General features: G+C 37.4%; 2 protein-coding genes and 2 long non-coding RNA genes across 4 annotated transcripts in view; 1 reads left to right on the forward strand and 3 right to left on the reverse strand.

Moving 5' to 3' along the window:
• The window catches only part of LOC118761039, a 15,608-nt gene extending 3,394 nt beyond the window's left edge, over positions 1–12,214 (reverse strand). The window contains exons 1-2 of the long non-coding RNA XR_004997119.1: positions 12,055–12,214; positions 57–62 (exon numbers count right to left, since the gene is read on the reverse strand). This is a non-coding gene — a long non-coding RNA (uncharacterized LOC118761039). The remainder of the gene's footprint in view (positions 1–56; positions 63–12,054) is intronic.
• Positions 12,215–29,588: 17,374 nt separating this feature from the next.
• On the reverse strand, positions 29,589–56,810 carry LOC115228307 (tumor suppressor candidate 2). Its single transcript, XM_029798920.2, has 3 exons — positions 56,584–56,810; positions 33,835–33,952; positions 29,589–32,829 (listed from the first exon to the last, which is right to left on the reverse strand). Exons 1-3 carry the CDS (start codon positions 56,724–56,726, stop codon positions 32,755–32,757), a joined length of 336 nt encoding a protein of 111 aa, XP_029654780.1. The 5' UTR covers positions 56,727–56,810; the 3' UTR covers positions 29,589–32,754.
• Positions 35,125–47,213, reverse strand: LOC118761042. The gene is made up of 3 exons (XR_004997121.1): positions 47,200–47,213; positions 36,840–36,843; positions 35,125–35,678 (listed from the first exon to the last, which is right to left on the reverse strand). It is a non-coding gene; the product is annotated as an uncharacterized LOC118761042 (long non-coding RNA).
• Positions 56,811–63,194: 6,384 nt separating the features above from the next.
• Positions 63,195–65,000, forward strand: part of LOC115225476 — a 3,166-nt gene continuing 1,360 nt past the window's right edge. The window contains exons 1-3 of the mRNA XM_029796434.1: positions 63,195–63,298; positions 64,316–64,403; positions 64,730–65,000. The exon at positions 64,730–65,000 is cut by the window's right edge and continues 326 nt beyond it. Of these exons, the coding sequence (XP_029652294.1) occupies positions 63,195–63,298; positions 64,316–64,403; positions 64,730–65,000 (463 nt within the window). The remainder of the gene's footprint in view (positions 63,299–64,315; positions 64,404–64,729) is intronic.

Here is a 65,000-nt window from a genome sequence, read left to right on the forward strand (position 1 = left end):
TGTATTTGTATAATATCTGAAGTTACTAAATTTGAAAGATAAAGAAAACATTCAACTTAAACCTGTGATGTTACATGTACTCTTTATTATTATAGAAATAAAAGAAATTAGAGTAGATAATTAGATGGAATGACGTATGTTCACATCAAAACATGAGGATAATTTACTTTTGTTGAATATGTATTTTCAGCATACGTTGTATTAGGACAAGTAAACAAGCATCACCATCATATAAGTAATGTTGTTTGTTTGTTTCCAGTCATATGTGAAAAACATGTTTGGTGATGGAGAAATATTACCTTCCTTGGAAACAGGTAAGGGTTAGCAACAGCAAGGGCATATAGCCATAAAAAAATCTGCTTCTGTAAATTTTGTCCAACCCAGACAGGCATCGAAAAGTTGACATTAGATGATAATGATAGTGGTGGTGGTGGTGATGGTGGTGGTAGTGGTGGTAATGATAGCACATCCTGCAGAACAAAGTGACAAGGTTCCATGTAGAATTTGATTGGCTTACATGCTGGGGTTCAAATTCCCAGCTTTTATAACACTGGGCAAGGCTTTCTAGAACCTTCAAAATATGATTTGGAAGAAGCTTACATAACTTTACTTCAATGATCACCTCTGTTAATTGATGCATGCCAGTCAATGCTGATAGGCTGGTAAATATTTACCTGGTTGTTCCTTTCTCTCAAAGAACAAGTCATAATTAGGCTTGATTCTAAATTGGAATTCCAAGTGACAGTTCTAGTTGTAGCAGAGAGCTGCTACACTATAGTAGAAGATATGTGTCCATGGTGCTTTGCAGTGGAGCAAAACCTGGAACCACATATTTGTGAAGAGAATTTTAGAACCTCACAGCTATGTCCATATAATATGAAAAATATTAGAAAGAAGACTATAAAGTGAATGGATGTTCCACTGGATTTGCCAATAAGAATGCTAGTTGTTTAATTAATGGAACTATATTCACAGATATTTATTACCTGAATTCATGTCACTATGTTTGACAAGACTATGTATAACACACAAATGCAAAAACGACCTGTTTTTTTAAGTTATATTATCAGTGGTTGAATATACCCTTGATTTTTTTTACCTTAACTTAATCTTCAGGCACAATTAATATGGCATGTGCGTGCACACACACACATATCACTTAGGCATTACAATACTAATAACCTGGTATAGAACTCAATATGTGTATGCTTTTGAGCAAAGCATTAGTTGAGTACAGAGCAGTAATAAGAAAAGAGATGACAAAGGAATAGTCAATTATCTCATGAATTGCAATAGCTTACAACTGTTTCCACCATAAGATGCAGTGGAGTAACAGTTGAGTATCTGAATAGCACCTTATAGTTTCATCAGAGCCTCAAACATCATCATCATCATCATCTTCATCATCATCGTTAACATTTAACATCTGTTGTCCATGCTGCCATGGATTGGATGGTTTGACCAGGGCTAGTAAACTGAGGGGCTGTACCAGACTCCGATTTGATTTGATACGGTTTTTACGGCTGGATGCCCTTCATAACGCCAACCACTCCAAGAGTGTAGTGGGTGTTTTTGTGTGCCACTGGTATGGGTGCCAGTTGCATGACACTAGTGTCTGTCACAACTACAATTTCACTTGGCTTGATGGGTCTTCTTCTCAAGCACAGTATATTGCTAAAGGTCTTGGTCATTTGTCATTGCCTCTGTGAGGCCACATCATAAGATAGTTGGTTATTCTTTTGTCATCTCTTTTCTTACACACACACACACACACGCACATACATATAAGAGGGATGATCACTTAGTGAATATCCATTATACTAGAGGTAGACCCCATATGGACTGACCACTGTAGACCTCATATGGTCTGACCACTAAGTAAAGATTGTTCTCAAGAAAATTCAGCAAATGGCAGAACGTAAGCAAGCAAGACAAACGAAAAGATACAACATATATAACAATCTTTTGTTAGTGGTCAGACCATATGGGGTCTACCTCTAGCATAATAGATGTCCACTTAGTGGTCATCCCTTTTATATGTATGTAATATAATTTTTGTTGTTTGTGTGTGTGTGTGTGTGTGTGTGTGTGTGTGTGTGTGGTGTGTGTGTGTGTGCAGCAATATCAGAGGATAGTTAACTAGGAAAAACGCTTTGTGTGTAGAAGATACACAGGTACAATAAACAGTGAAAATGTACAGAAAATAGACTCTGTCAAATGCCAGGGCCGTAAGCTAGATGTAGTTGATAGCTTCTTGTTATCTAGGTAATCAAGTCAGTAGCAGCGGTGGATGCTCTGAGAGCAAAGCTGTAAGAATAAGAGTAGGCTGGGCAAGGTTCAGAGAGCTCCTACCTCTGTTGGCAACAAAGAGCCTCTCCCTCAGAGTGAAAGGCAGATTGTATGATGCCTGTGTGTGAACAACTATGCTACACAGCAGTGAAACATGGGCTGTGACCACCAAGGACCTGTGTAGGCTTGAAAGAAATGAATCTAGCATATTCTGCTGGATGTGCAATGTCAGTCTGCATGTACAACAAAGTGTAAGTGTGTTGAGAGAAAAGTTGGGCATGAGAGGCTTCAGATGAGGTGTGCAAGAGTGACAACTGCACTGGTATAGTCATGGATGAGGACTGCTGTGTAAAGCAGTGCCAGTCTTTAACTGTGGAAGAGGTAGACCCAGGAAGACATGGGATGAGGTGGTGAAGCATGATCTTCGAAATTTGGGCCTCACAGACAAGTGACCAAGACCTTTGGTGATATGCAGTGCTTGAAAAGACTTGTCAAACTAAGTGAAATCATAGTCTACCTGAAGTCAATGTCACATACTGGTGGAATATAAAAAGTACTTATCAAGCAATTGGCCTCATAGAGGCAATGCAGCCAATGCTGGGGTCACATAACTGGTATCTGTGCCAGTGGCACATAAAAAGAACCTTTCGAGTGTTGAGCTTCATGGTGGCAATGTGGCCAATGCCAATGTTGCATAACTGACACCTGTACCAGAGACACATAAAAAGCACCTTTTTTTGCATTGGGCCTCATGTAGGCAATGACAAATTACCAAGACCTTTGGCAATATGCTGTGCTTGAGAAGAAGACCCATCAAGCCAAGGGAAATCGTTGTCATGGCAGATACTGGTGTTACACAAGTGGCACATAAAAGAACCCACTGGTTGGCATTAGGAAGGGCATCCAGCCATAGAAACCATGCCAAATCAGGCTGGAGTCTGGTGCAGCTCCTTAGCTTACCAATCCTGATCAAACCGTCCAACCCATGCCAGCATGAACAATGGATGTTAAAAGATGATGATATATATAAATAATCTTCACCATTATCGTTTAATGTCTGCCTTCCATAGACCCCCTTCAGTCATGAATGACCATGAGATGCATCTAAAAAGTTCCCCTCTGAGGCACAAGTCTGAGCAAAGTTGTTTATGGAAGACTATGCATGCCAGCCTCCCCTCTCCATACCATTGATGTTATCCAAGGGAAAGGCAGAGGCTGATACAGCTTGGCACCAGTGACATTGCAACAAGACTCAAGTGATTGCCACAGAATGTGATTAGCTATAAGTACGCAAGGGCCAGATGGTATCATTAAAGCTGGTGATGGATTAAGTTTATAGATAAGTAAATTATAACGAGGAAGCTTAAATGAAAAGAAATAGAAACAAAGCAGTTCATGTCATATTTAAGTCAAATAAAACAAAATCAGTGTCAGAATCTGTGACACAATATCTGGAAAAATGGAAAGAAAATGTAGCAGCATTCTTTAAGGTAGCATTCTTTGTCTGTAAATATTTCATTTATGTCAAAAAAATTCCCTTATATATTAATGAATGTTGAATAATCCTGTTCAAAGAGGAGCAGGATGAGGAGACAGAGGACGACAGAGGTAATAACAGTGATGACATCATCAACAACAACAACAAAGACAATGATGATGATTGATGTTACGGCTACTGCTGCCACTGCTGGTGGTGCTGCTGCTGCTACTGCTGCTGCTGCTGATGATGATGATAATTATGATGATGATGATGATGATGATGATGATGATGATGATGATGTTGATGATGATGACAATGGTGATGACAATGATGATGATGATGATGATGATGATGATGATGATGATGATGACAATGGTGATGATGACGATGATGATGATAACGACAACGACAGCAATGATGACAAGTATGACAATGATGATGATGATACTTATGTAATATTTGAAAATGATCTCTGGTGATTAACATTTAATAATTCTATTACATATTATTTATCAAAATAAATTTTTCTATCTATTGAACTTTTAGGTGATAAAAGGAAGCATCATAATGAACGAAAAAATAAATTACAAAAAAAAAAAAAAAACAGCTTAAAATAAAAAAATTCAAAGCATTTATTATTATTATTCTGGCATATACTAGCAACTAATAGCTCCACCTGTAGATTTCCACAGATTGTGAACAATTTATTGCAATCATAAATACTCCAAGAAATGGTACTTTACACATTTATGTATTATTCTCATGTTCAGCATTGCATGCAGAAGGTGAGAAGAGAAGAGAAATAACAATGTTCTGCAGCATAGTATATGTGCTTACTAAGGTGGATCACAACACCTCCTGTCCTTAATAGCTTGATCAAACTATTGTAATACTATGAAGTAGTTATCTATTTGTATCTAGGAAAGAAAGAGAGCTAAGAAGAAAAAAAGAAAGAAACAAGTAGAAAAATATATTTTCTTACATACATTTATAGGAATCGGGAGAAGGAAAAAGAGACAAGAAAAAGATGTCATTCTCTAAGAATTAAAAGCTTTTGAAATTTACTTTATTTTATAACAAGCATATGTACCTACAAGCTTAAATAAGTACATACATATAAGCACATATACACACATACATATACAGGTGCAAATATGCACAAATATATACATATACACATGCACATGTGTGCATGCATATATATGCATATATGTGTGTGTGTATGCATATATACACATATACATACATATATGTGTGTGTGTGTGTATATGTATATATATATGTGTGTGTGTGTGTATATATATATATACTAGGTTAAAAGCTGCTCTATTAGGCAGCTTTTAGGCAAGCTCTTGTGGTGAATACAGGCCAGGAAGAATTGATTACTAACCAAAACTTATAGACACACACAACACAATAATTCTACTGCTCATAACTCAATAAATTGTCCCAAACGTGTACAATACACTAGAACAAATATTGGAATCATGATGTCCTCTGGTACAACCAAATCTTTGGCTGAAGCATTTCAATGAAGATCGCTAGGAAATATTTTGCTGCTTTAGACAAATGTTTCCCTAAATCAAATAGATACCATGCTATTTTTAATAGACACACCATGAAGGTATCTTACACTAACTTTATTAATTTAGAGCAGCATATGTACTGCATTAACTTTAGTAAAATGAAACAACAATTCAAAACTCACCTACTGGAACCAGTAAACATATACATCAAAATAACAAGACAGGAGGTGTAAACCACAATGAAAAACATGAGATATGGCCAAACCGTGATAGTAGAAATGATTGTGATATAGCTAACATGGTAACAACTTTGGAAAATAAAATCAGAACTGCCATATAAACAAATAAATATTATAAATGCTCATACAGAAAAAAAATCAAAATGCCCATTGATGAACCTCTCTATGACTACAAATCTTGTATATAAATATACCATTCAGACATGGGAAGGGTTGTATGTTTACATTGGGGCAACAGCTGATTCACTCAAGAATTGTTGCCACAACCATGTCGCCAGCTTCAAGAAAATCAATAAGAGACATTTAACATCTTTGGTTGATTTTGTGAGGGAACTTAAGGAAGATAGAATTAAGCAAAATATAATCTGGTCCATAGTAAATGCATGCAAAGCCATATAATATCATTTCCAGGAGATGTTGTCTTTGTTCTGAGGAATCCCTGACTATTCTGCAGACCAATGAGAAGATCATTAAGAGAATTTCTGAAAGACTCTCAAGATGCTTGCATGCATATAAATGCACTTTCACATGATACAGTGGGAATGAATTTGAGTAACTGTTAATGTAATTCACCTTAAGGTATGGATGTTAGTTAGTTAGTTAATTTTTTTGGCTCAAAAAGCAAAAAGCAAGGCCATGTAGGGGGACATGGAGTTATGTACAGGGTGGTGTTCGTGTAAAGAGTTCAGGCCACTTGTGGTCAAGGGAGACTTTGAACCGAGCGCTCGTCGGCATCTTCACCATCTCGTCCGGCAGCTTATTCCACGGATCTGCAACCCGGACGGAGAAAGCCCCTCTCCTTCGATTGAGATGAAATCGTCACAGATAGAGCTTTTCGGAATGACCCCGCAGCCGACGCTCTGGAGCAGGAGTGAAGAACAGCTCTTTCGAGAGCTCTAACCTCCCCATTTTTATAAATACCAAGTAGCTATTTAATTTGCCATGTGAACCTATGTGCGCCTAACCACATGTGTGTGTGTGTAAGCTTACATCTTCATGGATGCTTGTATGAGCAAGTGTACATGTGTCATACAACCTACATGAGGGTGTTTACACATCCATATCTGTTAAAGGTTATATTTAATACATTTTTCGCTGTATTGCATGTTCATTTCTTTTTTGCAGCTGTTATTCTATTATTGATCTTCTATATAAATGAATCTATATCCTTTAATTTCTTGCCTTTCTTTACACAAACTGAGAAGATACATTGTGGAACTGTTATTTTAATGAGTTTTATCTATTTATAACTCAAAATGGCACATCTGCAATGTCGGATGCTCTTGAACCAGTTGTTAAGTATCCCACCCATGAGGGATCAGTGCTAGATGGGTCAAAACAATTGTAGTGATAAATAAAAATTCTTATATCTTCCATCTTCCATCTCTCATTTACCAAATATATATCATCATCATCATCATCATCGTTTAACGTCCGCTTTCCATGCTAAATGTTTATATATATAAGTATATATTTTACGTGTTTCAGTCATTTGACTGCAGCCATGCCATACTGCTGTTAAGCCATGCTGTGGTCATGCCATGCTGGGGCACCATGCTGGGGTACTGCCTTTAATTTTTAGTCAAATGAATCAACCCCAATACTTCTATCTATCTATCTATCTATCTATCTATCTATCTATCTATCTATCTATCTATCTATATATATATATATATATATATATATATATATATAATAACAATTTAACAAATAAAACATATGCATACATACATACATATATGTACATACCTACATCTATATGTATATATACATGCATATATGAGTACAGGACACCACAAATAAATGTAGAACACAACGAGAAATGAAAACATAAAAACAAACAAGGAAACAGACTTTTTTTAACAACGAAAAAACAGGGTACAAGACAAACAATACAAGGAATATTCCCCTTCATCAGCTGCCCCTGGTTCGACTCAATGCGTGTTTCGAAGGTAAGGGCAGAACACGATCTTGGCCGAAGCAGTCCTTCCTGCAAAATGAATTAAATAAAATTCTTTTGCAGAGGGGCAAAAAAAGGAAAGAAAAAAAGTGACAAGAACAGGACGTAAAAGCAATACAAATAAATATATATATATAGTTGTGTCTGATGCCAGTGTCACATAACTGGCACCTGTGCAAGTGACACGTAAAAAGAACTCTTCGAACGTTGGGCCTCACAAAGGCAATGACAAGTGACTGAAACCTTTAGTGATTTATCGTGCTTGAGAAGACCTGTCAAGCCAAGTGAGATTTTAGTTGTGGTTGATGCTGGTGTTACATAACTGGCACCCATGCTGGCAGTATGTAAAAATCACCCACCATACTCTTCAAGTGGTTGGTGTTATGAAGGGCATCCAGCAGTAGAAACCATGCCAAATCAGATTGAAACCTGGTGCAGCTCCCCAGCTTACAAGTTTCCGGTCAAGCCATCCAACCCATGCCAGCATGGAAAACAGACATTAAATGGTGATGATGATGATGATGATGATGATGATGATGATGATGATGATGAAGATGATAACTAGTTTATGTAAATCACAGTATGTGTGTGTATATTGACTAACACATACATTTCCATAATTCTCAAACTTTACACACACATTACTTATGTCCCAAAGATGGTCATGCACTATAACATTTTTCCCAGAGCTCCCATGTAACAAGACAGACAGGGAAAAATGGTAGTTTACATGAGGTTTTCTCTAATTCGTTGTATGTACATAGTGTTTTTGTATGTAAGGTCTTCCACACTTTTTTAATCTATAGAGAATATTTTTTAATCTGTTTCACATTTTTTTGATTTATTGTTTATTTATATGTTATTGTGTATTGATATGTTACTTGGTTAGAGAATATTATAAAAGTGAAAGGATTTTGTCTATTTATTCATTTTGACTGTCCACCTGCGACTGTGGTTAAATTGACGAGGAACACTGTACACGATGAATATTCAATACCAAACAATCTTAGTCTCCATATTTAAACTGCATTAAACTTTGGCAAGCTTACTTTTACCTATTCTGAGTTACTTGAAAGTTGATGTTCCCTTCCACTTTAAGGGTGCTTATTTACCCATCCATTATGATATTTCAAAGTGATATCTTTTCACTGTGAACTGCTAAAGATTCAAAGCAGTATTTGTGAACTGAAGTCAAACTCTTTGTGTCTTCATTTTTCGCTATCTAAAGTCAATTTCAGAGTGGTCATACACTGTAAGCTGTGGCAGACCGGCCATGTTGCCAGCTTGCTCGATGGCAAGTGAGCCCCTGCACCATTAGAATCCATATATAGGGGCCCGTGTTAGTATCTAAGGGGTCCATCCCCTCAAGTTTGAGAATTTTTAATTCACTCCTGGAAGAATGCATTAATTATTTTAGCCTAGCTGTGTTTGTAGACAGTTGAAAAGAGTACTTTTAACAAAAAAAAAAAAAATGAATTAAATGATAGCATTGTAGTTGTGAATGGGCCCCCTTAGTCTCCTGACAACCAATATTTTTAGACCCAGTCCGCCACTGACTGTAAGCACATGGCAAATACATTCCTTTACCTCTACTTTTTCAAGTAGGTATTATATTGCCATTTTTGAACATACTAATCATACTTCCCTCCGAAAAAATATCTTCCTTTGCTGTTGAATAAAATAAACTTACATTCATGTGGCTGTTTCTGACAAAAAAGTTCACTTTCATGTAAAACAACTATGTTTTGTAGTCATTATCCATAATCTACACCCAAACACTTCAGCAGTTCTACGTTGCATCGCTTGCAAAATTGTATGTTCTATGATCATTAAAGTGCAATGACCTCTACAAAAACCAGACTCCAATTTGGTTTTCTGCTCCTCAGTTAATCTGCCATGCTACTCATAAACCTTCCTAGTAGTTCAATTATTTGGTGAAAAAAATACCACCAAAGCAACTTAAACCATTCAAAGGATGGGTGTGTTAGCTAGTATATGTATATATTACATATATATATGGTTCAGTGGTTAGAGCATCAAGCTTCTAATTGTGATGGGCTGTGTGTTGTGTTCTTGTGCAAGACACTGTAGAAATGGGTTTCAACATCACTGGTGCCAAGCTATATTGGCCTTTGCTTTTCCTTGGATAATATTGGTGGCATGGAGAGGGGAGGCTGGTATGCATGGGTGACTGCTGGCCTTCCACAAATAGCCTTGCCCGGACCTGTGCCTCAGAAGGGAACAGTCTAGGTGCAATCTCATGGTCATTCGTGACCAAAGGGGGTCTTTACTGTATGTGTGTGTATATGTGTGTGTGTGTGTGTGTGTGTGTGTGTGTGTGTGTATGTAGTATAATGAAACAAATACATGCTAATGCATTCAAACACAAGAAATGTTCAGTACTAAAATGAGAAGAATATAATGTTTATATTACATGCATGTACACACATGCACATACATGCACACACACGCACACACACACACACACACACACACACACACGCACACACACAAATTCAGCATCATCATCAACGCAGACATCATCACTGTTTTTAATGCACACTCTTCCATGCTTGCATTGCATTGATCAGGTGGAATTTGTTGAGGTAGTTTCTACACCTAAGCAGATTAACCAGAAATAGATATGCGATGAGTGGAAGATGGTAACAAGCCATGGCAAGCTAGGTTTTTTTCTTTCAGTTTAGAATTTGACAAGTGAAGATGAAAATATTTAATAAAAGAAAAGGAATTAAAACAACAAATTAAGGTTTACAATGAAGTTTTGCAATGCACAATGAGCCCGACTAACCCCAAGATAGAAGGTCTTAATTATATAAAATCCAATTACGGTTAGTAAGGTACAAAATTTTTACATTCTCTTCATTTCTTGTAATTCAGACCACCTCATGGTCCTTTCAGATAAAAATGGAAAAGGCATTGCCACAAAGGTTGGAAAGAGAGATGCGCCATTCTGACTCACCAGGATCACACTTGCAGATAGCCATCTCTGCCTCAATAGTGGTAAACAGAGATATGGTCCGAGGGCCGAGAATATGGGAGGTCTCCACTATCACAGGCCCAACTATAAATCTGTCAGAGCAAAATTAATTTCGTTGGTTACAAATAATCATGTCGCAAGCAAAACTGATTAGGCTTGAGGAAATGATTTTTTTTTTGTTCTGCTTTTGTTCTAAAAAGATATCAAAATAACACACTCAAGGTGTATACACACATTGTGTTTCTTTCATTTCTTTTACTTACTAACTGTTATTATGGAGGTTCTAGATATTGAATTTGTATGTACTGAACAAGGGGAAAATGAATTATTCTATAAGGAATTTTATTGCAACAAAAACAAAAGCACTGATTTCAAAAAATAATTGGTGACGTGAAGTTAGAAATTGTCCTGGGTACCTTATAATGTGAAATGAGAGAGACATCATGAAAGAAACTTCTTGAAATAATCCTGGCTCTATGATTTGAACCACCAAAGTAAAGTCAAAAGAAAAAAGCCAGAGTAACAGGCTGAGCATCAGCTGCCATTCTCCAGTTAAATCACCACCATCATCATCATCATAATTTAGCATCCATTTTCCATGCTGGCATGGGTTTGACAGTTTGAATGGGGCTGGTAAGCTGGAGAGCTGCACCAGGCTCCAATTTATTTTGGCTAGGTTTCTATGGCTGGATACCCTTCCTAATGTCAACCACTCTGTAGAGTGTACTGGATGTTTTTACTTGTTTCCAGCATGGGTGCCTCTTATATGCCACCAGCATGAGTGCCTTTTACAGTTCACTGGCACAGGTGTCTTTTACATGTCACCACAATGGGTGCCTTTTACATGTCACCAGCATGAGTGCCTTTCAAGTGTACCCAGTATCACCACCTTTTATGTGTCACTGGCACAGGTGACTTTTGCATGTCCCTGGCACTGGTGCCTTTTACATATCACAGGCATGGGTGCCTTTCACATGTCACTGGCACTGGTCATGACTACAATCTCACTTAATTACTTGGGTTTATTCTTTTCTTATTCTCTACTAATTTTGAGGAATAGAGGCATGAAGAATTCTGAATTGCAAAGTAGTATATCAATGGGAATTGGGCCATCAATGGGGAAAATGCTTATGGAGTGAGAGCAACACACTTAACATCACTGATGTCAAAAAGAAGAAATTGTTTAAATGTTGTTCAAGAAGTTTCTAAATGAGACTACACAGCAAAGAGGATGTGTGTGTCAAGAAGACAGAGAGAGGGGGGCGATAGAGAGACAGGAAAGAGAGCAGATGGGGAGGGAGAGAGAGAGAGGAGGGGGAGAGATTGAGAGAGAGAGAGAGAGAGAGAGAGAGAGACAGACAGACAGACAGACAGACAGGAAAATAGACAGGCATTCAGAGAGGATTCTGAGTAGATCCAATAGAGGGAACCAGCTTTTGAAACTAACAGCTCTATAGTTGAAAGTAGGACGAGTGATAGCCACTTGCCAATTACTGGCACAAAAGGGTCATTGTCAGTTATGATAAGGGCAAAGGAGAGACTCTAGAATAGTGCTCCGCAACCTCTTTTCACTTGTGGTACACTTATATTCGTTTCAAAATTCAGCAGCATACCTGAACTAAAAATATAACTAAAAGTATGGGAAAATAAATTATATTCAGGTTACACTGTGGCACACTTAGCATCATCTCATGGCACACCAGTGTGCCATGGCATACCAATTGTGGAGCACTACTCTAGAATGAAGTAATGAAAGAGGTGTACTGAATTGATGTACCAAGTTGAAAGCAAGAGAGAGTTAAAGTATAACTAGTTAGAAACAAAATTAGCTTAGACAAGATGCAGTTCAGGCTTGTGTTAAGGAGTGGTACCCCCTTCTAGTGAAAGAACTACAGAAGTAACTGAGCCAAAAGCAAGTAACTATACCTAGTACTCGTTGACCTAAAGAAGACCTTTGATTGAGATCCATGCTGTACAGTTTAGTGTTTGCTAAGAAAATTAGGTGTAGATGAATGGCTTGTGAGATTTGTGCAAACCAAAAAAACAGAGATATTGTCAATAGTTGAGAGTTAGCAATAAGTTTAGTGAGGAATTTGATATGAAGATAGGTGCCTATAAAAACTTGGTTCTCAGCTGCATTTTGTTTAATATCATTCTCAATGCCATAATACAGGAATTTATGACCAATTATGCAGGATTGAAATTATGAAAGAATTAGAGAAGAAATTTCAAATTCAGAAGCTAAGGCCTTGAATTGAGAGGTTTTACTAAGCAGGATATATGACAGGACTTAACTGTCATCTGGGAAATGGCCATGCTCAATATGTAGAAAAGAAGCAGATGATGAACCTGCTATAAACTATAGATACGCAAATGGTGAAGTGGGATCACAAGCAAATTAACAGAGAAGGAAGACTTTATAAGTAGATGCACAAGCATGGTGCTTGGTAAGAAGTTTGCTTTCCAACCACATGGTTCTGGGTTCAGTCTCACTGTGTGACACCTTGGGCAATTGATTTTTACAATAACCTTGGACTGACCAAAGCCTTGTGAGTGGGTTTGGTAGATGGAAACTGAAAGAAGCCCATCGTGTATGTGTGTGTGTGTGTGCAAGTAATCTGCCCACGTTAAAATTGAGATCCTAAAACCAAGGTGCCACATTAAAAGCATTGGTATGGGTGCTGGTGTAACATAGAAAGCACTGGTGATGGTGCCACGGGGAGTAGTTGACATTAGGAAGGGCATTCAGCCATAGAAACCAAGCCAAAATAGACAATGGAAACTGGTGTGGACCCTGACTGTGCCAGTTTCTCTCAAGCCGTCCAACCCATGCCAGCATGGAAAGCAGATGTTAGATATTGATGTTGTTGTTGTTGTTGTTGTTGATGATGATGATGATGATGATGATGATGATGATGATGGTGGTAGTGGTGGTGATGATAGTGATTATGATGATTAACTGAATTAGCAGTGGTGGAGTGTGTTCTTCAAAGGAAGAGATTGAAAAGTTTAGGGAGTTGCTACTTCTTCTGACCACAAAGAGCTTCTCACTGTGATTGAAAGATGAAGTGCGTGATGCTTGCAAGTGAAATGTGATATCGAATGGTATTTAATAGTAAAAATGTTCAAAGGCTGAAAATAAATAAAGCGAGCAATGTTCTACTGGATAATGGAGAACAAATGAGTTGAGAGAAAAACTAGCTATTAGAGGAATTACATGTAGTGTGGATGACAGAAAAGTGTTGGTATAGAGATGTGATGCATATGAACGACAGCTGAGCAGATGTGCCAAGAGATGCAAATGTAAATGAACCTCTTGAAGAGGTGACTGAGGAAGACATGGAAAGAAGTGGTGAAGGTTAATCTCATCAGACTGAACTTCATCAAGAACATTGAAAACAAGTGGTGAGATGTTGTGCATGACCCAAAAGGAATATGAAATGATGATGAATATATATTTTAGATATTCCTAATGAAATAATCATTACCAATTGATTTACTGGATTTTAAGTGCATCAGACCATACATTACATTCCTTTGTTTTGTTTTGGTTTACTATGTACTTTGTAGCCTGATCCATTAAAGGAGCTTTTTTATGAGTACCACCAGATTAGTTAAATCCATATATTGTGCATTAAATCTATCTATCTATCTATCTATCTATCTATCTATCTATCTATCTATCTCTCACTCTCTCTGGGAACTGAACTTCCAACTGCATGATTGTAAGCCAGTGAGTCTAACCACTGAGTCATGCATCTTCAATTATATATATATATCTTTACTATATATATATATATATATATATATATATATATCATCATCATCATTATTTAGCTTCTGCTTCCATGCTGGCACAGGTTAGATGGTTTGACTGCAACTGGTAAGCCAGAGAGCTACACTTGGTTCCAGTCTTATTTGGCATAGTTTCTACAGCTAAATGCCCTTCCAAATACCAACCACTCCAAGAATGTAATGGGTGCTTTTCACATCCCACTAGCATAGGTGCCAGTTACATGACACTGGCATCGGTCACATCTGCAATTTCACTTGGCTTGATAAATCTTCTCAAGCACAGCATATCGCCAAAGGTCTTGGTCACTTGTCATTGCCTCCGTGAGGCCCAATGTTCAAAGATCATGCTTCACTACCTTGTCCCATATCTTCTTATGTCTATCTCTTCTACAGGCTCCCTTCAGAGTTAGGGATTGGCTCTTCTTTACATAGTTGTCCTCATCCATACATATCACCAAACCAGTGCAGTTGTCTCTCTTGCACACCACATCTGATGCCTCTCATGCCCAACTTTTCTCTCAAGATGCTCACACTGACATTGCACATCCAGCAAAGTATACTAGTTTTATTTATTTCTAGCTTACAAAGCTAGTATACAGGGTGGAGTGAATATATTGTTGTCTAAATTACACAAAAATGAAAATAACACTGACATTTCATTTTAACAGATATATTTACCAAAATTACATAAAAATATTTTGGAATACTAAAGAGTAAATTTATTCAATAAAATCGCCATTAGCTTCAACCACAGTTTCCAAACGAATCTGGAATCTCCTGCAACTCTTCTGGAAGGTCTCCTTGTTTAAATTTGGGAATGCTGCCATAATCCATACCTTCAGTTCATCTTTGGTGTTACAAGGAGTTTTGTTGGTCAACTGTGCCCCACACATAATAATTAAAGGATTGCAGTCTGGGGAGTTAGATGACCGGATGTTAGGGGTGATGTGATCATAGAAATTGTCTGACAGTCATGACTGGGTTCTCCTACTTGTGTGGCATGGTGCAGAGTCCTGTTGCCAGACATAGGGTCTTCCAGCAGCCACCCTCTTCACCCAGGGCTGCACTACCTCCTCTTAGCACTTGATGTAGGCCTCTGTGTTGAGTTTGAGGCCATGTGGGAAGATGAAAGGAGTCATAATGTCACCATCACAAGTGATCACTCCAAACACCATGATATTGTTTGGATGTATGATTTTTATCACTCTTGTGTTTTGGGGACACGGCAAGCCAACGGTTATTCTGTGTGTTCACCATCTGTTCATATTGGAGCTTCCGGTGCAAATGCCAAGCAGTACAGCATGTTGTTTCCAAATTTCTGCCAGAGTGAATTGTGTCATGGTGCTGTTTTTCTCACAGATGATACCCAACTGACACTACTATACTCTGTAGTTGACAAAATCAAAAACAAGGAATGCACATGCATGAAATTAAAATTATAAAATGGTAACAATTTACTCATCGCACCCTGTGTACACACACACACACACACACACACACACACACACACACACACGCACACACACACACACACATTCATACACACATACATATAAAATTAGATAGGAAGAAGTAAAATTTATGTGTGTGTATTTCTATATGATAAATGTAAAAAAAGCAGATTTATTCAAGTATATTGCAGGGTGTGGTTCACAAAAGAGCAAACTAATTAACTACAATGAATCATTATTTATTCAGTAATGAGTGGAGCGAAATTACAAGTAATTAGATCTAATCTGCTGCATTTAGGAATATCAGTGATTTTTAAGAAATAATTTAAATTAAGTATGTGGAATTTAGCGTTGAAATGGAAGTATTACACAAAAAATACTTGCTAAGTTCACTGGCATATATATTGAGAATGTACAAGGTAAAGGCAATATGCTCACTAACATCATAAGGGAGCCTCTAATGATAGCCCAATTTTCTAGAAATTGCAACTTAATCTCCCACAAAGTATACCCCACCTTCTTAAAAGAGGACAAGGCACATTAGATAATGTAGTTTAAAATACTATTAAAAAGAACTGGATGATCATGGTTGAAATATGTTTGATTATAGATTGGTTCAAGCAGGGTTCATCGGGGTCCCAACTGTATGAAATAATTATTTAATTATTTGTTTTTATTGTGAATATTAATCGTTTGTGGTAGATAAATAGTAAATATATAATTTTCAATAATAGTGGCAGTGTGGTAGAAAGCTTGCTTCCTGACCACATGGTTCTGAGTTCAGTCTCATTGCGTGACACCTTGGGCAAGTGTCTTCTACTATAGCCTCAGGCTGACCAAAGCCTTATGGATTATTTTGTTAGACAGAAACTGAAAGAAGCTTGTCATGTGTGTGTGTGTGTGTGTGTGTGTGTGTGTGTGTGTGCGTGTGTGTGTGTGTGTGTGCGTGTGTGTGTGTGTGTGTGTGCGTGTGTGTGTGTGTGTGTGCGTGCGTGCGCATGTGTGTTTCTGTCTGTGTTTGTCCCCCACCACCACTCGGCAACCAGTGTTGGCCTGTTTATGTCCCCGTACCATAACAGTTTGGTAAAAGAGAACAATAAAATAGGTACCAAGCCTAAAAAAAAAAAAATACTTGGGTTGATTCATCCAACTAACAATTCTTCAAGTTGGTGCTCCAGCATGGCTACAGTCTAATGACTAACAATTAGAAGATAAAAGATATAATATCATAAAGGGTGCTTACTGTTTTACAGTACTAATATTAACTTTACACTTACTAAAGTTAGCTATGTTGTGGCATGAAGAGGAATGTTATGTGGTGAGAAAATGCTGTAGGATGTCTGTATCATTATGACATAAAGTCAGGTAATGAGCCAGCAGTATGTAGACTGTTAGCGTAGGTTTGTTCCATAATTTGTACTAAAACAGGATTTTTCATTGTAATGGTCTTAATTGTGAAATAGTGTTTCTGTTGTTATAATCTTTGTTGTGAAACAGTATTGCTATTGTTATGTTCTTTGTTGTGAAATAGCATTTCTCTTGTTTGGTTTTTTGTTCTGAAAATAAGTGTTACTGGTATTATGGTCTTAGTAGGAAATTAAAGATTATTCATAGATACAAGAATTGGTTAAGTGTGGCTGTATGTTTAAGAAGTTTGCTTCACAACCATATGGTTCCTGAGTTCAGTCCCACTGTATGGCACCTTTGGCAAGTGTTGTCTACTACAGCCATGGGTCAACGAAACCTTTGTAAGTGAATTTGGTAGTTGGAAGAAGCCCATTGTATATACATGTGTGTGTGTGTGTGTGTGTGTGTGTGTGTGTGAGTGCGTAACTTTGTGTTTGTGTCTTTGTGTCTGTGTTTTCCCCCCATCATGGCTTGACAACTAGTGTTGATGTGTTTGTCCCCATAACTTCACAGTTCAGCATAAGAGACTGATAGAATAAGTACTAGGCTGAATCTCCTCAAGAACTACGTTAAAGGTACACATATCTGTGGAGTGCTCAGCCACATGCACCTTAATTTCGGGAGCAGGCTGTTCTATTGATCGAATCAACTGGGACTCTCAACATCATAACTGACAGAGCGCCATGATGACTAAGTTACAGAGATGTAAACAAACCAACACAAGTTAAGTGGTGGTGGGGGAAACACACACACACATGTGCATGCACACACACACACGCGCGCGCGCACGCACACACACACACACACACACAAGCACACATATACAACTGGCTTCTTTCAGTTTCTGTCTACCAAATTCACTCATAGGGCTTTGGTTGGCCTGGGGCTACAGTAGGAGACACTTGTCCTAGATCCCACAAGAGGGACTGAACCAGAAACTTAACAGTTGGAAAGCAAGCTTCTTAAAACATAAACATGCCTGGTTATATACCTTCTTACTCTTTTACTTGTTTCAGTCATTTGACTGCGGCCATGCTGGAGCACCGCCTTTTAGTTGAATAAATCAACTTCAGGAATTATTCTTTCTAAGCCTAGTACTTATTCTATTGGTCTCTTTTGCTGAACCAATAAGTTTCAGGGATGTAAACACACCAAAATCAGTTATCAAGCAATGGTGGGGGGACAAACACAGACACACAAATGCATACATATATATATTTTTTATTTTGTCTGAATTTTGTCCTATTTCAACCTGTATTCTCAACCTATGTGCTGGGTAATTATTACAGCATTATTCTATCAGCCAAACCAGGAGAGACCTAATTTTGTTCATATTTAGGAAGTGGCTGTGTCGTAAGAAGCTTGCTTCCCAACCATATGGTTCCGAGTTCAGTCCTGCTGCATGGCACCTTGGGCAAGTGTCTTCTACTATAGCTTCAGACCAACCAAAGCCTTGTGAGTAGATTTGGTAGATGGGAACTGAAAGAAGCACATCGTATATATATATCTATATCTATCAATCTATCTATCTATCTATCTATCCATCTATCTATCTATCTATCTATCTATCTATCTATCTATCTATATATATATGTATATATATATATATATATATATATATATATATATATATATATATATATATATGTATATATATATCTATATATATATATATATATATATATGTATGTATGTATGTATATACAACGGGCTTCTTTCAGTTTACATACGAGGAGCTTCTTTCAGTTTTTGTCTATCAAATCCACTCACAAGGCTTTGGTTGGCCTGAGTGTATAGCAGAAGACATTTGCCCAATGTGCCATGGAGTGGAACTGAACCCAGAACCATCTGGTAGGAAAGCAAGCTTCTTACAACACAGCCACTTCCTAAAAATGAACAAAATTAGGTCTCTCCTGATTTGGCTGATAGAAATAATTGGGGATCATTGAAGAGGTAAGTAATGTAATGCATTCTGGAAGTTCTGGGTGGTTCAACATGTTTATAATATTTTGTAGAATCCATAACGTTATGGAAGCAGGTTGTAAGCACAGATGATATCCCACTGAATTTTTTTTTTTAAATCATTGAAAATAGTGGTTATGTTAATGAAAAAAATATCTATTGAGAAAAAGGGATTGTTTTAGAAATTGGTACCCAATAAAATTTACTTAATGAAGACAGGAAAATAGCATCTTTAGTTCAAAGTGACTAATGATTGTCTAACACTTTTATTGGGTGGAATTGCTATAAGTGATTTAAAATAAAAACCCATGTTAATTTATTGATCAGAAAAACTGCATGTTTTAAAAGATTCCACTACAATTCCCACCAGTTTATTGTAAATACATTAGAAAAGCTTTAGAGTAGTTTTTGACCTGAAACCAAATAATATTAAAAACCAACAAATTTAGATTTTAAAAGTTTTTTACTTTGCACAATGCTCAGAGTCACTGAATTGCATCTAGTGACTTCTGTTGAGATGTTAAGGGTTTGTATTTATCAAAGAATATGATATCCTTGTCATAACTTATGGGCCAGAGGATGAGAGAAATACTCAAGATATACTAATTAAACTTTTGCCAAGACTATTGAAAAGTCAACAGAAGAAAATGCAATTAATTGTATGAAGAATTTTAAGATAAAGAATACGTTCATAAGCATTGAAAAATATTAATGATGCATGATGTGATGTAACAGACTGCTACAACTTGGGAGCTGTTTGGAAAAATATAATCCCTCACAGTGAAAATAATTTTGGTTGTCTGAGGCAAAGTTACAGAGGCTCTAGCAGAAATCATTCAATTTAGCTTACACCAGGGAATAACTACAATGGATAAAGGTTATGCCAGAGAATTGCTTGATGTGGACTTCAGTGAGGAAGACCTTCTAAATTTATAGTAGCAACGTGCACATGGTGAGAAAGATGGTCAAGACAGAACAGACAAAACACAGATGAAAGAACTCTCAGTTAAAGAATGTGATGTTATTTAAAATATATTTAAGATGGAAAGCAGAGGTTTATGGATATGGGTTTGAATGTATAGGGAGTGATGCAAGTCAGAAAAAAAAAAGTTGAAAATATGGTTAGCTACTATACATAATGAGAAGGAAGAAAAATTGTAACAAACAACACTTTCACAATATAAAAAAAACCCAGTACAAATATTTGGGACTTTTTTTACGTAAGTGGACTAAGGGAAATATTTCAGAGTCACCAGTGGTATGTGTATGACCAATATAGAGGCATATCAAATACTATTCAGCATAAATCTTTGACTTAAAATTATCTCTAGAGGATGTGTCAGAATCACCAAGTATGTATGTATGTATATCTTTGTCGTCATCATCATCATCATCAACAACATGAAAACGTAATTTATGCTCTTACAGTGCTGTCTTTAACATGAAACTTTTTGTCACTTATATTACATCCTTTTATTGTCATACATGTCACACCAGGTGAATGAAAATTGTAACCACAGACAGTCTGCTCAGCAAATTAACCCTTTTGACATCAACCTGACTGAAACCAGCTCTGGCTCTGAGTACAAATGTCTTGTTTGCATAAATTTTGAATTAAAATCTTTCACCAAACCTTAGTCACAATCAATGTTCCTAACACTAGCTTAATGATAACTAAGTTATTTTACTAAATTCTTTGTTATATTTAAAGTAATTGAAAGAAATACAAAGCATCTCAAAACAAATACAGTAGCGAAAGGGTTAATCAGCACTTTTTGAAATTTCAAGGTCAATGTAAATATATACTGTGAGACTTTTTATGCTGCTCTGGGGAAATTCAGAGGAATTAGCAGTTGATATTTTCAGGTGATTAGGTGGTGAGGTGGCAGAATTGTTTGCATGCTGGACAAAATGCTTAGCAGCATTTCATCCATGTTTACATTCAGAGTTCAACTTTGCCACCAAGGTTGACTTTGCCTTTCATCCTTCCAGGTCAATAAAATAAGTACCAGTTAAGTACTGTGGTCAATGAAATTGACTTATCCCCTCCCCCAAATTTCTGGCCTTGTGCTGTATTTTGAGATCAATATTTTCAGGTGAAAAAGATTTTGCACAATGTCATGCACGTCACACTTTTCGGATCCTTTTCAAGAAATTCCACATACATTTCAGGGAAAAAATTCTGTTAAATACTTGCCTGGGTAGTTAAAGTTTATTCTTTTACTCTTTTACTTGTTTCAGTCATTTGACTGTGGCCATGCTGGAGCACTGCCTTTAGTCGAGCAAATTGACCCCAGGACTTATTCTTTGTAAGCCTAGTACTTATTCTATCGGTCGCTTTTGCCAAACTGCTAAGTTACGGGCACGTAAACACACCAGCATCGGTTGTCAAGCGATGTTGGGGGGACAAACACAGACACACACACATATATATATATATATATATATATATATATACATATAAATATATGCGACAGGCTTCTTTCAGTTTCCGTCTACCAAATCCACTGAAAATGCTTGTTGGCCCGAAGCTATAGTAGAAGACACTTGTCCAAGGTGACATGCAGTGGGACTGAACCTGGAACCATGTGGTTGGTAAGCAATCTACTTACCACACAGCCACTCCTGCACCTATACTTACCACACAGCCACTCCTGCGCCTATACTGTGGAAAATGAATTAATACAATTCTTATAAATGTCCAACATTTATAACTTAAGTATTTTGTAATTTGCATCTCTGTCTTGTTCGTCACATGAGACTATCTCTTCTGCTTGCCTATGGTTATGATGTATTTATTTAGACAAAGAAAACTGTTATGTATAATGATCATAAAAATTATTATTATAATTACTATAGCTTGTTCTGTCATGACCAATGCAAAATGAAGATGGTATCTTGCTTTGAGGCTGTTGCTACAGTTCATGTTATAGCTCCCAGCAGATGTTGGTTTCCCATGCTAGATTGTCTCTCTCCCTAAGTTCATCATGAGATACCTGCAGCAGACTTTTTTTTTATTACATATTTGGTTTGTTTTATCTCTTTGTTTGTCTGTCCATTTGTCTGTCTATCTCTGTCTATCCATCTATCTATCTATCTGTCTGTCTGCATGTCTATCTGTTTGTGTGTCTATCTATCTATCTGTCTGTCTATCTGCCAGCCTGCCTGCCTGTCTGCCTACCTGCCTGTCTGTCTGCATGTTTGTCTCTGTCTCTGTCTGTTTCTATCTATCTATAAATCTATCTATCTATCTATCTATCTGTTGTAGTGGTGTGCTTCCTGTTTGCTAAAACTGCTCAACAATTTACTTAGTCAAAGGTAAGGGATTGGTTAAAAAGATTGTAGGAAGATAGAAATACAAAGAGGGGAGAGGATAGAATGAGAGAAGAGAGCAAAAAGTAAACAAGAGAAAGAAAAGGAGCAAAGAAAAAGAGAAAAAATGAGAAAGAAAAAGGATGAATGAAAGAAAGGAAAAAAAGGAGGAAAGAAAAAATAAAGAATGAGAAGAAAGAAGAAAGAAGAAAGAGAGAAAGGAAGAAAGAAAGCAAAAGAAAAGAAAGAAAGGCTTTAAGCAATAAAGAAATTAGTAATATTTTATTTAGCTTTGAGTTAATGAAAACCCATGTGAAGCTCAGGACTTAAATTTTATATAATCTTAGTATATTGTGATAATTCTATTTTGCTCTTTTTCAGATACAGTATATTTAGGACTACATCATTGAATGTGTTCTTCCCTTTTTAAATGGTAAAATGTAATTTGAGAGAAATTTGACCGCTATTTCTAGTATATCAGTGGCTGGTAATTCTTGTGTGTACATGTGTGCATATCTATGTGTGTGTCTGAGTGTCTTTGCATGTGTGTGTATGAGTGTCTGCTTTGAATATGTATGAAGCAGGGAAGGAAATCATTAGTAAAACATCCACCAAATATGATGAATTTTCTCATGAATATTTTCCCTGTAACCAAAAATAAACTGGAGATTGACATAGGAAAACATGTTATGGTGTAAATTTAAGGAAATGCTGATATGGGAAAGTAAGCTGTAGACCATGGGATGTGAACAAGAAAAAACAAGTGAAAAACGGAGTTAAATAAAGGTGAGAAGGCTTCGTTTGAGGATATTAATAATACACAACTGCTACCCGATATTATAACACAATTCAGGCAACACATATGTAACACAATCAGCATTCAATGAAACAACGCATCTTACATGCATAGAAGATATTTTATACAACAAGCACATGAAACATTAAACTAAAAACGAAACAAATTAGAAACATCAAAACAAAATAGATGCAGCATGCAAGCATCAGTCTGCAATTGCAAATGATGGTGCTGTCCACATCTCAGAAACAGTTTTGTGTGAGCTTATATGGCACCATCTGGTGGTGCAATACAATGATAATAATCCTTTCTACTAAAGGCACAAGGCCTAAAATTACAAAACTGGCATACACAGATGTGACAGTATTTGATTAAATAGGCATCTATGTATCATGACCTGCCCATGGCAATGAAAGTGAGTTCTAGAAGTGCTGTGTGTCCCACCCACACTTAACAAGAAAATTTCTCACATACTCTACCACAACAAACCAAACAACATCTCTACATCTCTTCCTCACATTTCCACTTCATGCACTAGGTTTATCTCCCAATCACCAATCCTGTCCTCTTGGACCTGTGCCACTGTATCATTGCTCTCCGCTAGCTTCTAACCTGTGTGTTCCACCCATGCCCTGTCTCACTGTATCATTGCGTATGCCGAGCACTTTGCCACAATCTCTATCCAACTGTCTCCTACTCTCTCTTTCTCCTTCACTTTCCTAAGGTTGGATGAATTTCCTTTGTGACAGTGCACCTGTTTCTGTCTTCATTCCTGATCTCTCTCTCCCTCTCTGACCTGGTAACCTTGTACCTCTTCTACAGCAAGACACTGCCTCATGCCTCTCTATAACCTTTCATCATCCAATACAAAATCACTCCTCCAATGACCCCCTCCCTCTTCAAAAGTTTTTTTTTGTCTTGCAAGTACTTGGTGACAATGTAAAGTGGTTGGCATTTGGAAGGGCATCCAGCTGTAAAAACCTTGCCAAAACTAACCTCGCCTGTGCTTGTGCCATGAAAAAAGCACAAAGTCCACTCTCCTGAGTGGTTGTTGTTAGGAAGAGCATCCAGCTGTAAAAATCCTGCCAAAACAGTTACAGAAGTCTGGCCGGCTCTTGTCAAACCATCCCACCCATGCCAGCATGGAAGGCAGACATTAAATGATGATGATGATGATGATGATAGGCTTGGAAGCTATTCATAACATCAGTAAATGTGTTATTCACTTTTTATTATATCAAAGATGACGGATTCTTATCCAAAGCATGTGGCTGGCTTCAAGTATGCACCATTGGAAAGTTTATAATAAAAATAATAATAATAATCCTTTCTAGTAAAGACACAAGGACTGAAATTTGGGGGTAGGAGACAGGTTGATTACATTGACCCCAGTGTTTTACTGGTACTTAATTTATTGACCCCGAAAGGATGAAAGGCAAAGTCAACCTTGGCAGAATTTGAACTCAGAACATGCAAATAGATGAAATGGCTCTAAGCATTTTACCCAGCATGCTAACACTTCTGCCAGCTTGCCACCTTAATAATAATAATAATAGTAATAATAATAATAACAATAATAATCCTTTCGATTATTGGCACAAAGCCTGAAATTTTGGAGGAGGGGGCTAGCCAATTACATCGACCCCAGTGCTCAACTGGTACCCATTTTATTGACCTCGAAAGATGAAAAGCAAAGTTAACTTCAGTGGAATTTGTACTAAGAACATACACAAATATAAAATGCTGCTAAGCATTTTGCCCAGCATGCTAACATTTCTACCTGCTTACTGTCTTAATAATAATGCTTTCTTTATTAACCACTTAGGGTTCACAAAAACATTAGGGAAGGTACAAGACAATACAATGTGGGTTATATAAAATGTGAGTAAAATGTTTAAAAAATTAACAAGGAATGATTCCCCAAAAGAAGGAGATTGCCTAGAGCTGCTTAAGGGAATCCCACAAAACTACTGGGGCCAATAATAATCCTTTCTACTACAGGTACAAAGCCTGAAATTTTGAGGGAAGGGGTTAGTCAATGAAATCGACCCTAGTGCTCAACTGGTACCTATCGTATAGACCCTGATAGAATGAAAGGCAAAGTCAACCACAGAAAGTAAAACTGAAATGCTGCTAAGCATGCTAACCATGCTAATGGTTCTGCCAACTTGCTACTTTAATAATATTACTATACTAATGGTTTCAATTTCTGTAAGTCATTCACCTGCATGCAATATTTTCTTGTTAAATCCCTTTCTCCATCTCTGGTTTTGAAATCTTTTCTGCCCAATACCTGTTTTTCCTCCTCTTCTCCCGTATTTGGCACCAAATTCATCTGGTCCTTCCTTCCCAGAACTGTGACCCTCTTGAATTCCCTTCCTGCTAATGTTTTTTTTCCCCTTCACACATCTGCATTGACCTTCTCCTTTCGAAATATTGTGAACTCATCCACCTACCCACTCTCTCCAATCCCTAGTCCATGATGCTACATAAATTATTACTCTTAATTTAGTACATTACTCTTTTACTCTTTTACTTGTTTCAGTCATCTGACTGCGGCCATGCTGGAGCACCACCTTTTAGTACTTATTCTATCGGTCTCTTTTTGCCGAACCGCTAAGTGACGGGGACGTAAACACACCAGCATCGGTTGTCAAGCAATGCTAGGGGGACAAACACAGACACACAAACACACACACATATACATATATATACATATATACGACAGGCTTCTTTCAGTTTCCGTCTACCAAATCCACTCACAAGGCATTGGTTGGCCCGGGGCTATAGCAGAAGACACTTGCCCAAGATGCCACGCAGTGGGACTGAACCCGCAACCGTGTGGTTGGTTAGCAAGCTACTTACCACACAGCCATTTACAATTGACGGATATTTTGCTTGTTGTTAACAATGTTTCAGCTGATATACTCTCCAGCCTTCATCAGGTGTCTTGGGTTCTCATTCCTAAGGTATTTTTTGATGTTGTTGTTATTATTATTATTATTCAGGTCACTGCCTGGAATCAAACTTGGAATCTTGGGGTTAGTAGCCTGTACTCTTAACCACAAAGCCATCGATTCCAGGCAGTGACCTGAATAATAATAACAACATCGAAAAATACCTTAGGAATGAGAACCCAGGTTCGAAATTTCCCCAGGACACCTGATGAAGGCTGGAGGGTATATCTGCTGAAATGTTGTGTTAACAACAAACAAGATGAGGACAAATATCCATCAATTATAAATAATGTACAAGTTACTTAGTGACCTCACTGCTGCCATGTAAATTCTACCCAGTACACTCTGCAAAGTGGTTGATGTTAGGAAGGGCATCCAGCCATAAAAAAAACCCATACAAAAACAAACAGCAGAGCTTGGTGTAGTCTTCTGACTTGCCTGTTCCTGTCAAACCATCCAACCTACACCAGCATGGAAAATGGACATTAAATGATGGTTGTAAGAATTTTCCATGCACCATTCAGTACATTTCTTATTATTATACCTATTTCAAATGATGCTAAAAGCTTATTTAAGTTATTTCTCATTCCTTAATTTTATTTCTTATTGCAGTATGTTATTTTAAAGTACCCCTTCTTTTTTATTTCATTTTTTTAAAATACTTAAAAGCGGAGAAAGACAGCGCCTATTTCACAATCTGTAAAACTGGTAAGAGAAATGAAGGGAATTATCTTCAGACTGGAAATCTGAAGAAAGGAAATGAAATTCATTGTAACAATCCCATTTTATTAAAGGTGTTTACTTTACTAACTGTTGTAATAGTGTAGAGGTGGAGCAAAGGGATAATCCTTCATAACAAGATTTGAACTAAGAATCCCAAAGAAGGAAATTAAATATTGTAAAGCATTTAATCTGGTGCTTTGTTTTTCTTGTGAATAAATTTTTTTAAAGCCACTTAAAAGGTGACATATTTAATTACTTGTGCGATAAACAGAGCCAGCTGCTTCTTGTTTCATGATCAAAGAGGATATGTTGACAGGTGATCAAACATATTGACATTTTGCTAAGAAAACCTGGGACATAGCTGTTGTTGCATAGTCCTAGGTCAGCCCTGACTGAATAAATCTATGGCCAAAAGCATTCCAGGCTTGACCATCCCATCTTTTATTCAGTGTACCTAGGACTGCATTATCTAGTGTGTCCTAGATGGTGTATGATTTGGGGAAGATTTGGCTGCTATTTCTACAGGTCAAGTGACTGCATAAACTTTCCTTGTTGGCCCACTGAGACATAATTAATTCTAACAGTTAAGTGAATAGAATCATGCAACCAGGCTTCACCCTTCAGCATTTAGATTACTGGTCAAATGTAATGCTTATTTATTCCTGTTGTATTAATCATGCAATGTCTTGTGGCATCAAGATTTTGATGATGAGGGTAGCTGTGAGAGGCAGGATCTGATCCATTTCAATGTAAAATAGGTAGAATATTTTGGCTGGTTTAAATTCTAAAGTTGTTAAACTCCCAAACTGTAAACCTATTCTCCAAAATATCATTTTAACTCCACTTCTACTAAATAACCTTCCTAAAAGAAGCTACCAAGGAACTTCAGGCCTGTTAGAAATAGCAACCAAATCACCATTATATCATACCCACTGACTTAAAAATGTGGGAAAGGATAAACTGTAAAATATATCATATAGAAAAGTGGCAAGCTGGCAGAAACATTAGCATGCCGGGCAAAATGCTTAGTGGTATTTTGTCTGTCTTTACGTTCTGTGTTCAAATTCCGCCAAGGTCGACTTTGCCTTTCATCCTTTCGTGTTGATAAATTAAGTACCAGTTGCGTTCTGGAGTCGATGTAATCGACTGGTCCCCTCCCCCAAAATTTTGGGCCTTGTGCCTAGAGTAGAAAAGAATATATCATATAGAAAACCAAAAAGAAATATAATGTTAGGATGGTCATGGCATGAGAGCATTTGATCAAAAGTTGACTCAAAGCTAACTCAGGGCTAAGCAACAGCAACCTTTGAAATATGTGTTAAACAGAGAAAAAAACCCATTTTTTAAAAAGCTATTATTAATACAGGGAATGGACAATAGACTTGGTAGAGCAATGGATAAAATATCTCATTTTTGATATTTGCTCACATCCCTTACATTTTGAGCTCAAATCCTACTAAGGTTTCATTTTACTTTTCATCTGCCTGAAGTTAATAAAATAGGTATCGGTCAATAAAAATAAGCACTGGAGTCAATGTAAGCATTAATATTCTAGAAGGCAGTGCTTCAGTATGGTCACATTCAAGTGAGTGAAAAAAATTAAAAAGACTGATAAAATGTTGTGATAAACTATAGTGTAATTCATCAATAACTGCAGTTTCTGGAGCTGAAACATCAGTAACATTTCCTAAAGGAGTATACACTGAGATGGTTTTTAGATATTTTTATCAGGGCCTGTTCCACCAGGGCTACAGTTCTGGGAAGGAAGGACCAGATGAATTTGGTAACAAATATGAGAGAAGATAGGAGAAAAGACAGGTGTTGTGGGGGAAATGACTGTAACAATAATATAATAGGCAGAGAGAGGCAATAGCAAGAAAGCTAATGCTTGTAGTGTATTGGTGAAGGCATCATTAACAGAATGGCCTGCATCTGGTTGTTGTCTACAAGCATCTTGCCACTATGTGGTATGAGTACCATGTGAACAGTACACCAAAGTGGGTTTTAGTTTCTGACCCTGAAAGATCATTAAGGAGTGAGAAGCCTAGTATTTGTAAACAACTTTAAGGGTTACAATGGTGCATTGGTGGTAAAGTATAGCAGCAACTGTGTCTTTGTACTATTCAAAGAGATGAGGTTGTAAGGTTATTATTCATGTTAATGCTGCAGATCTGGTATAAGAAGCTTACATTGTGTGTGGATAATGCCTGTGTCTAGAACATTTAGGGATAAAGTGCGATATCATCTGCATAGGTGTTCAGGTAGTTTAAAATGACAACACATAGGTCAGTGATTCTTAATTGGGATCCATATGACCCTTAGAGGTTCATATAAAATTTAGTTGCTAAAATTTATCAGCAATAAATTGGTTATACTTTCACAATAAATAAAAAAATTTTTAAACAATTTTTGATATAAAATTCCTAATAATATTTAATTATAAAAATATAATAGGTTTTTTTTAAAACATCAAATAGCTATGGATGTCCACCCAAACAAAATAGGACTCAAAGAGGTCAACACATAAAAAATGGTAAAGAAACACTGATATAGATCATTAAAGCATAGGAGTGTGAAGGACATCACCAGACCTAGAGATACAACAGAATTAGGGAATAGCAGTTGGAGACAATCATTCATATGTTCATTAATAGATGGAGAGAGGCAAAAGAAAAAAAGACAAAAACAAAAAATCATTTCTGATTATTTATTTAATTTTTTTTTAAAAAGCAAACATTCTATAATACAATATGTGAATAATAAACATATTCAATAGAAATATGAAATAAAATTGATATTGCTTAGTCTCTTTCCAGAGACAAAAATGTAGAGAACCACCATCAGCTTTTAGTTGAATATAATGTATTTTGTACTACATATGTTAGTGAGAACCACAAGATTTATTTTGAGTTGACTTTAAACAGAAATTTGTCACTTGATTGATTGACTCATTAATTAAAACTAGAAACTCTTTGGCTTCTTTAGCTGAAGTTTAAGTTTTGCTTGGTGGCCAAGATTCTGCAGAACTATTTATAGAAATTTGGTGCAATCTTTCTAAATAGGAAGTAAGAAAAAGCTAAATCTTTTTTTTTTTTTTTTTATTAAATTAGAAATATCTATTCTTTCAACATGAAAACAATGTTAGAAATAGTGAAATTTAATGTAGTAAATAGTGAAAATTAAAATAATTTCAATGAGTGAAGTTATATATATATACATATGTATATATATATATATATATATAACTTACGAAATTTTAATTTAGAGCTATCTTTTCACTGTTAAAAATCAAAAATGTTAAAGAAAAACACAAAGGTTTTTAGTATTATATTAGAACACATAAACATTAAAAAGTTTAATTGTTAAGGTTATATAAAAAAAAATCAAAAGAATAAATACTAAAGTGAAAATAGAATATATAGCTAGATTCTAAAACAATTTTTACAAAATTTTTCATCCCAATTTTCTTAAGATTAAACCTAAAGAAAAAAGGTTCACTGTATTTGTTATAATAAATATATATAATTTTGAACATGCTGTCAAATTTGACAATATCTGAAGTTTAGTCTCTAATATACTGGGATGCCAATTTTGGCAAAATTTATTTCCTTCCCAAATTGAGGCAAAAGTGTACTTGTTGGTATCACATTGAAAGGTAAGAATTTAAATTACAACTTCAGCTCAAGGGGACAATAGACAGCCCAATAGGAAGCATGTAAGAGATTTGAGAAGCATGACTGTGTTTTTGATGGAAGTGGCAATATTCAAATAGCTCTAATATTTGTGTTGAGAGTATGATCTGAATATATTTGGTGTCATTTGGTTTGAAATGAAGATCTACACTCATATTTATAATTAGTTTATCCCTATAAGGTACTGTGTCTACAATATCAATATGAATTATTTAACATCAGGTTTATTTAGAGATAATTCAAAAATGGCAAGGAACAAGAAAAAACCTCACAAAAAGCTCCAAAAGATAAACTAAAAGCAATAAGAAAATGTAATATCAAGTAAGTTTACATAATACATATGAATAATAAAGACAATCCCTTCAAATCATCAACAAACTCCAAACAACCAGAATATAAAGAAGACAAATATGAAATGCATTAAATGGAAGTGAAAGGAACTGGGAGAATGATTCCTATTAGTGAAAACCCTACCATCTTAAAGTACTGAATTCTAACTAGTCCTGAGATTAGCTGTTGTGAAGAATAATTCACAGAAAGAAGAGGCAATGAAGAGCTTGTCATCATGAAGAAAGAAGTGCAACTCAACATCATCTTTAGCTCAATCTAGAATTGAGGGAGCAAGAAAAATATAATTACTTCTAGAAAAGAAATACTTGAGAAAAATTATATCTTTTTCAAAGTGTCAATCAAGAAAAATCTACGAATGGTTTTCTATGGAAATTTCAACAGAAAACATCACTTAGTCATACAGCATACAAATTCAAGCTTAAAAGAAACAACACTCAAAGCAATGACTCTCTTTTACACTTTCTCTTGATCAGACAGCACATCAACTTTTAAGCTTAATAGGAAACTATACTGCTGAGAGATGAATGACAGAACTTGTCACATAACTGATATCACAGTTGCAGCTAGCACACCATATCATCAAAAATTACAGTAGAAAGAAGTTGTGATGCAGCTTGTCTGCAGGCTGTATTCCAATGAAAATTATGTTGATGATACCACTGTTGATTTCTTGAGAATGAAAATGTTCAGTCACAAGACAATGGATAAGAAAAGACTAACTCCAACAGCTGACATTTTAAACCAGCATCTCAAAGGGAGCATCTTTCAAGTAGATATATTTGGATAACATCCTGTGAGTGATGGTACTTGTGCAAGACACCTACAATCATGGATTGAGAAAGACAGGAAGCTGGTTCTAACTTGGACAACTCTAATCTTTGCAAACAATGTCTTTGATCTTGATGTAAAATGTTCCTACACAAAAACATGACCATTTTTCGTATATTCATCACAAATTTTAAAACACTTTTCACAATTTATAAAACATTTAATGCATTTAATCATTGTCTTCTTTAAACTTTGCCTGTTAAAAGACTTTGATGAATTAAGAGTGTATATAACATCATATAAACACTGTCTGATATTAAATTCGATTACTTTTTTGTTGTTAAATATTTTCAAATCATCTCCAAAATAACCTGATGTTAAAAGATTTACTCTATAAACACAGTATCTTATGGAGCTAAATAAGCAATCTCTTTTTGAAAGCAAGTGAACCCCAGATATATTTAGACTGGACCATCAACTCAAATGTTAAAGCTTTTTGGATATTGTCATTTTTCATGTAAACATGGGCTTATGTGCCATTCAGCCCTACATAATTACAATTGGGTTGATCATTGTCGATTCAGATTGAAGTTGTAATTTCATTTTTTACCTTTAATGTAATCACTGAAAGTAAATATTTGCATCAATTTGAAATAACTGGTTGTTGGGGCACCCTGACTACAAGGAATACTCTCATTTACTGATAACAACCCACTCAACATAACTGATAGTATATTCTTTACTGACTCCCAGAATGGAGCTGTACAGACATGTAATTCAAAGATTAGTAAATATCATATTGAAATGGGTGCACTCCAAGACCATGAAATCTTGCTTTATAAAAGTTTTTATTTTTACTTTAACAAAGAGTGCTGTGAGGTAATTTGTGTTGGCCTGATTTGCTTTAGAATATCATATCACTATGTGTTTGTGCTTCTCTGCCTGTCTCTCACCAAAAGCACTGTGATTTGTCCTGCAATTTCAGACATGCTTGAGCAAGATCTCCAATCACTGTTTGGAATGGGGTGAAAGATCATATCCCAGACCATCACAAGTCTGGGGCTTCACAAATTACTATAGGGAAGTCAACATGTAGTCGTGGAAATGGAAGCTCAATTTCACCCTAGAAAATAACAAAAACAGAAATATTAGAAAACAGAGCTATTGATTAAATGGTGGCAGTTTGAGACATCTCAACATTAAACAATCTCTAAACAAGGAAAATGTATTCTATTGACATTGTTGATATTAATAATGCAGTAAAATTTACATATAGAATCTAAAGGTAAAAACAATCAAATTTTATGTTTTATATCTGTATATATCTTCCTAATTAACATCTCTGCTATAAATTACGCTAATTTGTCATTATAAATTTAAACATCAAGTTTAGCCTATTACAGCTCCAATTACCGATAAAGTTACCTCCCTTCTATGTAGTAATTTCAATAGCTGATGAATAATTTTTCAGTCATGCACTAAGTTCAAACAATGAAAATATACTGAAAAAAGATAATATTGCAGACATAAGGGTATAAAATCAACGTTTATAAGCTACTTTACGTAAAACCGATCAAACCATGAAACAAAACGAATAAACATTGGTAAGTACCTTTCAGTGACACATCATCTCTAGACACCTTGGACCTATAAAGTGACACACCATCTCTCTGTGATACTACAACACAAACTTCACCTAACAAAATACCTCTGTATTACATACCACTTCTAAGTGACACACTACTTTTCTGTCAGTATTTCTCATTCAGAGAATGCTGTGGGATGAAGAGGGGAGGAAAAATTGCCATGTTAAATAAAATTAAAATGATTTCAAGCTTTTCAACTTGTTAATTACCATAGTTAAAAAAAAATTATAGAAAGCAAACTCACATTTATCTTTCCAGTAATAAAGAGTGGGGAGGACAAAAATAATGTCACTAATATGTTTTTTTTTTACCAGAGTCTAGTATTTGCCAGACTGAGAATTACTCCTGTAAGTGACATATCACTTCTAAGAGACACGCCAGCTCTAGAACATATACATTTTCTAAGTTCTCAACACCTAAAACAACTAGTTTAGTCTCATAAGCACTGTTACTTTTAACAAAAAGCAAACCCACCAACCTACCTGCGCTATCAAGTTCCGCTCTTGTTTACGCATCATGCGCTTCTTCCCCATTCGGTCGAGAAATACTTCTTCGTAAAATTCATGCGCAAGATCTCCATCTTCATCAAAATACATTGATCTGTAAATGAAAAAAAAAAAAAAGATTAAGGGAATGGTTAAAGTAATTGGGTTAACAACTTAAAATTATTATGTTTTTTTCATTTTGCAAACCATGCTTTCCTTTTTTGTCTGGATTCAAATCCCACCAGGACTGACTGTCATTCATCTTTATGGATTCAATAAAATCAACTGTTCCTTTCAACTTTGTTTGTCAATAGGATCAATTCAATTAGCTGTTCCATTCCTTTAGAACAAAAGAACAAACCAACTACTGGAGTTGATTTCATCAAGCAATCCCAGCCCTTGGAACGAGTCGAGTACTGGGGTCAATTTAATTGACTATTCTTGCCTTCTTTATTTGTCAAATATTGGGTTTGGCTTAATCAAATATTTCCTCCCTCAAAATTTATGGCACTGTATTGAGGTTAGAAAAATCATTTAATCATGATATTGCTTTTTCAATTCTTTTTTTTTTACAAAAGCAAAATACCCTACATTTGTAAGGAAGAACTTTGGTTGACAGAATTAACCCAAAGAGAATAAAAACAGATTCTGTTGCTGTGTGGTTAAGAAGCTCACTTCACAACACAGCTCTGAGCCTGATCTCACTGAGTGATATCTTAGGCAAGTGTCTTCAATCATAGTCTCAGGTTGCCCAATGCATTGTGAACAAAAATTTTATATACAGTGCTCCAGAATGGCTGCAGTCAAATGAATGAAACAAGTAAAAGAGTAAAATAAAAACACAAAGAATGTGTAGAGGCACATCTTATTCATGTACATATGCATACAATGTCTGCCAATAGACACTGGCATGGAAACTACTAAACAGAAGCATTTAATTCAAACAAAGTACTTTGTGGTTTCTAGTTCATCTGAGCCACAGTAACTCTTCATTGTCAAAGAAATAAAGTGAAAGTGTCGGAAAGCTATAACCAAAAGCATTACTGCTTGCAAAATACATGATTATATATATAATATATATAACTTTTATCTTTTACTTGTTTTAGTCATTTCACTGTGGCCATGCTGAGGCTACATATTCTTTTATTTATTTCAATCATTTGAATGCACCACTTTGAAGGGTTTTAGTCGAAGAAATCAACCACAGGTCTTATTCTTTGTAAGCCTGCTACTTATTCTATCAGTCTCTTTTGCTGAACTGCTAAGTTATGGAGACATAGACACACCAACATCAGTTGTCAAGTGATGGTGGGGAACAAACACAGACACACACACACACACATATACATACATGCATAACAAGAAAACTTTCCCTCACCCTACCCCAACAAACCAATCAACATCTCTTTCTCGCATTTCCTCCTTCATAAACTATGCCTAGCTCTCACTCCCCAATCCTATCCTCACACTCCTGTTCCTCTGTATTGCTGCTACCCTGTAGCCACTCCAACTCTATATATACCCAGGTCTTTTGCCACTTACTTGCACTCTTTAATCTCACTCCCTTCACAATATCCTGTCACTTATATTATGGTATTTGAACCTCAAGGATATGTCCTGGTACTTGCCACCATCTATATCTCTCTCTTCCTTTACTCAACCATCTCATTTATACTCTGATCCCCATTCCTTGTGTGTATGCCTGGCATTTTTCCACCATCTCTATCCTGCGGTCTCCCACTCTCACTCTCCCTTTCTCCTGCACTTCTCTCAGGTTGGGCAACCATGTATTTTCTTTGCAATAGCACACCTGTTTCTGTTTTCATTCCTGATCTTTCTCTCTCCGGCTGGGTAACCTTGTACTAGGTGAATGGACATTGAAAGTGAAGTAGACTGAGGAAAGTGTGGAGGAGGAGATTGGGAGAGTTGGTTTAAGAAGGGAGGACGCCCAAAACCAGGCAAGATGGTGAGATAGTGTGAGGGCGGTTGCTATGGCATTGAGGTAGATCCAGCCACCCCCATTAACGGGGACGAAACCTGAATTCAAAATGATGGATGATGATATATCTATATACTGGTGCAATGTAAAAAAGCACCCGTACCAGTGCCATATGAAAAGCACCCAGTATACTCTGTGAAGTGGTTGGTGTTAAGAAAGGCACTCAGCTGTATACACCAAGCCAAAACAGACAACTAGAGTACCTAGTGCAACTCTCCGGCTGGCCACATTCTATCAAACCATCCAACCCATGGAAAACTGACAATAAATGATGATGATTTAAATATAGAATATCGAAAAAAGAAAACAAAACTAGATACTGCAAAGTATTTAATTGGACATGCTATCATTTGCATCAATTTTCAATCCTACAATAATATAATGATTTTAAACCTTTTGAGAAATTCCTATCTTCAAGGCTAATAGATTAAAAAATAAAACATACAACCAATAATTTAATATTATTTTGTATATTATTGATACAGTAGAATTAACTAAACTGATTGGCATCTGGTGGTTGGAGTACTGCTTTTATAGGCACAAGAGTGGCTGTGTGCTAAGTAGCTTGCTTACCAAACACATGGTTCTGTGTTCAGTCCCATTGCATGGCACCTTGGGCAAGTGTCTTCTACTATATTCTCGTGCCGACCAAAGCCTTGTGAGTGGATTTGGTAGACGGAAACTGAAAGAAGCCTGTCGTGTGTGTGTGTGTGTGTATATATATATATGCATGTGTATATTTATTTGTCTGTGTCCCTCACCCTCACCATCACCACCACCATTGCTTGACAACCAATGCTGGTGTGTTTACATCTCTGTAACTTGGCAGTTTGGCAAAAAAGGACTGATAGAATAAGTACTAGGCTTACAAAGAATAAATCCTGGAGACGATTTGTTCAATTAAAGGTGGTGCTCCAGCATGGCTGCAGCCAAATGACTGAAACGAATAAAAAAAATTTGTATACATACATACATGTAATCATTGTCATTGTTTTATGACCACCTTTCTAGGGAGGCATGTTCAGGATGGATTTTTTTGGAGGCAATGTTTTATGGCCAGATGTCCTTCCTGTCACTAACATTTACTGATCATCTCTTGACATACAGAGATGCTGAGTACCAATCATGAGCATGTGTGTATTTGTGTATGTGTGTGTTTATATACATACATACATACATACATATATATATACATACATACATATTATATATATATACTTAAGATTAGATTAGTGCTTCATCATAGTTTAGCAACCATTATATCAGCCTATGCTCCTCAGTCGGGGCTACCCGATGGACAGAAAGACCGATTCTATGACACTCTACTGCAGACTACCTCATTGACGAACGACAGAGACCTTATCTTTGTGGCTGGTGACTTCAATGGTCACGTTGGACGACATGCTGGGGGCTTCCATGGCGTACATGGAGGCTATGGCTATGGCTCCCGCAACGAGGAGGGAACCAGGCTGCTGGAGTTCTGCGATGCAAATAATCTTATGATTTGCAACACTAACTTCAGGAAACCTACCAGCCACCTAGTCACTTACCAATCGGGCCAACATACCAGCCAAATTGACTACATCCTTACAAGGCAAAGGGAGAGATGGCTGCTTATAAATGCCAAAACCTTCCCAGGTGAAGAATGTACCCCACAACATAGACTGGTAGTTAGTGACTTTAGGATCAGGACTAGGAGGACAACCAGAAGACGACAAATATGGAGAAGAAGGATCTGGAAGCTTAAAGATCCTGCAAATGGACAGAGATTTAGGGACATATTACTTGAAGCCTCTGACGAAGTAGAAGGGGATAGAGCATCACAGGGGGTAGAAGACAGCTGGACGTTTCTAAGGGACAACCTGCTGAGAGCCACTGACCAGATCTGTGGCTGGTGCAAAGTCCCCTCTCGACCTAGAATAACGTGGTGGTGGAACAATATTGTAGACAGGGCTATTAGAGAAAAGAGACAGGCTTGGAAGGTCTGGAAAAATGGGGGTAGCAGGGAATTGTATCAAACTGCCAAAAGAGAAGCTAGGAGACAGGTTTATTTAGCCAGAGGGGAAGCAGATAAGAAAAAATTTGCCAATGTTCTGCGCCGTGAGGACCAAAGACTGGAGGTGTTTCATGTTGCAAGACAGTGTGTGAGAGAGAATCGTGATGTGGTAGGAGAGAAGTGTGTTCGCATGGAAGATGGTTCACTTGCGCTAAATGAGGATGCAAAGAGAGAGGTTTGGAGATGCCACTATGAAAGGTTGCTGAATGAAGAAAATGAATGGGATAAAGAGAGTCTGCCGAATGTTGACCCAACAGAGGGACCAGCTATCCGAGTTGATAGTTCTGTGGTAGCTAAGGCAATTAGAAGCATGAAGACAGGGAAAGCCCCAGGCCCATCAGGAATCACTGCAGAGATGCTCAAAATGTCTGGAAGTGTCGGCTATAGCCTAGTCACCCATATAGTTAATCAGGTGATACACAAAGGGGTCATACCCAATGACTGGTGTAGCAGTATAATAGTCAACTGCTACAAAGGTAAAGGTGATGCCCTAGATACAAATAACTACAGAGGTATCAAGCTGTTGGACCAGGTGATGAAGGTTACGGAGAGGGTCATAGCCCAACTAATTAGAGAGAGAGTTAGTTTAGATGAGATGCAGTTTGGGTTTGTGCCAGGGAAAAGTACTACTGATGCTATATTCCTGGTAAGGCAGCTGCAGGAGAATACCTAGCCAAAGATAAGCCCCTGTACCTGGCTTTTGTTGACATGGAGAAAGCCTTCGACAGGGTCCCCCGATCCCTTATCTGGTGGGCAATGAGAAAACTAGGGATAGATGAATGGTTAGTGAGAGCTGTGCGGGCCATGTATAGGGACGCCGCTAGTAGGGTGAGGGTTGGAAATGAGTACAGTGAAGAATTCCGGGTAGAGGTAGGGGTCCACCAAGGCTCAGTACTCAGCCCCCTCCTATTTATCATAGTCCTCCAGGCAATAACGGAGGAATTCAAGACAGGATGCCCTTGGGAGCTCCTCTATGCTGATGACCTTGCTCTAATTGCTGAGTCGCTATCAGAACTGGAGGAGAAGTTTCAGGTGTGGAAACAAGGATTAGAATCGAAGGGCCTCAGAGTCAATCTAGCTAAAACCAAAGTCGTAATCAGTAGGAAGGTAGACAAATCACAAACACCTTCAGGTAGATGGCCCTGCTCGATCTGTAGAAAAGGTGTAGGTAGAAACTCTATAAGATGCACCAAGTGTAAGCTATGGACACATAAGAGATGCAGCAATGTCAAAGGAAGGCTAACTAGGAAGATGGTTTTTGTATGTGGCAGATGCTCAGGAACAATAAACACTGAAAATGCTCTGAGACCAACTTCCGTCACTTTCCAGGGAGAAAAACTAGAAATAGTTGATAGTTTCCGTTACCTAGGTGACCAAGTCAGCAGCGGGGGCGGGTGTGCTGAAAGTGTAACTGCTAGAGTAAGAATAGCTTGGGCAAAGTTCAGAGAGCTCTTACCTCTGCTGGTGACAAAAGGCCTCTCGCACAGAGTGAAAGGCAGACTGTATGATGCGTGTGTACGAACAGCCATGCTACATGGCAGTGAAACATGGGCCGTGACTGCTGAGGATATGCGTAAGCTCGCTAGAAATGAAGCCAGTATGCTCCGATGGATGTGTAATGCCGGTACTCACACTCGGCAGAGTGTAAGTACCTTGAGAGAAAAGCTGGACCTAAGAAGCATCAGTTGTGGTGTGCAAGAGAGACGTTTGCGCTGGTATGGTCATGTGGCGAGAATGGATGAAGATAGTTGTGTGAAAAAGTGCCACACCCTAGCGGTTGAGGGAACCTGTGGAAGAGGCAGACCCAGGAAAACCTGGGACGAGGTGGTGAAGCACGACCTTCGAACTTTAGGTCTCACTGAGGAAATGACTAGAGACCGAGACCTCTGGAAGTGTGCTGTGCGCGAGAAGACCCGGCAGGACAAGTGAGTCCACAACCCGTGGCCTTCTACATGGGATGGAGCCAGCCTACGTATGCATACCTTCCCTTCTTGAGACACAAAACTCTACTTGTGAAGACGTGTTGAGGCAAGTGAGGATCAGAATCGAAATCGATCAATGGAAATTGCGGATGTGCTACCAGTGCCGGTGGCATGTCGAAACTCTGCTTGTGAAGACCCATTGAGGCAAGTGAGGATCAGAATCGAAATCGATCAATGGAAATCGATCAATGGAAATTGCAGATGTGTTACCAGTGCCAGTGGCATGTAAGAGAACTTTCCGTTTCGCGACCGTTGCCAGCACCGCCCCGTTTCGTGTCCGTTGCCAGCCTCGCCTGGCCCTCGTGCCGGTGGCACATAAAAAGCACCATCCGTTCGTGGCCGTTTGCCAGCTCTGTCTGGCACCAGTGCGGGTGGCACGTAAAAAGCACCCACTACACTCACGGAGTGGTTGGCGTTAGGAAGGGCATCCAGCCGTAGAAACACTGCCAGATTTGACTGGGCCTGATGAAGCCTTCTGGCTTCACAGACCCCAGTAGAACCGTCCAACCCATGCTAGCATGGAAAACGGACGCTAAATGATGATGATGATGAGATATATATATATATATATATATATATATATATACAGGGTGTCCCCCAAAAATGTATACACACCTTAAATAATTGTAAATTTGGGGTTTATTATAATTCGAATAATTTTCAACATGTAAAAGAATTTTCAAATATCATTCTATTGTCTTGTTATTGCATGTTCTCAAACTGATGTCCGTTCTGCTCCAGACACTGCTGACAACGCAAAGCGATGGAATGGCGCACATCATGGAACAATTCCCTTGGGATATTCGTACATTCATGTTCAATGGTTGCCCTCAATTGAATGACTGTTGCAGGTTTCTGTGCGTAGACTTTGTCCTTTAGGTATCCCCATAAAAAGAAGTCTAATGGTGTGAGGTCTGGTGAATGTGGATGGTATTCGGCAAAACTTCTCCGTCCAATCCACCTGTTTGGCAAGATCCCATCAAGAAAGGATCTAACATCGCGATGGAAGTGTGGAGGTGCCCCATCTTGCTGGAAATAAAACTCTTCCTGTTCAAAGTCCTCTCTAATGCTTGGCATGACAGACTGTTGCAGCAAGTGTATACATTTTTTTGGGACACCCTGTATATACATACACACACAATCACCAAGTACCACAGTCTGTTTTGGCCTGGTTTCTATGACTAGATACCCTTCCTAATGCCAACCACTTTACAGAGTGTACTGGTTGCTTTTTACATGGCACTAACACCAGTGCTTTTCATGTGGATAGATCATCATCCTCAACATTTAACCTCTATTTTCAATGCTAGCATGGGTTGGGTGGCTTGACAAGAACTAGCAAGGTCAGGGGCTGCACCAGGTTCCATAGTCTGTTTCAGGTTGGTCTCTATGGTTGGATGCCCTTCCTAATGCCAACCACTCTGCAGAGTATAATGGGTACTTTTTATGTAGTACCTTGGTTTTAGGATCTCAAATTCTGTTATGGTGGGTAGGTCTTCTCGAGTACTGCAATGCACCATATAGCCTGATTCTCTGTCATCTCCCTTATAAGGTTCAGCATTTTGAGATCAGCTTTCAATACTTCCAGCCACTTTAAGTGATTGACACTTCAAATGGAGGCCCCACCTGAATAGCTTTAGTTTGGAATACCAATTTTCATTTTAATTCTTTTTTCATTTGATCAGGAGGAAGGGTTGTTCCCATAATCTTTGCAGACCCTCAGAGATATGATTTGTTGCTTTCAAAAATTCTTTTAACAAAGGTTCATAGAACTCTTCTTATTTCTTTTGGCTGCTGTCCATAGCTGATTAAATGACAAATCTCTACTTCTAGTATAGGTTTAAAAGGACTGAAATATCTGGTACCTTGCAGTAGTCAAGATAACCCATCTGCCACAGTGTTGATACTGGTGCTACGTTAAAAGCACTGGTGCAAGTACCACATGAAAAGCACCCAGTACACTCTATGGAGTGGCTAGTGTTAGGAAGGGCATCAAGTTGTAGAAACCATGCCGGAATAGACAATGAAGCCTAGTGCAGCCCATGGCCTTACCAGATCTGGTCAAACCCATGCCACCATGGGAAACAAACGTTAAATGATGATAATGATGATGAAATCATAGATGTAATGGAAATCATTTTCTGGTTTGATAAAACAGATATTAATTTGTCTAAAGTATAATTAAAGCGCCTTACTAGAAAAAGAAAATTAAAGAAAACAAAAACGTATTTACTGCGAGAAACAAACTTATGACAGTCGTGGTTACAGATGAAATAAAAATTCACAAGTAGGCACGTAAACTGAACTATTTTACATTTCTGTGGACAGAGTTTATTTGGTCAGATGAAGCAGCACAAGGAAGAAAGAGGAAAACAAGTTCTCTGAGAGTGTGACTATTTAGAAATTGAGTTGATGAACAACTCGAATTGTTTAAACTAGTTTAAGTATGTGGACTATCTTGTTAGACCGTGGTATGTAAAAAGAATGCACCTGTTTGGTAGGTAATTTTATAGTCAGGAATAAAAAAAAATTCAAATTATGCAAGCACTAACGGTATTTAAAATAGATTAATTTGCCTCTTGATAGAATTATTTTGAGAGTTTAAAACTAGTAAAATTTGGATATTTAAAACATATAATATATGATGAAAAACTTTAATGAAAAAAAAATACCATGTCACTTATGTGTTAAAATGAAGAATAAAGGTTAAAATGCGGCGTTAGTTAATCAAACTCAGCATTTCGAATTAAATACGTTCGTATGTGATTTAATAGCGATTAAGGGGAAATAACTACTACATATCTAAATTTAGTGGCTATTTATGCGAAGTTTTCGTGGATGGTTAACAGGTTGAGTGCAGTGATGTAAATGGAACAAGAACACCTGAAATATGCATATACACTCATTACCTATTTTTCTGTCCTCGATCGCATTGTTTACATAGTCGTATGCGTATACGAAACGTCGTAACTTTCAATACTGGCTATGATTTCTATAGGAAATCTGCAGAGATAACTTTAAAAAGTGACTACAAGAAAGATTTCCAAAGCTCTAAAAATGCCACTAACCAATAACTTGAGATCCATTAAAGTAAATTCAGTATGAGACACACAGAGAAACTTTAAGCACACAAGAATACAGAATGAAAGTATACAATGGACTGAGAAGTGATGCAGCAAAGGATTTTGGGAATTGTAGAAAATATGAACACATGGCATTCAGTTTAATGGAGATGTCAGGCATTCCTTTATTAATTAAAATTGAAGTCTAAAAACCCCAAGAAAGGTAAAGATAAATCTGAGACCCTAACCGATGCTGGGATTGCTACAACCAACAGTTGTTAAACAGATCTTTATTTATAAATTTCCTGAATCAAAAGATATTGAGATATTTAAGTATAGGGAATCTTCTCAGTCAAAAATGCTGTGCTAAAACAATTGTACTTATAAAGCATTAGTTAAATCTTGAACTGTTTCTGTACATCTATCAGTGAATTTGAGATCATAGTAGTTTAGCGAATAGTTTAGTCATAAAAAAGTTAACCTAACTCATGATGAATCACCTTGGACAGAGATTCCTGTCACCAGCTGGTACTTCCTGAATTTACTTTGACACAATAATCTACCTTGCTTTCAAGGATTTCAAATATTTTGTCTTACATCAAATAATGAACCAAATATAGACTATTCATCATCATTAAACGTGTTTTCCATGTTGGTATGGGTTGGGTGGCATGGCTAGAGCTGCATCAGGTTCCAATTGTGTGTTTTGACTTGGTTTCTATGGCTGGATGCCCTTCCTAATGCCAACCACTTTACAAAGTGTACTGGGTGCTTTTTACATGGCACTGGCACAGATGCTTTTTATGTGGCACCAATACTGACAAGTTCATTGGATAGCTTTCAAGACAAAAAAGAACCTGCTTTAGCTGGGAGGGGAGCATTAACCAAGAAGTAAGGCAAAAATATTGTTCAACTTCGTTATATACATTCTGAATGACTGTGCATTCATTTCACATAATGTATGTCAACAATGTTTAAGAGGCTTCTAGACAATCCATCCACAAGGTTTTGGTCAACCCACGGCTATAGAAGGTACTGGTACTTGTCCAAAATGCAACACAATGTGAGTGAATCTGAAACTACATGGTTGGGAATCAAGTTTCTTAACCAGTCACATCAGCACCTATTTCACTAACAATATCTTTGTAGGTCTTCTCTTTGCTAACCCTTAATTTATTTATTCCTAACTGAACTTCTTCAAACTGAATTTCTTTAAATTGAGTGTGAAGAAACTTGTAATTATTTACATCAGCATGTAGCAAACGTCAAAAGTTCACACAATGGAATAAATTAGTTTGTTGTAAAGAAGAGAAGTACACATTTTTATCAGGACTCTTTACCAAAGAAAGATGAAATGCATTCTAATAGTGATGGATAAATTAACTGAAAGAGGTGAAAAGGTGAGAGAGAAAGGAAAAAGATTAACAGTGAAGATTATGGATGTGAAGAAAAGTAACATATAATTAGGAATTCTTTTTTTTGCCTTTGGTATGAGAAAAGCAGCCAGTACATGCTGTAAAGTGATTGGGTTTAGGAAGGGCATCCAGTTGTGGGAACCATATCAAAGTAAACACTGCAGTATGATGCAGTCCTTGGACCCATAAGATCCTGTCAAACCATCCAACCCATGCCATCAAGGAACATGGATTTTAGATGATAATGATGACATTTAATTAGAGATGTGTAAAGAGAGACAACAAAGATTTATTCGAAGACGATGGTTGGTTATTATTTAAAGATTGTACATTTGTGATGTTAATTCAGAGAAGAAATTTTGTGAATTGATAAAAAGATAGTTTTTTGAGTTTTTTGAAAAAATCAAATACTAATTAATAACTGAGGACAAATTAATTTCAGCTTTACAGTTTATAATTATCAATGATAATATGTTTTGCTGTTGGTAGATGTAGGCATTTTTGCATAGTATTTTGGGTGAAGGAAAGGTCTGTGATGATGGTCTTCACCTCTAAGACTAGTGAGACTGATGCCATTAATGTTATGATGACTGCAGAAACCACATAGAATCACAAGTGTCTTCTATTACCTATGCTTTATTAGTGGAATTTAGCAGATTATAGTGGTGCAGTCAGAAACAGTACATCTCTCTTTGTCAAATTGTAATTTAACCATCTGATAAAATAAACACTCAGGTTAATATGAATGACTAAAAATATTTGAAAGCAGTGCCCCCACATGGTCACAGTCCAGTGACTGAAACTAGCAAGAAAATATCTAGACACTTGTAATATATATAATAAACACTTCTTGGTACTCAAGAAAAATTATTTCTACGATTGTATTAAAGGTTTACAATTGAAAAGCCAGTGACACTTAGCACAACTGATATGAAAGGAAGATTAAATATTTAAACATTACATGAATTGACAATATTGTCTCTTAATTCACAAGGTGAATGAAGTGACAGAAATAGTAGTGTCAGACGTGCTACACTTGGATTAACTCTGCCCTTCATATATTTCAAAAGTCAGTAAAATAAGAAATATTGGGGTTAATTCAATCAACACTACTCCTAAGAAATTTAAAGGCCTTAAGCCAAACACAAAATCAATATTGTTTTCCCCAATTCTCCTACCCACTCTAAAGCTGTATCTCACCATCTTTCCTTTGGTCTATTTTGGTATTATTTATTGCCAGCTATCACTTAAAAGCTGGGACTAATTCTTGATCAGCATAAATTTTCTTAACTTATCTTCAACATTGTTCATTACATATCCAACTTTTGTAGGTTATTTGCTTTTATAGTTTATCATCTCTCATGCTCATTCAGCAATAGTGTTGCCATCACTATAATAGAGCCAAATGACACACTATAATAGAGCCACTGTGATGGTCTTTAGGTGAGTCTCCAGTGAAGGTAATATCATGGTGCCTGACATCTTTGAACAGCATCTTAGACTCAATTCAAATAACTATGTGAAGCTGCTGGAGACTGTGATTAAACCCTCCATGGAGAGGGTTACTGTTGGAAGGTCATGTTTGGCAGCAGGATTGGATTCCTTGCCATACCCCCAGAAAGTGTAAGAAAAGGTTGTTGGTGAATTTCTGACTTCACCAAACCCAATTTCTGGCCTCATAATTCCCCTGATTGTAATCACATAGATTACTAGGTGTGGTGTGCAGTTGGGAGACAACAACCACTCTACCTGCAACACCAAGGCTGAGCTAGTAGCCAAGATCACTGATATGTTTGTAGATCTTCTTAGGGACACAGTGAGGAATGCATGTATCAGGCTCTGGAACTATCTTGAGACTGTGGTAGAAGCTGAGGGTGGTTACTTTAAGTAAGCTGTTATCTCCCAGCCATAATCTAGCTGATATTTTTTGATTTTTTAAAATACTTGTATTTTTGGATGGAATATTGTTTTCTTTTCCTTTTATGCAAACTGTCAAATTTAGCCTGAACACCCTGTAGCTCTGTCAACAGAACAACTGGAACACTACTCATCAAAACTAATAAAAGAACCATCATTTCAAGTTTTTACTTACATTCAGCGAGGACAGTTGAATTGTAATAAATTTTACAAAAAAACTATCTTCAATTGTTTATTTGCTCATTAGCTCAATTTATTTCCAACTTATCTAATAGTTACAATGCAGACCTTGTACAGAAAATCAGGTCAACACAATACATCTCTCATTTATATCTACCAATTAATGCTACTATCTGATATCAAAATAAGAATGAAAAGAAGCAATCAAAGAAGAGTATGTAACTTGGATTCCTTGATGTATTAATCTGAATGATTCTAGTTTGGAAGGAGCCAATAAGCTTGCATGTGTACACAGATATAAACACACATGCATGCATGCACACATATATCAAGTCATTAAGAATGAAATGTTTGATTTTCTTATGTACCAAGTTTGATAGTCATTAACTCTAATGCTTTATACTGACAATTCTTTGTTTTACAACATTGAAGAGTTACATCACTTTTCAAAATGCAATTCATGGTGTCTGATAATATTGTGAGTTTTTTCTTGTAAATCAATTTTGAACCCATGGATAGTTAAAAAAATTAATGCTGTTTATGAATATGAGTTCCGTCATGGAACCAATGCATCTTAGACAGCTCAAAACATCAATGAGGTGTTTAGTGAAGACGTGATGAATGAGCACACTGTATGTCGATGGTTTAAGAAGTTCCAGTCTGGTAACTTTACTCTTGAAAATCAGCCCCATGGTAGACCTGAGACCAAGGTGGATAATGATGAGCTAGAAACTGTAGTGGATGCAGATACATCTCAAACTAAGTGGGAGTTAGCAGCAAGATTTGATATTTCAATTCTAACTGTATTAGACCATCTGAAACAAATTGGTAAGGTAAAGAAGCTGGACAAGTGAGTACTACACAAACTGAATGAGCATCAAATGACAAGTCATCTTGAAACTTGCTGTCATGGCATAAAAGCAAACAATTTTTGCATCGTATTGTTATGTGTGATGAAAAATGGATTCTTTTCAACAATAGCAAGTATTCTGCATCGTGGTTCAATAGAGACAAAGTGCCAAAACACAATATAAAAAAGAATATTCACCAAAAAAAGCTAATGGTGTCTGTTTGGTGGTCCAGCACTGGTGTCATCCACTACAGCTTCATGAGACCTGGTAAGTCAATTACAGCGGATGTATACATCAACCAATTGGATGAAATGTTGAGTGAACTTGCAATTAAACAACTGAAATTGGTTGATAGAGACAGTCTGTTGCAAAATAATGCTCAACCAAATATTGTGCAAAGAATGCTACTCAAGTTACAGGAACCAGACTTGGAAGTACTCTGTCATCCACCATATTCACCAGACATTGCACCAACTGACTATCATGCTTTCCAGGCATTAGACAACATTTTGTAAGGAAAAAACTTCAAGTGAGAAAAAGATGTAAAAACAACCTTTCATGATTTTATCACCTCTTGCTCTCCAGAATGCTTCACTGCTGGCATAAATAAGCTACCAATAAAATGGCAAATTTGCCTTGATAAATTAGGTGCATACTTTGATTAACTACATTGCTTTTTGTTGAGATCAAATAAAATAAACTTTCAATTCAAAATCGGACATTTCTTAATGACCTGATATTATTAAAATAGAAGGACCAACCATGCCATACATCATAACTATTATTAAACAGATACAATAGATAGTTTTCTTTCTGTGGAGGACTTGTAGCATCTAGTCTCCATTTGCTAGTGTGGAGAAAAATAGAAATGTAGTTAAGATAAGATGATTAATTTTAGTTAAAAAGATGAAGTTAGAAACTGTTATAAGTGTATGGCTAAGTATTGAGGTGACAGTGTTCGAGAGATGATAGCCTATTCTATTTAGTGTGGTCTAAGAAAAGAAATATTATAAAGAAGTTTATAAAAAATACGACATACAGCAGATCACAGTTTTTACCAAGAAAATGAATAGATGGAACTAGTCAATAAGGAATAATGGAGTACGTGGATTACAGTAGGGTAAGTAGAGATATGAGGTAAATTTATACAATACTGATTGACCAAACTCTCCCTTCTAATATCCAAAATATTGATATAAAAATACTAAGTTTTAGTCCTTCCCCTGCTACATGCCAATAGATACATCAATTTAGATGTTTTCAAGCAGTCTCAGCTTAGGTACTTTGATATTACTCAGCACATTTTGAGAATTTTCATGGTGCAAGGATCAAATTCTCTGTCTTTTTATTCAAATTATATAATCTCACCCATTACAAAATTCATTTGATGAATTGGTTAAACTACTGGCAATGAAATCAACTCAGTAATGACATTAATTACACTAGCAGGTTTATTTAACAAAGAAAATAAGTTGGGCTAAAACAGAAGATAATTATCAATATATTAGAATTGTAACACATGAAAGATGGTCTAATGCCATACAATCTCACCTACCTTGGTTATATGCTAACAGGAAAGCTAAATATTTTGCATTTAAGTCAACTTAAGATGTTTTAACAAGAAATCTATTCCAGCCATCACAACAGAATTATTCAAAAGCATGTCAATAAAATTATTTTGTTTGTCAGTTCATTGGGTACATCTGCAAAATTTATCATTTATAATTTACTTGAATTGTTGGCATTTTTACTTTTATTATTGGGTCTCTTTTTTTAATTGAATCTCACAGCTGTTAATTAGAAATGGTGCACAATGTTAATCAAGATGACTAATGTAATGAACACTGTGACAAAATAAACTTGAAAGAAATAGAAAGTCTGCATGGTCACAACAGAAGTAATATTGGCTACTGTATTTGTGTTAATAAGTGAGTCATTGATCCTGCCATTCACACCCATACTGTCAATTGCCTAGTAACAAAAACATGGGCACAGAAACTTTAGACTTTTAACCCTTTCGTTACCAACCTGACTGAAACCGGTTCTGGCTCTGAGTTCAAATGTCTTGCTTTCATAAGTTTTGAATTAAAATCTTCCACCAAACCTTAGTCACAATTTATGTTCCTAACACTGGCTGAATGATAACTAAGTTATTTTACTGAATTCTTTGTTATATTTAAAGTAATTGAAAGAAACACAGAGCATCTCAAAATAAATACAGTAACGAAAGGGTTAAGAACCAGGTAATATAATCATGTGATATGAGCATGATGCTCATTTAGTTTAAACTGATGTTCTATAGTAATCAAGGAAACACACATTTAAAATAAGAGCTGCCAGGAGCCTACTTTGAAGACAGTGGGATTATGAAAGCTACAAGAAATCACAGGTACATGGAACTGACTGGCTGATCTAGCTGACCGAATGCCAGTTAGCATAATTTAAGTAATTTTTCATCTCTTCTAATACACTTCCCTTGTTCTAATACATCCTGAATTATGGAAGTGAACTGTAACGTGTATTACCATGTGTGAATTCCCAATACTTTCTGAATATGTTAAACTTTGAATACAATTGTAAATGCACATTATTGATTGTTCATAATATATGTATGGAACAAAGTTCCTTCCTTTGTCAGTAAAATTAAGTAAAGTTTGGAAAATGAAATGAAACTTTCTTTTGTATTTACAGCAATGTAGACTAACTTGTTTCTAGCATGCAACATATTTTTATAATAATAATATATAATAATGAAATTATTGTGTATAGTGCTCAGGTGCATACAATTCATCAAAGGTGCATGTACAGTACACAGAGTTATGTACAAAAGTCATGATATACATGTGTGTATGTGTATGGGTGGAGGGGATATCAGGTGTAGTGTTGGTGAATTTCAGGAAGCATGGAGGTTTTAAAGGATGCAATGCCTCAGCAACTAACAACTGATGCAGGTAGTTTGTTCCATGTTTCAGTAATTCTGAGTGAAAAAATGTTTCCGAAAGTCATGTGAGCTGTGTTGTTTTTTGACTTTGTAGGCATGCCAACATGTGTTAGACACATGGAGCTCAAAAAGGTGTTCAAGGTGGTTATTGGCACAATGGTTAATAATTTTGTGGGTGTTTACCAAGTCAATTGATAGATGTCAGAACTTCGATGAATCTATGCCCAGGGAGGTAAGGTGTTCAGAGTATGGTAGATACCTGATGGAGGGTATTCACTTGGTTTCATGTCTGAACAGTTTCCAGGAGGTCAATGTCCTGAGCAAGATAGTGGTTCCAAACTGTGATGCAAATTCCAAGTGTGGCTGCACCATAGCCATATACAGCTTTAAATAGATAGCTGGAGAGTGGCTGACAAAGTCTTGCTAAGTGACGTCAAGACACCCTCGGCCTTCTTGACAATTTTAGAGATGTGCTCTGTCTAGCGCAAATCGCTGCTGACAGTAATGCCCAAGTCATATTCACAAGACTTCTTGTTATTAGTGTTATCAAGAGTGTGTGGACACTGGGGTTTTCCTCCCAAAATGCATGGGGGTACACTTGTCAACAGCCCACTTGAGTTGCCAGTCTGTGATATATTGTTGCATTGTGTCCAGGTCCAATTGCAGGAAAGATCTATAGTGTTTAGGATCTGTCTTTTTTGTTTTATCTCAAGGTACAGCACAGTGGCATTTGCATTTTTCAGCACTGTGGCATTCTTTAAGTTGGCATCTATGTCATTAATGTATGATCCCTGTGGTACACCAGGTGACATCTCATAGGGTGAAGAATGCTGTTCTAGAACAGCGACTACCTCTTTTTGGCTGAGAATGAAGGACTCCAACCAGTTAAAAAGATCACCTTTCACACCCATTGCAGAGAGTTTTGTCGTAAGTCTTTAACAAAGTCAAAGTAAACAATATCCACCCATGAGCCGCCATCAGTGACCTGGGTGATGTCTTCAAGAAACTTGACAAATTGATCACAGCAGCTGGAGTCAGGGATAAATCCAAACTGCAAGGGCTGGATAAGGTTGTGAAAATTCCAGAAGTTCCAGAGTGTTCCTATCTAACCTTCCAACTGAAAATGATAACCATATAATACTGAAATGGTGATGAAAAAATAACAATACTATTTCATTATGTCTTTGTAGAAAATTAGCACCACTCATATGCCATAGAATACGTTTTGTCATTGGAAATAACACTAAGTAAATATTTCTTCCAATATTTTACACAACACTCAAATGTGCAACTTATTAGCATCAATGGCAAAATGTTGGCCAGACTGAAATTGTATATAATTGTACTTTCATCTACACTATTATAACTGGCATCATCATCATCATCTTCGTTTAATGTCCGTTTTCCATGCTGGCATGGGTTGGACAGTTTGAACTGAAGTCTGGAAAGCCAGTGGCTGCACCAGGCTCCAATCTGATCAGGCAATGTTTCTACAGCTGGATGCCCTTCCTTATGCAAACCACTCTGTGAGTGGAGTGGGTGCTTTTTACGTGCCACCAGCACAGGAGCCAGTCAGGCAGCATTGGCATCGACCACATTTGGATGGTGCTTTTTATGTGTCACCAGCATGGGAGTCAGTCAGGGGGCACTGGCATCGAACACGTTCAGATGGTGCATTTTACAAGCCACCAGCATGGAAGCCAGCTAGGTGGCACTGGTCATAGCTACAATATTGTTTTTACTTGACTCAACAGGTCTTCTCAAGCATATCATATTGCCCAATGCATCAAGGGTACTTTTAAATGGGCCAGACATGCAACACTGGCATCAGCCATGGCTGCGATCTCACTTTAGGTGCCAGGTTTTCTCAATCACAGCATATCTCTAAAAGTCTCAGTCTCCTGTCATTACCTCTGTGAAGCACCAGTACTTGAAGGTCATGCTTCACCACCTCATTCCATGTCTTCTTGGGTCTACCTCTTCCACAGGTTCCTTCTACAGTTAGGGTGTAGCACTTCCTCACACAGCTGTCTTCATCCATATGTAACACATGACCATATCAGTGCAGCTGTCTCTCTTGCACACCATATTTGATGCTTCGTAAAAGGAGAAGGGGTATAGCTTTTGCATTCTCTCCCAACTAGAAATATTGCTGCAGTTAATGTTCATTTTAAAACATTTGTAGGTCTGCATCTGTAAGAAAAACAAGGCATGGGAATTCTAGAAAGATGCAGCTGTGAGGGGGCTGGATTCACTGAATGTTTAGTGGAGCCTTTGGGAAGTGAGACATGGCAAGAGGAGATGGAGGAGGAGGTGAGATGAGTGAATTGAATTAGGTTGGTTGAAGGATGTATACAGTTATCTGGGTTAAAAGGAACAGAGACCACTATAGTAATGACAGAAGAGACAGAGATAAAAAACAACTTGTGTGAACTAGTGGTCGCAGTGTGTTGGTGAGTGAATTTTGTGAATCAGTTGGTGAGCATTCTTTTGGAGATGATCTAAGATATCTATGAGAAGAACCATCCGAAATATCGGCAGTATTACAATGTTAAGCTTCGTAGGGTCAACAATTAGCTAAGACTGAAGTATTTTCTGACATTTGTGATGTAATCTTGGCAATGCTATATATATATATATATATATATATATAATATATATATATATATATATATATATATAAACATCCTTTAAGTTCATTTATGGGAAATGTTTTGAATATGCATTTAAAAGCTCCTACTTTATTATGCCCGATAACAGCTAAATGATATCAACTAGCAATGACAGTTTTGAGTTGCACTGAGCTGTGCTGATATAATGTAAGATAAATATTGCAACAATAATAATAATAATCCATGGATGGAATTTATAATATTGCCTGAAGAAAGGAACACATGAATATGATCCACCTGATGTCCATGGATACTAGGGATTACACAGTAATCAGCCCAGGAATAAGGACTATGATATTAAGAAACTTGTGATTTGTGGAAATGCATGTAGTGATGCATTAAAATATTTATAAATTCCATCCATGGATTATTATTATTATTACTATATATATATATATATATATACACGATAGATATAAATATACATAAATACATGTGTGTGTGTGAATTTCCCATGAAAGATCAGAGGTTGTGATGACATAAGGATTTAATTGTGTGTTGTTTATATATAGAGAATGGAATGTACATAACTGTTTACTTGATGTGTTGTCATAATGATTGCAATACTGTAGGTCTATTGTGTTCAGTTAGTATACAAACTTATGCTGATGCAAGATAAGGAGGAGTGATGAATGATAACTTTTGCTTAGGATTGTGTGCTGTTAAGAATAAGTCATTAATGTAGAGAAGAGGGACATAACTGAACATTGGGGCATTCTAGAGTTGGTGATGGGATGAAACATTGTTGTATTTTAACCATCAGGAAATGCAGGCTCAGTCCATAGATATTGCATCTCTTCTCTAAGGCTTAAAATGTTTTAATAGCACAGTTCTAGATAGGGAGTTGTGGTGAGATACATGTTCATACCAATGAGATTTTAGTGTTTCACAACAGCAAAGAGTAAATCTGGCCTACTAGCACATTTGATGTCTTAATGCCTGACAAAGTTGTTTGTATTATACTGAAACACTCAGATCTTTTGTCGGGTGTTAGTATCCAGTTTTTGCAGTCATGCTGAAAGTTGGAAGTCACTAGGGACTTGTACAGTTTGAGCTTCACAGGAAAACTAACAGGACATTTCCATGACATTCAGCTTCACCAAGGTAGATGAGGTCAGGCTAAATCTTGTTTGTATCTTCTTTATTTAGTGGCCATCCTTGCTAAATGTGTATTCAAAGTATCTCAAGTTGTCCACTTCCTCAAGTGGCGATATGTACCTATAAACTAAATCTTTGGGTTTTAAGTACATATTTCTGTTGGATTGATAAGAGTAAATCAGTGTAGCGGAAAGTACAAAAATAGAATTAGGTATCCTGAGAAAGTGAAACGAACATGTAATATTTAATATCATTAAAACAGATTCCTCTTTTTATCAATTAAAAAAAATCAATTTTAAAGTTATTATGCAAGCATTGTAGAAATGGTAACATTTCTTATAAAAAAAAGAAAATTATAAGTATTTGATTGAACAAACAATTCCATAAATTAGCCTTCTATAAAATTTCAAATATTTTGAAATAAGTTTTCAAATCGCAATTACTTTTCAAATATTTTTTCAATAAGAAATGTATTTTCTCAATAAGAAATGTTTTTTTAGGTCATTCAACAATTAAAAATAAAAATTGAAATCTGTGATAATGACTTTTTGTAAGTGTGTTTAAAGCATTTACTTATTTTTATTTGTTCAGCATGATGTTGATTGCTATGTTCTGACTAGCTATTGATTAAAATTTTGAATTTTTCAGAACGAGTCCCTATTTCATAAGCTTCTGATGCTCTTTCCAATCTAGTAACATGTTACTGCTTCACTGCATACTGTTAGGTCAGTATTGTCCGCAAAACGCACGTTGCAAACGAACTATCTTCTAATGACAACGTGGGTATGGAAATCATGAAGTGTCTCCAGCAGGATGTTTTCCATGGAGATGTTGAAAAACATAGGAGAGAGGAGATAGCCCTGATGTACTTCATCAGTTACTGCCATGAAGAACTCACTGTTGTTACTACTCAGGACTATTGTACAACTTAAATTTTCGTATAGTGCTTGAATCATTTGGATGAGGTTGCTTTCGAAGCCGAAATCCCTCATCCCTTGTCCCAAACTCTCATGCTTAACATGATCAAAAGCTTATTATTTTTTAAGTCAATAAGTTGATAAATAAAAAGAGAATAGATGAAAGATTGTTGTCAGCTAAAATATGAGTTACAGACGAATATGCAAGTAAGCAAATTAAGATTTTATTTAACTTTCTACCCACAAACGAGGTGATGAAAGGGGATTAGAGATAGAGCGAGACTTATCTAAACTAGGCTACGGCAGGAAAAAAAGAATGAAAATAACGATGTCTTCGAAGAGGATTTAATCACATATGAAGAATTCGAGACACGAGTTAACGATCCAGATGGATGTTTACACTGTACTGGAACACATTACAATTATGAGCAATAATCTAATAATCACGAAGTGAAATCTGGAAATACTGAACGGAAGAATTTTCTCCAGTTTAAGATCTTGACCTTTATTCCTTAAGTAATATCAATAGATTCATTTAAAAGATATTAATTTTACAGATTAATATATATGACAGTACTGATTTAAAACAAAAATCAGTCCTTATTTAAATGAAAGTGAAATCAGAAAACACATTCGGAAGGGAGCGCATTTTCTCTTAAAATTATTTAACTGATCACAAAACAAATTTTTACAACGGGAAATGTGGCACCCCACTTAAAATGCTGATTAACGGGATGAAGAAAGCATAATTGTGCGATTTATGATATAACATGAAATGCAGTGTTCAGCAGGCGAATTGATTAGACGAAACTCATCTGATTGACTGATTTGCCACAAATAAATGTAATCATTAAATAAAACCATGAAATAAACAGCGAAAGATCTCGATGAAGTCAATGGACGGATTCAATCAATGTATATGACCTTGCTTCAAAACGAAAGCTTATCGAAAACGTTTCTGTTGCATGTGATGTTAAGTAATTATATAAAATATAAATGTTAATAGGTTATACTGCTAAGAATTAAGATCACTTCCATTTCTTTTTAAACAGATCTAAGTTCATTCACTTTACATGTGTTTTATGAAACTCCTAAAATTAAATACATCTGAGTTACAGTCCTAAAATTCTTTCGTCAGCTTCGTATACGATGTGTTTATGTTTCATTTATATGTTAACATGTATCATGTTAAGGAGTACAAATAATTGTTATTATACCGAGAGAGAAAGAATTCCATAATATATCGATCAGCTTGTTGCTATGGTTGACTTAAAGTGAAATTAATGGTTAAAAATTCTAAATGATTATCTAATATGGCAGCATCAGCTGTGTAGAAAAAGAAGCGATAGAAAGATTATGTTCATAATTTCCTAGCATACTTAGTAATCAGGTGTAAAAGGTAGACTCTCCAAGAAGATTACTAAAGGAGGAAAGGAAATTCTCAATTAGTGAAAAAATGTACAAATCACAGAATTAATTATATGAAATATACAGAAAAATTAATATTTATAAAATAAAAGAATTGATTTGAGAGTATACAGGTTTTTAAAAGGTTATTATCATGTAAAACAGGTTTTAAAATACAATATTATGTAAAATGAAACAGCAATTGAGAGAAAGAAAGAGGCAGGTTGGCATGGAAGACAGCTGGCTTACCCTCGACGCTTAAACACATAAGGTATTACAGGATTTTTCACAGTTCTTTTGCATATTTCAGTCGATCCATTGTTGTTCTGTGAGTACAGAGATGTAATAGGCGTGACAACTTTCTTAGCAACATTAGAGGCTGTTTGACCCATAACGAAAAAAACATTCGAGTACGGTCAATTTCATCGCACACCTAAAGACATTTTATGTAGAAATATTACTTCATAATTATCTACCCCTTGTTGCTGACTGGAGGGCGCTGCAACATCCGACTCATTATTGATGATGTCATCTAACAGGAAAAAAAAATAGCATTATTTTCTCTTCTATTTCCTCCTGAAAATAGAAATGTTTCAACTAAAACAAAACCTGGTGTCATTTAATACTGTTAATTTATTCAGGGCTATAAATGTTATAGTTATCTGCTTTTAAGTATCATTTTGAAGAAAACATTTTTATTGAAATAAGAATTTAGCTTAGGCAGAGCTCTGTCTTTGGAATCAACTTTTTTAATGAGGGTGGGTGGGGGGGAACAAATAAACAAACAAAAAATACTCTACCAGTTTGATATTTGAGACAGTGGTAAATATTTGGTTTTAGTAATATCAGAACAGACCAAAGCCAATGAAATGCTGGGACTATATTGTAATGTCTGAACTGAAATACCAAAGAATTAATTGAATGTTAAGTGGCTTAGTACCATAAAGTACTGCAAAATAATGCTATTACAGAAAAATATATTTACGAAATAATAATTAACACTATTATTATTATCATTGAATAATAGAGCAGCACATGCCATCAAAGTGTTGTTGGAGTACAAATAAATATACAGAGTCCAGCATATTCACCATGACTACCTCTCTGATAAAGATACACCAGGTGCATGCTTCACAATCATATGTGCATGACATGCTGACCTCATATTAAGATAAACAGTGCATGACCTCGCAGGTGGACCCAGTTAGAATATTCTTTGGGTCAGGTAGCCTACCCTGCTCAAAAGGTCCCTGAATAAAAGTTGTTTAAGGATGATGAACAAAATATCCATGTTTCCTGGGGTGAATTATTGAAGCCCTAAAAAATTCCTCTCAACACATTGTTATGGTGTTCCCCCACTATTCCTGCTCATGATCAGAGATGCACATATTGCCAGCCACTAAGGGACATGCTTAACTGGTTTTAAGTCAAGCAGGTAAATTTGTAGTATCGAGCAGAATATTTGTTGTTGTCCATCTTTTAAACCAAGACAAAACATAACGTGGTGGTGGAACAATACTGTTGACAGGGCCATTAGACAAAAGAAACAGACTTGGAAGGACTGGAAGAACGGTGGTAGCAGGGAAGTGTATCAGACTGCAAGAAGGGAAGCTAGGAGGCAGGTTTATTTAGCCAGAGGGAAAGCAGATAGGAAAAAATTTGCCAATGTCCTGCGCCATGAGGATGAAAGACTTGAGGTATTTCGTATAGCAAGACAGTGTGTGAGAGAGAATCGTGACGTGGTAGGAGAAAAATGTGTTCGCACGGATGATGGCTCACTTGCGCTAAATGAGGATGCAAAGAGAGAGGTTTGGAGAAGCCACTATGAAAGGTTGCTGAATGAGGAAAATGAATGGGATAAAGAGAGTCTGCTGAATGTTGACCCAACAGAGGGACCAGCAATCCGAGTTGACAGTTCCTTAGTAGATAAGGCAATTAAAAGCATGAAAACAGGGAAAGCCCCAGGCCCATCAGGAATTACTGCAGAGATGCTCAAAATATCTGGTAGTGTCGGCTATAGCCTAGTCACTTGTATAGTTAACCAGGTGATACACGAAGGAGTCATTCCCAATGACTGGTGTAGCAGCATAATAGTCAGCTGCTACAAAGGTAAAGGTGACGCCCTAGATACAAATAGCTACAGGGGTATCAAGCTGCTGGATCAGGTAATGAAGGTTACGGAGAGGGTTATAGCCCAACTAATTAGAGAGAGAGTTAGCCTAGATCAGATGCAGTTTGGGTTCGTGCCAGGGAAAGTACTACTGATGCTATTTTCATGGTAAGACAGCTGCAAGAGAAATACCTAGCCAAAGACAAGCCCCTATACCTGGCTTTTGTTGATATGGGGAAAGCCTTCGACAGGGTCCCCCAATCCCTCATCTGGTGGTCAATGAGGAAACTAGGGATAGATGAATGGTTAGTGAAAGCTGTACAAGCCATGTACAGAGACGCTGCTAGTAAGGTGAGGGTTGGCACCGAGTACAGTGAAGAATTCAGGGTAGAGGTTGGGGTCCACCAAGGTTCAGTCCTCAGTCCCCTCCTATTTATCATAGTCCTCCAGGCAATAACGGAGGAATTCAAGACAGGATGCCCCTGGGAGCTCCTCTATGCTGATGACCTTGCTCTAATTGCTGAGTCTCTATCAGAACTAGAGGAGAAGTTTCAGGTATGGAAACAAGGTTTAGAATCGAAGGGCCTTAGAATCAACCTAGCCAAAACCAAAGTCCTAATAAGTAGGAAGGTAGACCAATCACAAACGCCTTCAGGTAGATGGCCCTGCTCGATCTGTAGAAAAGGTGTAGGTAGAAACTCTATAAGATGCACCAAGAGTAAGCTATGGACACATAAGAGGTGCAGCAATGTCAAAGGAAGGCTAACTAGGAAGATGGTTTTTGTATGTGGCAGATGCTCAGGAACAATTAACACTGAAAATGCTCTGAGACCAACTTCCGTCACTTTCCAGGGAGAAAAGCTAGAAGTAGTTGATAGTTTCCGTTACCTAGGTGACCAAGTCAGTAGCGGGGGTGGGTGCACTGAAAGTATAACTGCTAGAGTAAGAATAGCCTGGGCAAAATTTAGAGAGCTCTTACCCCTGCTGGTGACAAAAGGCCTCTCGCTCAAAGTAAAAGGCAGACTGTATGATGCATGTGTACGTACAGCCATGCTACATGGTAGTGAAACTTGGGCTGTGACTGCTGAGGATTTGCGTAAGCTCACAAGAAATGAAGCTAGTATGCTCCGATGGATGTGTAACGCCAGTGTTCATAATCGACAGAGTGTAAGTACCTTGAGAGAAAAGTTGAACCTAAGAAGCATCAGTTGTTGTGTGCAAGAGAGACGTATGCGCTGGTATGGTCATGTGATGAGAATGGCGGAAGATAGTTGTGTGCGAAAGTGCCACACCCTGGCAGTTGAGGGGACCTGTGGAAGAGGTAGACCCAGGAAAACCTGGGTCGAGGCGGTGAAGCACGACCTTCGAACTTTAGGTCTCACCAAGGAAATGACCAGTGATCGAGATCTTTGGAGGTATGCTGTGCGTGAGAAAACCCGGCAAGACCAGTGAGAACAATCAAAATCAAGATCAAACCAAATTGAGGTCGATCAACATCAGGGCCCCCGTGCAGGTGACACGTAAAAGTACCATCCGTTCGTAGCCGTTTGCCAGCCCTGTCTGGCCCTGTGTCGGTGGCACGTAAAAGCACCATCCGTTCGTGGCCGTTGCCAGCCTGGCCTGGCCCCCGTGCCGGTGACACGTAAAAGCACCATCCGTTTGTGGCTGTTTGCCAGCTCTGTCTGGCCCCCGTGCCGGTGACACGTAAAAGCACCATCCGTTCATGGCCGTTTGCCAGCTCTGTCTGGCCCCCGTGCCGGTGACACATAAAAGCACCATCCGTTCGTGGCCGTTTGCCAGCTCTGTCTGGCCCCCGTGCTGGTGACACGTAAAAGCACCATCCGTTCGTGGCCATTTGCCAGCCCTGTCTGGCCCCCATGTCGGTGACATGTAAAAGCACCATCTGTTCGTGTCCGTTTGCCAGCCCTGTCTGGCCCCCCCCCCATGTCGGTGACATCTAAAAGCACCATCCGTTCGTGTCCGTTGCCAGCCTCGCCTGGCCCCCGTGCCGGTGACACGTAAAAGCACCATCCGTTCGTGGCCGTTTGCCAGCCCTGTCTGGCCCCCATGTCGGTGGCATGTAGAAGCACCATCCGTTCGTGCCCGTGCTGGTGACACGTAAAAGCACCATCCGTTTTGTGGCCGTTTGCCAGCTCTGTCTGGCCCCCGTGTTGGTGGCACGTAAAAAGCACCCACTACACTCACGGAGTGGTTGGCGTTAGGAAGGGCATCCAGCCGTAGAAACACTGCCAGATCTGACTGGGCCTGATGAATCCTTCCAGCTTCACAGACCCCAGTTGAACCGTCCAACCCATGCTAGCATGGAGAACGGACGCTAAATGATGATGATGATGATGATGATGATGATGTTAACACTTCCAAACTTGACAACTGATCATACTTCAAGAACCTTGCCGAAAACTCTTGCAGTTCTAAGCAATGATGATTTTTGAAGGTATTCTATCTTTACACTTGTCCTAATCTTTTTATCCACATTGGTAGCTGGGAAGTGATATTTCTAAGTGCACCAATCACTTTCTTCATTGCCCACAACCTGTGTATTTCCCATATCAATTCTTAATAGTTGTTAACTTTCTCTTCATATTTCCCTTCAGTCCTGTTGTCATCAGAATATGCTCTGTCAATTATCAGGCATGTTTTTTTTCTTTTCCATTCACCACAACAATGGCAGATTTCCAATGTTTAATCTGGTGATCACACTGAATCATTGCACCCCACAGGATTTTGCAATCCTCATTCTCAGTAACTCCCTCTAGGATTTAGCCATACCATGTCTTTGATCTCTCTTGGTCATAATTTCTACAACACTCTCAATGGAACCACATTGTCATGTTGCCTTTTATATTCATGTTGTACCAATCCCCTGATGCAACACAATCCTGACAACTGATCAAACCTCTCTGACATTTTCTTCTGAACAGAGTCACCCTTGGGATGTGCAATGACAAAAATTTCCATGTCTTCATATTCACACTTATCAGTTCATTCTTTTACTAGTTTATGATTCCAGCTCCATACCTAAGTGATGCTATCATCCATGCATTTACTGCTTGTAATTTATTCCATCTAGTGAATTTGAAGAGCAACACCAATCATAGTCTTTGGAAATACTCTTTCTTCTGCTGTTTTTTCATTTCCTTCCCCATGATTTCAATGAACTCTAGTATGCCAAGGTGCTTATAGCCTTCCTTTTTAAATTATTTAAAATAAATAACCCAACGAGTTATGTGGGCATGTGTTTTATTTTTAATCATCAGAAGTTACAAATTGTTTAAAGAATCAAGTTTCGTGCACAGCACTTATTGAAGTTCTATGTGAATGTGTATGTTTGTTTGATTACTGCCCTGTTTGGTAATTCTATCCATGCCAAGGTTTGTACTTTGCCTCTTTTCAGACTCATTACACCACACTTCTTGAGTCCAAATTCCATGCTAACATCAACACTAAAACTGTGGATTGTGTTCAAAGAACTCACTTGCACCTCATCCTTACCATACAGCTGCACATCATCCATGAAGAGAAGACGGTGGATTCTTTGTTTCTCCCTTGAACTGATATTCAAGGTTTGTTTTCCTCAGCACCAAGGTCAGAGGGAGCATGCAAGGTACAAAAGCATTGAAGATAAGCTATCTCTTTGGAAAATTCCTCTCTTGAGCCTATATGATGTCACCTTAGTTTCCCAACTCTTCATAATTCTCTTCAGAAAACATGTTACATTTCTTGCAAATCCAAACATATCTAAGCACTCAATGATCCGTGAATATGTGTTTGTGTGCATGTGATTGTCTCTAACCATTTGACAACTAGTATTAGTTTGCTTGCCTATAACTTAGCAGTTTGATAAAAAGAGATCAGTAGAACAGGTACCACACTTAGAATAAGTACTGAGATCAGTTTGATTGGTGCACATGAAAATTATTTATGTGAGACCATCTGAGGGAAAAAAAATTAAGGAATGGTTTAGTTGTATTTTTGCTCCCCATGAACAACACTTCCTCAAGCCATGCTCTCCCAAATTAGATTTTCATTGTTGATTGTGGTGTGTAAACTCAATGACAATTAACATATTTTTGCAAGCTATCAAAACATCATTTAATCCCAATATATGCTCTGAAACTTATCTTATACCAAATGTTGAGGTGGGATTACACAGCTGGAGTGAACTTGAAACCATGAGGTTGGGAAGAAAACTTCTTAACCACACAATCAATAACCATGCTTATATATATTTATATATATATATATGTTAGAAGTATGGAGGGCTGGTTTATGGGATTACCTCGGGTTTCCATAAAGGGATCAGCTTTATGGCATATTGTCAGAGCCCCAAAACCTGTTGGCCTAAGACCCTTTCAATATATATATAGGCGCAGGAGTGGCTGTGTGGTAAGTAGCTTGCTTACCAACCAAATGGTTCCAGGTTCAGTCCCACTGCATGGCACCTTGGGCAAATGTTTTCTACTATAGCCTTGGGGCCGACCAAAGTCTTGTGAGTGAATTTGGTAGATGGAAACTGAAAGAAGCCCATCATATATATGTATATGTATATATATGCATGCGTGTGTGTGCTTGTGTGTCTGTGTTTGTCCCCTCAAGATCGCTTGCCAACCGATGCTGGTGTGTTTATGTCCCCATAACTTAGCGGTTTGGCAAAAGAGACCGATAGAATAAGTACTCTTCGCAGAATGAGGAACAGTGAACTGTCCGTCACCTGCGCAACACTGCTTCAATGGCCCGTTCACGTTCTTTGCTGAACGAGGAACAGCAAACTGTTCATCGCCTGTGCAATGCTGCTTCAAAGGCCTGTTCACACTCTTCGCAGAAAGAGGAACAGTGAACTGTCTGTCGCCTGTGCAATACTGCTTCAATGGACCGTTCGCGATCTTCGGAGAATGAAGAACAGCAGACTGCCTGCCACATGCATGACACTGTTTCGATGGCAAGTTCATGCTTCTCACAAAATGAAGACCATCACCAAAGTATGCTTACCTGTAACCTTCATAGAGCAGCTGACAGGCTAGGACTTCAACGGCCCTCAAGTAAGTTTTGGTCATCAAAAGCTCTCACTTACAATCCCAGTTGTGGTCTATGGCCCTTGTAGGCCTGCCTACACAAGGAAAGATTACTTGATAAATGGTGTATGCTCTAAGAATTATCTCAAAAAATTTGTGTTCCAGACTCAAACTGTTCAAGACGGGTACCCACTGTATGGGTGTAGGAAGCCATGTGATGGAGGCTTAAACTTAACCATAGGGAAATTTGAAGTTGACAATAGAGAGATAGTACCTTACTATTCGCTTCTTTTAAAGATATTTAAAGCGAATATTAACATTGAATTTTGCAATTCCATCAAGTCAATCAAATGTGTCTGCAAATACGTTAACAAAGGGTTCAATGCCGTCATGTTTGGCCTCCAAGGCATCAACCAACACGATAAAGTAATGCAATGCCAGGCTGCATGGTACATAAGCAGCAATGAAACATTTTGGTGTATTTTTGGTTTTCCAATACACGAAAGGTATCCTGCTGTTCACCTGCTGTTCATCTGAAAAACAGCCAAAGAGTGTATTTTCTTTTTCTTTATTGCCCACAAGGAGCTAAACATAGAGGGGACAAACAAGGACAGACAAAGGGATTAAGTTGATTACATCGACCCCAATGCATAACTGGTACTTAATTTATCGACCCTGAAAAGATGAAAGGCAAAGTGGCCCTCGGTGGAATTTGAACTCAGAATGTAACAGCAGATGAAATACCGATAAGCATTTCGCCTGGCATGCTAATGTTTCTGCCCAGGTAGCACAGGCTCCATCAGATACTATGCTTACTGTGTTTTTTAAACTTTATCAGGTTGATCCCTTTGCACGGACACTCCTTTACCCACAAGTTCTATCCTACAACATCTGGAACAACAAAACGTGGAGGAGAAGGAAGACAGGTAAAACTGTTGAAGGGCATGAAGGCATTAAGTTCAATGATTGCCTTGGGTGTGTTTATACAGTGCACCCAAATCAGACTGAGTGCTTTCATCTCTGTCTTCTACACAAAGTAAAAGGCCCAACTTGCTTTTGGGATTTAAGAACTGTGGATGAAGACGTTTTTGTAGCATACAAGGAGGCATGACAACAGCTCGAACTTCTTGAAGATGACAGGCAGTGGCAAGCCTGCTTATCAGAGGCTTGTGTATCCAAATCGCCTGGAAGACTGAGAACACTTTTTGCTGTTATACTGCACAATTGTGTATCCAGTAGTCCATATTCTTAGTGGCTTCAGTTTAGGAAAGACCTGTCTGAGAACTGTAGGCGAGCCACTCAGCTTCGATTCCCTACTTTAAGCATAGGTTTTGCTGATACAATATACAACCTAGTGCTGACTGAGATTGAAAACAAGACTTTAGCTTTATGCAGTGATGTAATGACCACTTATGGGCTTCCCCCGGCTGCAAGGCCTACTTCAAATGATTTCCCTTCTGAGATTGTTTGGGAAACATCTTATGACATTACAGAACTATATGCATATGTACAGATCAATGAGG

Source organism: Octopus sinensis, linkage group LG2, assembly GCF_006345805.1.
Source record: "Octopus sinensis linkage group LG2, ASM634580v1, whole genome shotgun sequence".
Lineage (NCBI taxonomy): Eukaryota > Metazoa > Mollusca > Cephalopoda > Octopoda > Octopodidae > Octopus > Octopus sinensis.

What these genes read in the sequence shown, in the direction of transcription:
- LOC115228307 (XM_029798920.2), bottom strand. Translation starts at nt 56,726, where the DNA reads ATGGGTCAAACAGCCTCTAATGTTGCTAAGAAAGTTGTCACGCCTATT. An exon ending in TATGTGTTTAAGCGTCGAGG is followed by an intron (nt 33,953 to 56,583) that starts GTAAGCCAGCTG and finishes TTTCATTTACAG; the next exon opens with ATCAATGTATTTTGATGAAG. An exon ending in AGCGGAACTTGATAGCGCAG is followed by an intron (nt 32,830 to 33,834) that starts GTAGGTTGGTGG and finishes GTTATTTTCTAG; the next exon opens with GGTGAAATTGAGCTTCCATT.